General features: G+C 41.9%; 1 protein-coding gene across 1 annotated transcript; it reads left to right on the top strand.

Moving 5' to 3' along the window:
• Positions 1-46,372: 46,372 nt before the first annotated feature.
• Positions 46,373-69,312, top strand: LOC141174197 (uncharacterized). The gene is made up of 13 exons (XM_073658989.1): positions 46,373-46,548; positions 49,362-49,561; positions 52,609-52,746; positions 52,887-53,016; positions 54,952-56,014; positions 56,852-56,993; positions 57,592-57,750; positions 58,207-58,259; positions 60,604-60,779; positions 63,025-63,419; positions 64,160-64,256; positions 68,282-68,468; positions 68,991-69,312. Exons 1-13 carry the CDS (start codon positions 46,429-46,431, stop codon positions 69,140-69,142), a joined length of 3,012 nt encoding a protein of 1,003 aa, XP_073515090.1. The 5' UTR covers positions 46,373-46,428; the 3' UTR covers positions 69,143-69,312.
• Positions 69,313-72,089: the final 2,777 nt, after the last annotated feature.

The following is a 72,089-nucleotide window of genomic DNA, read 5'->3' as shown; positions in this document are numbered from 1 at the left end:
ATAATAGATCCCTCTGTGTGTAATGACTCTATATAGTAGATCCCTCTGTGTAATGACTATAATAGATCACTCTATGTGTAATTACTCTATATAATAGATCCCTCTGCGTATATTGACTCTATATAATAGATCCCTGTGTGTAATGACTCTATATAATAGATCACTCTGTGTGTAATGACTTTATATAATAGATCGCTCTGTGTGTAATGACTCTATATAATAGATCCCTCTGTGTGCAATGACTCTATATAATAGATCACTCTGTGTATAATGACTCTATATAATAGATCCCTCTGTGTGTAATGACTCTATATAATAGATCCCACTGAGTGTAATGTCTTTATATAATAGATCCCTTTGTGTGTAATGACTTTATATAATAGATCCCTCTGTGTGCAATGACTCTATATAATAGATCCCTCTGTGTGTAATGACTCTATATAATAGATCCCTCTGTGTGTAATGACTCTATATAATAGATACCTCTGTGTGTAATGACTCTATATAATAGATCCCTCTGTGTGTAATGACTCTATATAATAGATACCTCTGTGTGTAATGACTCTATATAATAGATCCCTCTGTGTGTAATGACTCTATATAATAGATCACTCTGTGTGTAATGACTCTATATAATAGATCCCTCTGTGTGTAATGACTCTATATAGTAGATCCCTCTGTGTGTAATGACTATAATAGATCACTCTGTGTGTAATGACTCTATATAATAGATCCCTCTGTGTGTAATGACTCTATATAATAGATCCCTCTGTGTGTAATGACTCTAAATAATAGATCCCTCTGTGTGTAATGACTCTATATAATAGATCACTCTGTGTGTAATGACTCTATATGATAGATCCCTCTGTGTGTAATGACTCTATATAGTAGATCCCTCTGTGTAATGACTATAATAGATCACTCTATGTGTAATTACTCTATATAATAGATCCCTCTGCGTGTATTGACTCTATATAATAGATCCCTGTGTGTAATGACTCTATATAATAGATCACTCTGTGTGTAATGACTTTATATAATAGATCGCTCTGTGTGTAATGACTCTATGTAATAGATCCCTCTGTGTGCAATGACTCTATAATAGATCGTTCTGTGTATAATGACTCTATATAATAGATCCCTCTGTGTGTAATGACTCTATATAATAGATCCCACTGAGTGTAATGTCTTTATATAATAGATCCCTCTGTGTGTAATGACTTTATATAATAGATCCCTCTGTGTGCAATGACTCTATATAATAGATCCCTCTGTGTGTATTGACTCTATATAATAGATCCCTCTGTGTGTAATGACTCTATATAATAGATACCTCTGTGTGTAATGACTCTATATAATAGATCCCTCTGTGTGTAATGACTCTATATAATAGATCACTCTGTGTGTAATGACTCTATATAATAGATCCCTCTGTGTGTAATGACTCTATATAGTAGATCCCTCTGTGTGTAATGAGTATAATAGATCCCTCTGTGTGTAATGACTCTATATAATAGATCCCTCTGTGTGTAATGACTCTATATAGTAGATCCCTCTGTGTGTAATGACTCTATATAATAGATCCGTCTGTGTGTAATGACTCTATATAATAGATCACTCTGTGTGTAATGACTCTATATAATAGATCCCTCTGTGTGTAATGACTCTATATAATATATCCCTCTGTGTGTAATGACTCTATATAATAGATCACTCTGTGTGTAATGACTCTATATAATAGATCCCTCTGTGTGTAATGACTCTATATAGTAGATCCCTCTGTGTGTAATGACTATAATAGATCACTCTGTGTGTAATGACTCTATATAATAGATCCCTCTCTGTGCAATGACTCTATATAATAGATCCCTCTGTGTGTAATGACTCTATATAATAGATCCCTCTGTGTGTAATGACTCTATATAATAGATCCCTCTGTGTGTAATGACTCTATATAATAGATCCCTCTGTGTGTAATGACTCTATATAATAGATCCCTCTGTGTGTAATGACTCTATATAGTAGATCCCTCTGTGTGTAATGACTATGATAGATCACTCTGTGTGTAATGACTCTATATAATAGATCCCTCTGTGTGTAATGACTCTATATAATAGATCCCTCTGTGTGTAATGACTCTATATAATAAATCCCTCTGTGTGTAATGACTCTATATAATAGATCCCTCTGTGTGTAATGACTCTATATAATAGATCCCTCTGTGTGTAATGACTCTATATAATAGATCCCTCGGTGTGTAATGACTCTATATAATTGATACCTCTGTGTGTAATGACTCTATATAATAGATCCCTCTGTGTGTAATGACTCTATATAATAGATCACTCTGTGTGTAATGAATCTATATAATAGATCCCTCTGTGTGTAATGACTCTATATAATAGATCCCTCTGTGTGTAATGACTCTATATAGTAGATCCCTCTGTGTGTAATGACTCTATATAATAGATCCCTCTGTGTGTATTGACTGTATATAATAGATCACTCTGTGTGTAATGACTCTATATAGTAGATCCCTCTGTGTAATGACTATAATAGATCACTCTGTGTGTAATTGCTCTATATAATAGATCCCTCTGTGTGTAATGACTCTATATAATAGATCACTCTGTGTGTAAGGACTCTATATAATAGATCCCTCTGTGTGTAATGACTCTATATAGTAGATCCCTCTGTGTAATGACTATAATAGATCACTCTGTGTGTAATTGCTCTATATAATAGATCCCTCTGCGTGTATTGACTCTATATAATAGATCCCTGTGTGTAATGACTCTATATAATAGATCACTCTGTGTGTAATGACTTTATATAATAGATCGCTCTGTGTGTAATGACTCTATATAATAGATCCCTCTGTGTGTAATGACTCTATATAATAGATCGCTCTGTGTATAATGACTCTATATAATAGATCCCTCTGTGTGTAATGACTCTATATAATAGATCCCTCTGAGTGTAATGACTCTATATAATAGATCCCTCTGAGTGTAATGACTTTATATAATAGATCCCTCTGTGTGTAATAACTCTATATAATAGATCCCTCTGTGTGCAATGACTCTATATAATAGATCCCTCTGTGTGTAATGACTCTATATAATAGATCCCTCTGTGTGTAATGACTCTATATAATAGATCCCTCTGTGTGTAATGACTCTATATAATAGATACCTCTGTGTGTAATGACTCTATATAATAGATCCCTCTGTGTGTAATGACTATATAATAGATCACTCTGTGTGTAATGACTCTATATAATAGATCCCTCTGTGTGTAATGACTCTATATAGTAGATCCCTCTGTGTGTAATGACTATAATAGATCACTCTGTGTGTAATGACTCTATATAATAGATCCCTCTGTGTGTAATGACTCTATATAATAGATCCCTCTGTGTGTAATGACTCTATATAATAGATCCCTCTGTGTGTAATGACTCTATATAATAGATCACTCTGTGTGTAATGACTCTATATAATAGATCCCTCTGTGTGTAATGACTCTATATAGTAGATCCCTCTGTGTAATGACTATAATAGATCACTCTATGTGTAATTACTCTATATAATAGATCCCTCTGCGTGTATTGACTCTATATAATAGATCCCTGTGTGTAATGACTCTATATAATAGATCACTCTGTGTGTAATGACTTTATATAATAGATCGCTCTGTGTGTAATGACTCTATATAATAGATCCCTCTGTGTGCAATGACTCTATATAATAGATCACTCTGTGTATAATGACTCTATATAATAGATCCCTCTGTGTGTAATGACTCTATATAATAGATCCCACTGAGTGTAATGTCTTTATATAATAGATCCCTCTGTGTGTAATGACTTTATATAATACATCCCTCTGTGTGCAATGACTCTATATAATAGATCCCACTGAGTGTAATGTCTTTATATAATAGATCCCTCTGTGTGTAATGACTTTATATAATAGATCCCTCTGTGTGCAATGACTCTATATAATAGATCCCTCTGTGTGTAATGACTCTATATAATAGATCCCTCTGTGTGTAATGACTCTATATAATAGATACCTCTGTGTGTAATGACTCTATATAATAGATCCCTCTGTGTGTAATGACTCTATATAATAGATCACTCTGTGTGTAATGACTCTATATAATAGATCCCTCTGTGTGTAATGACTCTATATAGTAGATCCCTCTGTGTGTAATGAGTATAATAGATCCCTCTGTGTGTAATGACTCTATATAATAGATCCCTCTGTGTGTAATGACTCTATATAGTAGATCCCTCTGTGTGTAATGACTCTATATAATAGATCCGTCTGTGTGTAATGACTCTATATAATAGATCACTCTGTGTGTAATGACTCTATATAATAGATCCCTCTGTGTGTAATGACTCTATATAATATATCCCTCTGTGTGTAATGACTCTATATAATAGATCACTCTGTGTGTAATGACTCTATATAATAGATCCCTCTGTGTGTAATGACTCTATATAGTAGATCCCTCTGTGTGTAATGACTATAATAGATCACTCTGTGTGTAATGACTCTATATAATAGATCCCTCTCTGTGCAATGACTCTATATAATAGATCCCTCTGTGTGTAATGACTCTATATAATAGATCCCTCTGTGTGTAATGACTCTATATAATAGATCCCTCTGTGTGTAATGACTCTATATAATAGATCCCTCTGTGTGTAATGACTCTATATAATAGATCCCTCTGTGTGTAATGACTCTATATAGTAGATCCCTCTGTGTGTAATGACTATGATAGATCACTCTGTGTGTAATGACTCTATATAATAGATCCCTCTGTGTGTAATGACTCTATATAATAGATCCCTCTGTGTGTAATGACTCTATATAATAAATCCCTCTGTGTGTAATGACTCTATATAATAGATCCCTCTGTGTGTAATGACTCTATATAATAGATCCCTCTGTGTGTAATGACTCTATATAATAGATCCCTCGGTGTGTAATGACTCTATATAATTGATACCTCTGTGTGTAATGACTCTATATAATAGATCCCTCTGTGTGTAATGACTCTATATAATAGATCACTCTGTGTGTAATGAATCTATATAATAGATCCCTCTGTGTGTAATGACTCTATATAATAGATCCCTCTGTGTGTAATGACTCTATATAGTAGATCCCTCTGTGTGTAATGACTCTATATAATAGATCCCTCTGTGTGTATTGACTGTATATAATAGATCACTCTGTGTGTAATGACTCTATATAGTAGATCCCTCTGTGTAATGACTATAATAGATCACTCTGTGTGTAATTGCTCTATATAATAGATCCCTCTGTGTGTAATGACTCTATATAATAGATCACTCTGTGTGTAAGGACTCTATATAATAGATCCCTCTGTGTGTAATGACTCTATATAGTAGATCCCTCTGTGTAATGACGATAATAGATCACTCTGTGTGTAATTGCTCTATATAATAGATCCCTCTGCGTGTATTGACTCTATATAATAGATCCCTGTGTGTAATGACTCTATATAATAGATCACTCTGTGTGTAATGACTTTATATAATAGATCGCTCTGTGTGTAATGACTCTATATAATAGATCCCTCTGTGTGTAATGACTCTATATAATAGATCGCTCTGTGTATAATGACTCTATATAATAGATCCCTCTGAGTGTAATAACTTTATATAATAGATCCCTCTGTGTGTAATAACTCTATATAATAGATCCCTCTGTGTGCAATGACTCTATATAATAGATCCCTCTGAGTGTAATGACTCTATATAATAGATCCCTCTGAGTGTAATAACTTTATATAATAGATCCCTCTGTGTGTAATAACTCTATATAATAGATCCCTCTGTGTGCAATGACTCTATATAATAGATCCCTCTGTGTGTAATGACTCTATATAATAGATCCCTCTGTGTGTAATGACTCTATATAATAGATCCCTCTGTGTGTAATGACTCTATATAATAGATACCTCTGTGTGTAATGACTCTATATAATAGATCCCTCTGTGTGTAATGACTATATAATAGATCACTCTGTGTGTAATGACTCTATATAATAGATCCCTCTGTGTGTAATGACTCTATATAGTAGATCCCTCTGTGTGTAATGACTATAATAGATCACTCTGTGTGTAATGACTCTATATAATAGATCCCTCTGTGTGTAATGACTCTATATAATAGATCCCTCTGTGTGTAATGACTCTATATAATAGATCCCTCTGTGTGTAATGACTCTATATAATAGATCACTCTGTGTGTAATGACTCTATATAATAGATCCCTCTGTGTGTAATGACTCTATATAGTAGATCCCTCTGTGTAATGACTATAATAGATCACTCTATGTGTAATTACTCTATATAATAGATCCCTCTGCGTGTATTGACTCTATATAATAGATCCCTGTGTGTAATGACTCTATATAATAGATCACTCTGTGTGTAATGACTTTATATAATAGATCGCTCTGTGTGTAATGACTCTATATAATAGATCCCTCTGTGTGCAATGACTCTATATAATAGATCACTCTGTGTATAATGACTCTATATAATAGATCCCTCTGTGTGTAATGACTCTATATAATAGATCCCACTGAGTGTAATGTCTTTATATAATAGATCCCTCTGTGTGTAATGACTTTATATAATAGATCCCTCTGTGTGCAATGACTCTATATAATAGATCCCTCTGTGTGTAATGACTCTATATAATAGATCCCTCTGTGTGTAATGACTCTATATAATAGATACCTCTGTGTGTAATGACTCTATATAATAGATCCCTCTGTGTGTAATGACTCTATATAATAGATCACTCTGTGTGTAATGACTCTATATAATAGATCCCTCTGTGTGTAATGACTCTATATAGTAGATGCCTCTGTGTGTAATGAGTATAATAGATCCCTCTGTGTGTAATGACTCTATATAATAGATCCCTCTGTGTGTAATGACTCTATATAGTAGATCCCTCTGTGTGTAATGACTCTATATAATAGATCGCTCTGTGTGTAATGACTCTATATAATAGATCACTCTGTGTGTAATGACTCTATATAATAGATCCCTCTGTGTGTAATGACTCTATATAATAGATCCCTCTGTGTGTAATGACTCTATATAGTAGATCCCTCTGTGTGTAATGACTCTATATAACAGATCCCTCTGTGTGTAATGACTCTATATAATAGATCGCTTTGTGTGTAATGACTCTATATAATAGATCACTCTGTGTGTAATGACTCTATATAATAGATCCCTCTGTGTGTAATGACTCTATATAGTAGATCCCTCTGTGTGTAATGAGTATAATAGATCCCTCTGTGTGTAATGACTCTATATAATAGATCCCTCTGTGTGTAATGACTCTATATAGTAGATCCATCTGTGTGTAATGACTCTATATAATAGATCCGTCTGTGTGTAATGACTCTATATAATAGATCACTCTGTGTGTAATGACTCTATATAATAGATCCCTCTGTGTGTAATGACTCTATATAATATATCCCTCTGTGTGTAATGACTCTATATAATAGATCACTCTGTGTGTAATGACTCTATATAATAGATCCCTCTGTGTGTAATGACTCTATATAGTAGATCCCTCTGTGTGTAATGACTATAATAGATCACTCTGTGTGTAATGACTCTATATAATAGATCCCTCTCTGTGCAATGACTCTATATAATAGATCCCTCTGTGTGTAATGACTCTATATAATAGATCCCTCTGTGTGTAATGACTCTATATAATAGATCCCTCTGTGTGTAATGACTCTATATAATAGATCCCTCTGTGTGTAACGACTCTATATAATAGATCCCTCTGTGTGTAATGACTCTATTTAGTAGATCCCTCTGTGTGTAATGACTATGATAGATCACTCTGTGTGTAATGACTCTATATAATAGATCCCTCTGTGTGTAATGACTCTATATAATAGATCCCTCTGTGTGTAATGACTCTATATAATAAATCCCTCTGTGTGTAATGACTCTATATAATAGATCCCTCTGTGTGTAATGACTCTATATAATAGATCCCTCTGTGTGTAATGACTCTATATAATAGATCCCTCGGTGTGTAATGACTCTATATAATTGATACCTCTGTGTGTAATGACTCTATATAATAGATCCCTCTGTGTGTAATGACTCTATATAATAGATCACTCTGTGTGTAATGAATCTATATAATAGATCCCTCTGTGTGTAATGACTCTATATAATAGATCCCTCTGTGTGTAATGACTCTATATAGTAGATCCCTCTGTGTGTAATGACTCTATATAATAGATCCCTCTGTGTGTATTGACTGTATATAATAGATCACTCTGTGTGTAATGACTCTATATAGTAGATCCCTCTGTGTAATGACTATAATAGATCACTCTGTGTGTAATTGCTCTATATAATAGATCCCTCTGTGTGTAATGACTCTATATAATAGATCACTCTGTGTGTAAGGACTCTATATAATAGATCCCTCTGTGTGTAATGACTATGATAGATCACTCTGTGTGTAATGACTCTATATAATAGATCCCTCTGTGTGTAATGACTCTATATAATAGATCCCTCTGTGTGTAATGACTCTATATAATAAATCCCTCTGTGTGTAATGACTCTATATAATAGATCCCTCTGTGTGTAATGACTCTATATAATAGATCCCTCTGTGTGTAATGACTCTATATAATAGATCCCTCGGTGTGTAATGACTCTATATAATTGATACCTCTGTGTGTAATGACTCTATATAATAGATCCCTCTGTGTGTAATGACTCTATATAATAGATCACTCTGTGTGTAATGAATCTATATAATAGATCCCTCTGTGTGTAATGACTCTATATAATAGATCCCTCTGTGTGTAATGACTCTATATAGTAGATCCCTCTGTGTGTAATGACTCTATATAATAGATCCCTCTGTGTGTATTGACTGTATATAATAGATCACTCTGTGTGTAATGACTCTATATAGTAGATCCCTCTGTGTAATGACTATAATAGATCACTCTGTGTGTAATTGCTCTATATAATAGATCCCTCTGTGTGTAATGACTCTATATAATAGATCACTCTGTGTGTAAGGACTCTATATAATAGATCCCTCTGTGTGTAATGACTCTATATAGTAGATCCCTCTGTGTAATGACTATAATAGATCACTCTGTGTGTAATTGCTCTATATAATAGATCCCTCTGCGTGTATTGACTCTATATAATAGATCCCTGTGTGTAATGACTCTATATAATAGATCACTCTGTGTGTAATGACTTTATATAATAGATCGCTCTGTGTGTAATGACTCTATATAATAGATCCCTCTGTGTGTAATGACTCTATATAATAGATCGCTCTGTGTATAATGACTCTATATAATAGATCCCTCTGTGTGTAATGACTCTATATAATAGATCCCTCTGAGTGTAATGACTCTATATAATAGATCCCTCTGAGTGTAATGACTTTATATAATAGATCCCTCTGTGTGTAATAACTCTATATAATAGATCCCTCTGTGTGCAATGACTCTATATAATAGATCCCTCTGTGTGTAATGACTCTATATAATAGATCCCTCTGTGTGTAATGACTCTATATAATAGATCCCTCTGTGTGTAATGACTCTATATAATAGATACCTCTGTGTGTAATGACTCTATATAATAGATCCCTCTGTGTGTAATGACTATATAATAGATCACTCTGTGTGTAATGACTCTATATAATAGATCCCTCTGTGTGTAATGACTCTATATAGTAGATCCCTCTGTGTGTAATGACTATAATAGATCACTCTGTGTGTAATGACTCTATATAATAGATCCCTCTGTGTGTAATGACTCTATATAATAGATCCCTCTGTGTGTAATGACTCTATATAATAGATCCCTCTGTGTGTAATGACTCTATATAATAGATCACTCTGTGTGTAATGACTCTATATAATAGATCCCTCTGTGTGTAATGACTCTATATAGTAGATCCCTCTGTGTAATGACTATAATACATCACTCTATGTGTAATTACTCTATATAATAGATCCCTCTGCGTGTATTGACTCTATATAATAGATCCCTGTGTGTAATGACTCTATATAATAGATCACTCTGTGTGTAATGACTTTATATAATAGATAGCTCTGTGTGTAATGACTCTATATAATAGATCCCTCTGTGTGCAATGACTCTATATAATAGATCACTCTGTGTATAATGACTCTATATAATAGATCCCTCTGTGTGTAATGACTCTATATAATAGATCCCACTGAGTGTAATGTCTTTATATAATAGATCCCTCTGTGTGTAATGACTTTATATAATAGATCCCTCTGTGTGCAATGACTCTATATAATAGATCCCTCTGTGTGTAATGACTCTATATAATAGATCCCTCTGTGTGTAATGACTCTATATAATAGATACCTCTGTGTGTAATGACTCTATATAATAGATCCCTCTGTGTGTAATGACTCTATATAATAGATCACTCTGTGTGTAATGACTCTATATAATAGATCCCTCTGTGTGTAATGACTCTATATAGTAGATGCCTCTGTGTGTAATGAGTATAATAGATCCCTCTGTGTGTAATGACTCTATATAATAGATCCCTCTGTGTGTAATGACTCTATATAGTAGATCCCTCTGTGTGTAATGACTCTATATAATAGATCGCTCTGTGTGTAATGACTCTATATAATAGATCACTCTGTGTGTAATGACTCTATATAATAGATCCCTCTGTGTGTAATGACTCTATATAATAGATCCCTCTGTGTGTAATGACTCTATATAGTAGATCCCTCTGTGTGTAATGACTCTATATAATAGATCATTCTGTGTGTAATGACTCTATATAATAGATCCCTCTGTGTGTAATACTTTATATAGTAGATCCCTGTGTGTAATGAGTATAATAGTTCACTCTGTGTGTAATGACTCTATATAATAGATCCCTCTGTGTGTAATGACTCTATATAATAGATCACTCTCTGTGTAATGACTCTATATAATAGATCCCTCTGTGTGTAATGACTCTATATAATACATCCCTCTGTGTGTAATGACTCTATATAATAGATCCCTCTGTGTGTAATGACTCTATATAATAGATCCCTCTGTGTGTAATGACTCTATATAATAGATCCCTCTGTGTGTAATGACTCTATATAGTAGATCCCTCTGTGTGTAATGACTATGATAGATCACTCTGTGTGTAATGACTCTATATAATAGATCCCTCTGTGTGTAATGACTCTATATAATAGATCCCTCTGTGTGTAATGACTCTATATAATAGATCCCTCTGTGTGTAATGACTCTATATAATAGAACCCTCTGTGTGTAATGACTCTATATAATAGATCCCTCTGTGTGTAATGACTCTATATAATAGATCCCTCTGTGTGTAATGACTTTATATAATAGATCCCTCTGTGTGTAATGACTCTATATAATAGATACCTCTGTGTGTAATGACTCTATATAATAGATCCCTCTGTGTGTAATGACTCTATATAATAGATCACTCTGTGTGTAATGACTCTATATAATAGATCCCTCTGTGTGTAATGACTCTATATAGTAGATGCCTCTGTGTGTAATGAGTATAATAGATCCCTCTGTGTGTAATGACTCTATATAATAGATCCCTCTGTGTGTAATGACTCTATATAGTAGATCCCTCTGTGTGTAATGACTCTATATAATAGATCGCTCTGTGTGTAATGACTCTATATAATAGATCACTCTGTGTGTAATGACTCTATATAATAGATCCCTCTGTGTGTAATGACTCTATATAATAGATCCCTCTGTGTGTAATGACTCTATATAGTAGATCCCTCTGTGTGTAATGACTCTGTATAATAGATTACTCTGTGTGTAATGACTCTATATAATAGATCCCTCTGTGTGTAATGACTTTATATAGTAGATCCCTGTGTGTAATGAGTATAATAGTTCACTCTGTGTGTAATGACTCTATATAATAGATCCCTCTGTGTGTAATGACTCTATATAATAGATCACTCTGTGTGTAATGACTCTATATAATAGATCCCTCTGTGTGTAATGACTCTATATAATACATCCCTCTGTGTGTAATGACTCTATATAATAGATCCCTCTGTGTGTAATGACTCTATATAATAGATCCCTCTGTGTGTAATGACTCTATATAATAGATCCCTCTGTGTGTAATGACTCTATATAGTAGATCCCTCTGTGTGTAATGACTATGATAGATCACTCTGTGTGTAATGACTCTATATAATAGATCCCTCTGTGTGTAATGACTCTATATAATAGATCCCTCTGTGTGTAATGACTCTATATAATAGATCCCTCTGTGTGTAATGACTCTATATAATAGATCCCTCTGTGTGTAATGACTCTATATAATAGATCCCTCTGTGTGTAATGACTCTATATAATAGATCCCTCTGTGTGTAATGACTCTATATAATAGATCCCTCTGTGTGTAATGACTCTATATAATAGATCACTCTGTGTGTAATGACTCTATATAATCGATCCCTCTGTGTGTAATGACCCTACATAGTAGATCCCTCTGTGTGTAATGAGTATAATAGATCCCTCTGTGTGTAATGACTCTATATAATAGATCCCTCTGTGTGTAATGACTCTATATAATAGATCCCTCTGTGTGTAATGACTCTATATAATAGATCCCTCTGTGTGTAATGACTCTATATAATATATCCCTCTGTGTGTAATGACTCTATATAATAGATCACTCTGTGTGTAACGACTCTATATAATAGATTCCTCTGTGTGTAATGACTCTATATAGTAGATCCCTCTGTGTGTAATGACTATAATAGATCACTCTGTGTGTAATGACTCTATATAATACATCCCTCTGTGTGCAATGACTCTATATAATAGATCCCTCTGTGTGTAATGACTCTATATAATAGATCCCTCTGTGTGTAATGACTCTATATAGTAGATCCCTCTGTGTGTAATGACTCTATATAATAGATCCCTCTGTGTGTAATGACTCTATATAATAGATCCCTCTGTGTGTAATGACTCTATATAATAGATCCCTCTGTGTGTAATGACTCTATATAGTAGATCCCTCTGTGTGTAATGACTTTAATAGATCACTCTGTGTGTAATGACTCTATATAATAGATCCCTCTGTGTGTAATGACTCTATATAGTAGATCCCTCTGTGTGTAATGACTCTATATAATAGATCCCTCTGTGTGTAATGACTCTATATAATAGATCCCTCTGTGTGTAATGACTCTATATAATAGATCCCTCTGTGTGTAATTACTCTATATAATAGATCACTCTGTGTGTAATGACTCTATATAATAGATCCCTCTGTGTGTAATGACTCTATATAATAGATCCCTCTGTGTGTAATGACTCTATATAGTAGATCCCTCTGTGTGTAATGACTCTATATAATAGATCCCTCTGTGTGTATTGACTGTATATAATAGATCACTCTGTGTGTAATGACTCTATATAATAGATCCCTCTGTGTAATGACTCTATATAGTAGATCCCTCTGTGTCTAATGACTATAATAGATCAATCTGTGTGTAATGACTCTATATAATAGATCCCTCTGTGTGTAATGACTCTATATAATAGATCCCTCTGTGTGTAATGACTCTATATAATAGATCCCTCTGTGTGTAATGACTCTATATAATAGATCACTCTGTGTGTAAGGACTCTATATAATAGATCCCTCTGTGTGTAATGACTCTATATAGTAGATCCCTCTGTGTAATGACTATAATAGATCACTCTGTGTGTAATTGCTCTATATAATAGATCCCTCTGCGTGTATTGACTCTATATAATAGATCCCTGTGTGTAATGACTCTATATAATAGATCACTCTGTGTGTAATGACTTTATATAATAGATCGCTCTGTGTGTAATGACTCTATATAATAGATCCCTCTGTGTGTAATGACTCTATATAATAGATCGCTCTGTGTATAATGACTCTATATAATAGATCCCTCTGTGTGTAATGACTCTATATAATAGATCCCTCTGAGTGTAATGGCTCTATATAATAGATCCCTCTGAGTGTAATGACTTTATATAATAGATCCCTCTGTGTGTAATAACTCTATATAATAGATCCCTCTGTGTGCAATGACTCTATATAATAGATCCCTCTGTGTGTAATGACTCTATATAATAGATCCCTCTGTGTGTAATGACTCTATATAATAGATCCCTCTGTGTGTAATGACTCTATATAATAGATACCTCTGTGTGTAATGACTCTATATAATAGATCCCTCTGTGTGTAATGACTATATAATAGATCACTCTGTGTGTAATGACTCTATATAATAGATCCCTCTGTGTGTAATGACTCTATATAGTAGATCCCTCTGTGTGTAATGACTATAATAGATCACTCTGTGTGTAATGACTCTATATAATAGATCCCTCTGTGTGTAATGACTCTATATAATAGATCCCTCTGTGTGTAATGACTCTATATAATAGATCCCTCTGTGTGTAATGACTCTATATAATAGATCACTCTGTGTGTAATGACTCTATATAATAGATCCCTCTGTGTGTAATGACTCTATATAGTAGATCCCTCTGTGTAATGACTATAATAGATCACTCTATGTGTAATTACTCTATATAATAGATCCCTCTGCGTGTATTGACTCTATATAATAGATCCCTGTGTGTAATGACTCTATATAATAGATCACTCTGTGTGTAATGACTTTATATAATAGATCGCTCTGTGTGTAATGACTCTATATAATAGATCCCTCTGTGTGCAATGACTCTATATAATAGATCACTCTGTGTATAATGACTCTATATAATAGATCCCTCTGTGTGTAATGACTCTATATAGTAGATCCCTCTGTGTAATGACTATAATAGATCACTCTATGTGTAATTACTCTATATAATAGATCCCTCTGCGTGTATTGACTCTATGTAATAGATCCCTGTGTGTAATGACTCTATATAATAGATCACTCTGTGTGTAATTACTCTATATAATAGATCCCTCTGTGTGTAATGACTTTATATAATAGATCCCTCTGTGTGCAATGACTCTATATAATAGATCCCTCTGTGTGTAATGACTCTATATAATAGATCCCTCTGTGTGTAATGACTCTATATAATAGATACCTCTGTGTGTAATGACTCTATATAATAGATCCCTCTGTGTGTAATGACTCTATATAATAGATCCCTCTGTGTGTAATGACTCTATATAATAGATCCCTCTGTGTGTAATGACTCTATATAATAGATACCTCTGTGTGTAATGACTCTATATAATAGATCCCTCTGTGTGTAATGACTATATAATAGATCACTCTGTGTGTAATGACTCTATATAATAGATCCCTCTGTGTGTAATGACTCTATATAGTAGATCCCTCTGTGTGTAATGACTATAATAGATCACTCTGTGTGTAATGACTCTATATAATAGATCCCTCTGTGTGTAATGACTCTATATAATAGATCCCTCTGTGTGTAATGACTCTATATAATAGATCCCTCTGTGTGTAATGACTCTATATAATAGATCACTCTGTGTGTAATGACTCTATATAATAGATCCCTCTGTGTGTAATGACTCTATATAGTAGATCCCTCTGTGTAATGACTATAATAGATCACTCTATGTGTAATTACTCTATATAATAGATCCCTCTGCGTGTATTGACTCTATATAATAGATCCCTGTGTGTAATGACTCTATATAATAGATCACTCTGTGTGTAATGACTTTATATAATAGATCGCTCTGTGTGTAATGACTCTATATAATAGATCCCTCTGTGTGCAATGACTCTATATAATAGATCACTCTGTGTATAATGACTCTATATAATAGATCCCTCTGTGTGTAATGACTCTATATAATAGATCCCACTGAGTGTAATGTCTTTATATAATAGATCCCTCTGTGTGTAATGACTTTATATAATAGATCCCTCTGTGTGCAATGACTCTATATAATAGATCCCTCTGTGTGTAATGACTCTATATAATAGATCCCTCTGTGTGTAATGACTCTATATAATAGATACCTCTGTGTGTAATGACTCTATATAATAGATCCCTCTGTGTGTAATGACTCTATATAATAGATCACTCTGTGTGTAATGACTCTATATAATAGATCCCTCTGTGTGTAATGACTCTATATAGTAGATGCCTCTGTGTGTAATGAGTATAATAGATCCCTCTGTGTGTAATGACTCTATATAATAGATCCCTCTGTGTGTAATGACTCTATATAGTAGATCCCTCTGTGTGTAATGACTCTATATAATAGATCGCTCTGTGTGTAATGACTCTATATAATAGATCACTCTGTGTGTAATGACTCTATATAATAGATCCCTCTGTGTGTAATGACTCTATATAATAGATCCCTCTGTGTGTAATGACTCTATATAGTAGATCCCTCTGTGTGTAATGACTCTATATAACAGATCCCTCTGTGTGTAATGACTCTATATAATAGATCGCTTTGTGTGTAATGACTCTATATAATAGATCACTCTGTGTGTAATGACTCTATATAATAGATCCCTCTGTGTGTAATGACTCTATATAGTAGATCCCTCTGTGTGTAATGAGTATAATAGATCCCTCTGTGTGTAATGACTCTATATAATAGATCCCTCTGTGTGTAATGACTCTATATAGTAGATCCATCTGTGTGTAATGACTCTATATAATAGATCCGTCTGTGTGTAATGACTCTATATAATAGATCACTCTGTGTGTAATGACTCTATATAATAGATCCCTCTGTGTGTAATGACTCTATATAATATATCCCTCTGTGTGTAATGACTCTATATAATAGATCACTCTGTGTGTAATGACTCTATATAATAGATCCCTCTGTGTGTAATGACTCTATATAGTAGATCCCTCTGTGTGTAATGACTATAATAGATCACTCTGTGTGTAATGACTCTATATAATAGATCCCTCTCTGTGCAATGACTCTATATAATAGATCCCTCTGTGTGTAATGACTCTATATAATAGATCCCTCTGTGTGTAATGACTCTATATAATAGATCCCTCTGTGTGTAATGACTCTATATAATAGATCCCTCTGTGTGTAACGACTCTATATAATAGATCCCTCTGTGTGTAATGACTCTATATAGTAGATCCCTCTGTGTGTAATGACTATGATAGATCACTCTGTGTGTAATGACTCTATATAATAGATCCCTCTGTGTGTAATGACTCTATATAATAGATCCCTCTGTGTGTAATGACTCTATATAATAAATCCCTCTGTGTGTAATGACTCTATATAATAGATCCCTCTGTGTGTAATGACTCTATATAATAGATCCCTCTGTGTGTAATGACTCTATATAATAGATCCCTCGGTGTGTAATGACTCTATATAATTGATACCTCTGTGTGTAATGACTCTATATAATAGATCCCTCTGTGTGTAATGACTCTATATAATAGATCACTCTGTGTGTAATGAATCTATATAATAGATCCCTCTGTGTGTAATGACTCTATATAATAGATCCCTCTGTGTGTAATGACTCTATATAGTAGATCCCTCTGTGTGTAATGACTCTATATAATAGATCCCTCTGTGTGTATTGACTGTATATAATAGATCACTCTGTGTGTAATGACTCTATATAGTAGATCCCTCTGTGTAATGACTATAATAGATCACTCTGTGTGTAATTGCTCTATATAATAGATCCCTCTGTGTGTAATGACTCTATATAATAGATCACTCTGTGTGTAAGGACTCTATATAATAGATCCCTCTGTGTGTAATGACTATGATAGATCACTCTGTGTGTAATGACTCTATATAATAGATCCCTCTGTGTGTAATGACTCTATATAATAGATCCCTCTGTGTGTAATGACTCTATATAATAAATCCCTCTGTGTGTAATGACTCTATATAATAGATCCCTCTGTGTGTAATGACTCTATATAATAGATCCCTCTGTGTGTAATGACTCTATATAATAGATCCCTCGGTGTGTAATGACTCTATATAATTGATACCTCTGTGTGTAATGACTCTATATAATAGATCCCTCTGTGTGTAATGACTCTATATAATAGATCACTCTGTGTGTAATGAATCTATATAATAGATCCCTCTGTGTGTAATGACTCTATATAATAGATCCCTCTGTGTGTAATGACTCTATATAGTAGATCCCTCTGTGTGTAATGACTCTATATAATAGATCCCTCTGTGTGTATTGACTGTATATAATAGATCACTCTGTGTGTAATGACTCTATATAGTAGATCCCTCTGTGTAATGACTATAATAGATCACTCTGTGTGTAATTGCTCTATATAATAGATCCCTCTGTGTGTAATGACTCTATATAATAGATCACTCTGTGTGTAAGGACTCTATATAATAGATCCCTCTGTGTGTAATGACTCTATATAGTAGATCCCTCTGTGTAATGACTATAATAGATCACTCTGTGTGTAATTGCTCTATATAATAGATCCCTCTGCGTGTATTGACTCTATATAATAGATCCCTGTGTGTAATGACTCTATATAATAGATCACTCTGTGTGTAATGACTTTATATAATAGATCGCTCTGTGTGTAATGACTCTATATAATAGATCCCTCTGTGTGTAATGACTCTATATAATAGATCGCTCTGTGTATAATGACTCTATATAATAGATCCCTCTGTGTGTAATGACTCTATATAATAGATCCCTCTGAGTGTAATGACTCTATATAATAGATCCCTCTGAGTGTAATGACTTTATATAATAGATCCCTCTGTGTGTAATAACTCTATATAATAGATCCCTCTGTGTGCAATGACTCTATATAATAGATCCCTCTGTGTGTAATGACTCTATATAATAGATCCCTCTGTGTGTAATGACTCTATATAATAGATCCCTCTGTGTGTAATGACTCTATATAATAGATACCTCTGTGTGTAATGACTCTATATAATAGATCCCTCTGTGTGTAATGACTATATAATAGATCACTCTGTGTGTAATGACTCTATATAATAGATCCCTCTGTGTGTAATGACTCTATATAGTAGATCCCTCTGTGTGTAATGACTATAATAGATCACTCTGTGTGTAATGACTCTATATAATAGATCCCTCTGTGTGTAATGACTCTATATAATAGATCCCTCTGTGTGTAATGACTCTATATAATAGATCCCTCTGTGTGTAATGACTCTATATAATAGATCACTCTGTGTGTAATGACTCTATATAATAGATCCCTCTGTGTGTAATGACTCTATATAGTAGATCCCTCTGTGTAATGACTATAATACATCACTCTATGTGTAATTACTCTATATAATAGATCCCTCTGCGTGTATTGACTCTATATAATAGATCCCTGTGTGTAATGACTCTATATAATAGATCACTCTGTGTGTAATGACTTTATATAATAGATAGCTCTGTGTGTAATGACTCTATATAATAGATCCCTCTGTGTGCAATGACTCTATATAATAGATCACTCTGTGTATAATGACTCTATATAATAGATCCCTCTGTGTGTAATGACTCTATATAATAGATCCCACTGAGTGTAATGTCTTTATATAATAGATCCCTCTGTGTGTAATGACTTTATATAATAGATCCCTCTGTGTGCAATGACTCTATATAATAGATCCCTCTGTGTGTAATGACTCTATATAATAGATCCCTCTGTGTGTAATGACTCTATATAATAGATACCTCTGTGTGTAATGACTCTATATAATAGATCCCTCTGTGTGTAATGACTCTATATAATAGATCACTCTGTGTGTAATGACTCTATATAATAGATCCCTCTGTGTGTAATGACTCTATATAGTAGATGCCTCTGTGTGTAATGAGTATAATAGATCCCTCTGTGTGTAATGACTCTATATAATAGATCCCTCTGTGTGTAATGACTCTATATAGTAGATCCCTCTGTGTGTAATGACTCTATATAATAGATCGCTCTGTGTGTAATGACTCTATATAATAGATCACTCTGTGTGTAATGACTCTATATAATAGATCCCTCTGTGTGTAATGACTCTATATAATAGATCCCTCTGTGTGTAATGACTCTATATAGTAGATCCCTCTGTGTGTAATGACTCTATATAATAGATCATTCTGTGTGTAATGACTCTATATAATAGATCCCTCTGTGTGTAATACTTTATATAGTAGATCCCTGTGTGTAATGAGTATAATAGTTCACTCTGTGTGTAATGACTCTATATAATAGATCCCTCTGTGTGTAATGACTCTATATAATAGATCACTCTCTGTGTAATGACTCTATATAATAGATCCCTCTGTGTGTAATGACTCTATATAATACATCCCTCTGTGTGTAATGACTCTATATAATAGATCCCTCTGTGTGTAATGACTCTATATAATAGATCCCTCTGTGTAATGACTCTATATAATAGATCCCTCTGTGTGTAATGACTCTATATAGTAGATCCCTCTGTGTGTAATGACTATGATAGATCACTCTGTGTGTAATGACTCTATATAATAGATCCCTCTGTGTGTAATGACTCTATATAATAGATCCCTCTGTGTGTAATGACTCTATATAATAGATCCCTCTGTGTGTAATGACTCTATATAATAGAACCCTCTGTGTGTAATGACTCTATATAATAGATCCCTCTGTGTGTAATGACTCTATATAATAGATCCCTCTGTGTGTAATGACTTTATATAATAGATCCCTCTGTGTGTAATGACTCTATATAATAGATACCTCTGTGTGTAATGACTCTATATAATAGATCCCTCTGTGTGTAATGACTCTATATAATAGATCACTCTGTGTGTAATGACTCTATATAATAGATCCCTCTGTGTGTAATGACTCTATATAGTAGATGCCTCTGTGTGTAATGAGTATAATAGATCCCTCTGTGTGTAATGACTCTATATAATAGATCCCTCTGTGTGTAATGACTCTATATAGTAGATCCCTCTGTGTGTAATGACTCTATATAATAGATCGCTCTGTGTGTAATGACTCTATATAATAGATCACTCTGTGTGTAATGACTCTATATAATAGATCCCTCTGTGTGTAATGACTCTATATAATAGATCCCTCTGTGTGTAATGACTCTATATAGTAGATCCCTCTGTGTGTAATGACTCTATATAATAGATTACTCTGTGTGTAATGACTCTATATAATAGATCCCTCTGTGTGTAATGACTTTATATAGTAGATCCCTGTGTGTAATGAGTATAATAGTTCACTCTGTGTGTAATGACTCTATATAATAGATCCCTCTGTGTGTAATGACTCTATATAATAGATCACTCTGTGTGTAATGACTCTATATAATAGATCCCTCTGTGTGTAATGACTCTATATAATACATCCCTCTGTGTGTAATGACTCTATATAATAGATCCCTCTGTGTGTAATGACTCTATATAATAGATCCCTCTGTGTGTAATGACTCTATATAATAGATCCCTCTGTGTGTAATGACTCTATATAGTAGATCCCTCTGTGTGTAATGACTATGATAGATCACTCTGTGTGTAATGACTCTATATAATAGATCCCTCTGTGTGTAATGACTCTATATAATAGATCCCTCTGTGTGTAATGACTCTATATAATAGATCCCTCTGTGTGTAATGACTCTATATAATAGATCCCTCTGTGTGTAATGACTCTATATAATAGATCCCTCTGTGTGTAATGACTCTATATAATAGATCCCTCTGTGTGTAATGACTCTATATAATAGATCCCTCTGTGTGTAATGACTCTATATAATAGATCACTCTGTGTGTAATGACTCTATATAATCGATCCCTCTGTGTGTAATGACCCTACATAGTAGATCCCTCTGTGTGTAATGAGTATAATAGATCCCTCTGTGTGTAATGACTCTATATAATAGATCCCTCTGTGTGTAATGACTCTATATAATAGATCCCTCTGTGTGTAATGACTCTATATAATAGATCCCTCTGTGTGTAATGACTCTATATAATATATCCCTCTGTGTGTAATGACTCTATATAATAGATCACTCTGTGTGTAACGACTCTATATAATAGATTCCTCTGTGTGTAATGACTCTATATAGTAGATCCCTCTGTGTGTAATGACTATAATAGATCACTCTGTGTGTAATGACTCTATATAATACATCCCTCTGTGTGCAATGACTCCATATAATAGATCCCTCTGTGTGTAATGACTCTATATAATAGATCCCTCTGTGTGTAATGACTCTATATAGTAGATCCCTCTGTGTGTAATGACTCTATATAATAGATCCCTCTGTGTGTAATGACTCTATATAATAGATCCCTCTGTGTGTAATGACTCTATATAATAGATCCCTCTGTGTGTAATGACTCTATATAGTAGATCCCTCTGTGTGTAATGACTTTAATAGATCACTCTGTGTGTAATGACTCTATATAATAGATCCCTCTGTGTGTAATGACTCTATATAGTAGATCCCTCTGTGTGTAATGACTCTATATAATAGATCCCTCTGTGTGTAATGACTCTATATAATAGATCCCTCTGTGTGTAATGACTCTATATAATAGATCCCTCTGTGTGTAATTACTCTATATAATAGATCACTCTGTGTGTAATGACTCTATATAATAGATCCCTCTGTGTGTAATGACTCTATATAATAGATCCCTCTGTGTGTAATGACTCTATATAGTAGATCCCTCTGTGTGTAATGACTCTATATAATAGATCCCTCTGTGTGTATTGACTGTATATAATAGATCACTCTGTGTGTAATGACTCTATATAATAGATCCCTCTGTGTAATGACTCTATATAGTAGATCCCTCTGTGTCTAATGACTATAATAGATCAATCTGTGTGTAATGACTCTATATAATAGATCCCTCTGTGTGTAATGACTCTATATAATAGATCCCTCTGTGTGTAATGACTCTATATAATAGATCCCTCTGTGTGTAATGACTCTATATAATAGATCACTCTGTGTGTAAGGACTCTATATAATAGATCCCTCTGTGTGTAATGACTCTATATAGTAGATCCCTCTGTGTAATGACTATAATAGATCACTCTGTGTGTAATTGCTCTATATAATAGATCCCTCTGCGTGTATTGACTCTATATAATAGATCCCTGTGTGTAATGACTCTATATAATAGATCACTCTGTGTGTAATGACTTTATATAATAGATCGCTCTGTGTGTAATGACTCTATATAATAGATCCCTCTGTGTGTAATGACTCTATATAATAGATCGCTCTGTGTATAATGACTCTATATAATAGATCCCTCTGTGTGTAATGACTCTATATAATAGATCCCTCTGAGTGTAATGGCTCTATATAATAGATCCCTCTGAGTGTAATGACTTTATATAATAGATCCCTCTGTGTGTAATAACTCTATATAATAGATCCCTCTGTGTGCAATGACTCTGTATAATAGATCCCTCTGTGTGTAATGACTCTATATAATAGATCCCTCTGTGTGTAATGACTCTATATAATAGATCCCTCTGTGTGTAATGACTCTATATAATAGATACCTCTGTGTGTAATGACTCTATATAATAGATCCCTCTGTGTGTAATGACTATATAATAGATCACTCTGTGTGTAATGACTCTATATAATAGATCCCTCTGTGTGTAATGACTCTATATAGTAGATCCCTCTGTGTGTAATGACTATAATAGATCACTCTGTGTGTAATGACTCTATATAATAGATCCCTCTGTGTGTAATGACTCTATATAATAGATCCCTCTGTGTGTAATGACTCTATATAATAGATCCCTCTGTGTGTAATGACTCTATATAATAGATCACTCTGTGTGTAATGACTCTATATAATAGATCCCTCTGTGTGTAATGACTCTATATAGTAGATCCCTCTGTGTAATGACTATAATAGATCACTCTATGTGTAATTACTCTATATAATAGATCCCTCTGCGTGTATTGACTCTATATAATAGATCCCTGTGTGTAATGACTCTATATAATAGATCACTCTGTGTGTAATGACTTTATATAATAGATCGCTCTGTGTGTAATGACTCTATATAATAGATCCCTCTGTGTGCAATGACTCTATATAATAGATCACTCTGTGTATAATGACTCTATATAATAGATCCCTCTGTGTGTAATGACTCTATATAGTAGATCCCTCTGTGTAATGACTATAATAGATCACTCTATGTGTAATTACTCTATATAATAGATCCCTCTGCGTGTATTGACTCTATGTAATAGATCCCTGTGTGTAATGACTCTATATAATAGATCACTCTGTGTGTAATTACTCTATATAATAGATCCCTCTGTGTGTAATGACTTTATATAATAGATCCCTCTGTGTGCAATGACTCTATATAATAGATCCCTCTGTGTGTAATGACTCTATATAATAGATCCCTCTGTGTGTAATGACTCTATATAATAGATACCTCTGTGTGTAATGACTCTATATAATAGATCCCTCTGTGTGTAATGACTCTATATAATAGATACCTCTGTGTGTAATGACTCTATATAATAGATCCCTCTGTGTGTAATGACTCTATATAGTAGATGCCTCTGTGTGTAATGAGTATAATAGATCCCTCTGTGTGTAATGACTCTATATAATAGATCCCTCTGTGTGTAATGACTCTATATAGTAGATCCCTCTGTGTGTAATGACTCTATATAATAGATCGCTCTGTGTGTAATGACTCTATATAATAGATCACTCTGTGTGTAATGACTCTATATAATAGATCCCTCTGTGTGTAATGACTCTATATAATAGATCCCTCTGTGTGTAATGACTCTATATAGTAGATCCCTCTGTGTGTAATGACTCTATATAATAGATCACTCTGTGTGTAATGACTCTATATAATAGATCCCTCTGTGTGTAATGACTCTATATAATAGATCCCTCTGTGTGTAATGACTCTATATAATAGATCCCTCTGTGTGTAATGACTCTATATAATAGATCACTCTGTGTGTAATGACTCTATATAATAGATCCCTCTGTGTGTAATGACTCTATATAGTAGATCCCTCTGTGTAATGACTATAATAGATCACTCTATGTGTAATTACTCTATATAATAGATCCCTCTGCGTGTATTGACTCTATATAATAGATCCCTGTGTGTAATGACTCTATATAATAGATCACTCTGTGTGTAATGACTTTATATAATAGATCGCTCTGTGTGTAATGACTCTATATAATAGATCCCTCTGTGTGCAATGACTCTATATAATAGATCACTCTGTGTATAATGACTCTATATAATAGATCCCTCTGTGTGTAATGACTCTATATAGTAGATCCCTCTGTGTAATGACTATAATAGATCACTCTATGTGTAATTACTCTATATAATAGATCCCTCTGCGTGTATTGACTCTATATAATAGATCCCTGTGTGTAATGACTCTATATAATAGATCACTCTGTGTGTAATTACTCTATATAATAGATCCCTCTGTGTGTAATGACTTTATATAATAGATCCCTCTGTGTGCAATGACTCTATATAATAGATCCCTCTGTGTGTAATGACTCTATATAATAGATCCCTCTGTGTGTAATGACTCTATATAATAGATACCTCTGTGTGTAATGACTCTATATAATAGATCCCTCTGTGTGTAATGACTCTATATAATAGATACCTCTGTGTGTAATGACTCTATATAATAGATCCCTCTGTGTGTAATGACTCTATATAGTAGATGCCTCTGTGTGTAATGAGTATAATAGATCCCTCTGTGTGTAATGACTCTATATAATAGATCCCTCTGTGTGTAATGACTCTATATAGTAGATCCCTCTGTGTGTAATGACTCTATATAATAGATCGCTCTGTGTGTAATGACTCTATATAATAGATCACTCTGTGTGTAATGACTCTATATAATAGATCCCTCTGTGTGTAATGACTCTATATAATAGATCCCTCTGTGTGTAATGACTCTATATAGTAGATCCCTCTGTGTGTAATGACTCTATATAATAGATCACTCTGTGTGTAATGACTCTATATAATAGATCCCTCTGTGTGTAATGACTCTATATAGTAGATCCCTCTGTGTGTAATGACTATGATAGATCACTCTGTGTGTAATGACTCTATATAATAGATCCCTCTGTGTGTAATGACTCTATATAATAGATCCCTCTGTGTGTAATGACTCTATATAATAGATCCCTCTGTGTGTAATGACTCTATATAATAGATCCCTCTGTGTGTAATGACTCTATATAATAGATCCCTCTGTGTGTAATGACTCTATACAATAGATCCCTCTGTGTGTAATGACTCTATATAATAGATCCCTCTGTGTGTAATGACTCTATATAATAGATCACTCTGTGTGTAATGACTCTATATAATCGATCCCTCTGTGTGTAATGACCCTATTTAGTAGATCCCTCTGTGTGTAATGAGTATAATAGATCCCTCTGTGTGTAATGACTCTATATAATAGATCCCTCTGTGTGTAATGACTCTATATAATAGATCCCTCTGTGTGTAATGACTCTATATAATAGATCCCTCTGTGTGTAATGACTCTATATAATATATCCCTCTGTGTGTAATGACTCTATATAATAGATCACTCTGTGTGTAACGACTCTATATAATAGATTCCTCTGTGTGTAATGACTCTATATAGTAGATCCCTCTGTGTGTAATGACTATAATAGATCACTCTGTGTGTAATGACTCTATATAATACATCCCTCTGTGTGCAATGACTCTATATAATAGATCCCTCTGTGTGTAATGACTCTATATAATAGATCCCTCTGTGTGTAATGACTCTATATAGTAGATCCCTCTGTGTGTAATGACTCTATATAATAGATCCCTCTGTGTGTAATGACTCTATATAATAGATCCCTCTGTGTGTAATGACTCTATATAATAGATCCCTCTGTGTGTAATGACTCTATATAGTAGATCCCTCTGTATGTAATGACTTTAATAGATCACTCTGTGTGTAATGACTCTATATAATAGATCCCTCTGTGTGTAATGACTCTATATAGTAGATCCCTCTGTGTGTAATGACTCTATATAATAGATCCCTCTGTGTGTAATGACTCTATATAATAGATCCCTCTGTGTGTAATGACTCTATATAATAGATCCCTCTGTGTGTAATGACTCTATATAGTAGATCCCTCTGTGTGTAATGACTATAATAGATCACTCTGTGTGCAATGACTCTATATAATAGATCCCTCTGTGTTTAATGACTCTATATAATAGATCCCTCTGTGTGTAATGACTCTATATAATAGATCCCTCTGTGTGTAATGACTCTATATAATAGATCCCTCTGTGTGTAATGACTCTATATAATAAATCCCTCTGTGTGTAATGACTCTATATAATAGATACCTCTGTGTGTAATGACTCTATATAATAGATACCTCTGTGTGTAATGACTCTATATAATAGATCCCTCTGTGTGTAATGACTCTATATAATAGATCCCTCTGTGTGTAATGACTCTATATAATAGATCCCTCTGTGTGTAATGACTCTATATAGTAGATCCCTCTGTGTGTAATGACTATAATAGATCACTCTGTGTGTAATGACTCTATATAATAGATCCCTCTGTGTGCAATGACTCTATATAATAGATCCCTCTGTGTGTAATGACTCTATATAATAGATCCCTCTGTGTGTAATGACTCTATATAATAGATCCCTCTGTGTGTAATGACTCTATATAATAGATCCCTCTGTGTGTAATGACTCTATATAATAGATCCCTCTGTGTGTAATGACTCTATATAGTAGATCCCTCTGTGTGTAATGACTATGATAGATCACTCTGTGTGTATTGACTCTATATAATAGATCCCTCTGTGTGTAATGACTCTATATAATAGATCCCTCTGTGTGTAATGACTCTATATAATAGATCCCTCTGTGTGTAATGACTCTATATAATAGATCCCTCTGTGTGTAATGACTCTATATAATAGATCCCTCTGTGTGTAATGACTCTATATAGTAGATCCCTCTGTGTGTAATGACTCTATATAATAGATCCCTCTGTGTGTATTGACTGTATATAATAGATCACTCTGTGTGTAATGACTCTATATAATAGATCCCTCTGTGTAATGACTCTATATAGTAGATCCCTCTGTGTCTAATGACTATAATAGATCAATCTGTGTGTAATGACTCTATATAATAGATCCCTCTGTGTGTAATGACTCTATATAATAGATCCCTCTGTGTGTAATGACTCTATATAATAGATCCCTCTGTGTGTAATGACTCTATATAGTAGATCCCTCTGTGTGTAATGACTCTATATAATAGATCCCTCTGTGTGTATTGACTGTATATAATAGATCACTCTGTGTGTAATGACTCTATATAATAGATCCCTCTGTGTAATGACTCTATATAGTAGATCCCTCTGTGTCTAATGACTATAATAGATCAATCTGTGTGTAATGACTCTATATAATAGATCCCTCTGTGTGTAATGACTCTATATAATAGATCCCTCTGTGTGTAATGACTCTATATAATAGATCCCTCTGTGTGTAATGACTCTATATAATAGATCACTCTGTGTGTAAGGACTCTATATAATAGATCCCTCTGTGTGTAATGACTCTATATAGTAGATCCCTCTGTGTAATGACTATAATAGATCACTCTGTGTGTAATTGCTCTATATAATAGATCCCTCTGCGTGTATTGACTCTATATAATAGATCCCTGTGTGTAATGACTCTATATAATAGATCACTCTGTGTGTAATGACTTTATATAATAGATCGCTCTGTGTGTAATGACTCTATATAATAGATCCCTCTGTGTGTAATGACTCTATATAATAGATCGCTCTGTGTATAATGACTCTATATAATAGATCCCTCTGTGTGTAATGACTCTATATAATAGATCCCTCTGAGTGTAATGGCTCTATATAATAGATCCCTCTGAGTGTAATGACTTTATATAATAGATCCCTCTGTGTGTAATAACTCTATATAATAGATCCCTCTGTGTGCAATGACTCTGTATAATAGATCCCTCTGTGTGTAATGACTCTATATAATAGATCCCTCTGTGTGTAATGACTCTATATAATAGATCCCTCTGTGTGTAATGACTCTATATAATAGATACCTCTGTGTGTAATGACTCTATATAATAGATCCCTCTGTGTGTAATGACTATATAATAGATCACTCTGTGTGTAATGACTCTATATAATAGATCCCTCTGTGTGTAATGACTCTATATAGTAGATCCCTCTGTGTGTAATGACTATAATAGATCACTCTGTGTGTAATGACTCTATATAATAGATCCCTCTGTGTGTAATGACTCTATATAATAGATCCCTCTGTGTGTAATGACTCTATATAATAGATCCCTCTGTGTGTAATGACTCTATATAATAGATCACTCTGTGTGTAATGACTCTATATAATAGATCCCTCTGTGTGTAATGACTCTATATAGTAGATCCCTCTGTGTAATGACTATAATAGATCACTCTATGTGTAATTACTCTATATAATAGATCCCTCTGCGTGTATTGACTCTATATAATAGATCCCTGTGTGTAATGACTCTATATAATAGATCACTCTGTGTGTAATGACTTTATATAATAGATCGCTCTGTGTGTAATGACTCTATATAATAGATCCCTCTGTGTGCAATGACTCTATATAATAGATCACTCTGTGTATAATGACTCTATATAATAGATCCCTCTGTGTGTAATGACTCTATATAGTAGATCCCTCTGTGTAATGACTATAATAGATCACTCTATGTGTAATTACTCTATATAATAGATCCCTCTGCGTGTATTGACTCTATGTAATAGATCCCTGTGTGTAATGACTCTATATAATAGATCACTCTGTGTGTAATTACTCTATATAATAGATCCCTCTGTGTGTAATGACTTTATATAATAGATCCCTCTGTGTGCAATGACTCTATATAATAGATCCCTCTGTGTGTAATGACTCTATATAATAGATCCCTCTGTGTGTAATGACTCTATATAATAGATACCTCTGTGTGTAATGACTCTATATAATAGATCCCTCTGTGTGTAATGACTCTATATAATAGATACCTCTGTGTGTAATGACTCTATATAATAGATCCCTCTGTGTGTAATGACTCTATATAGTAGATGCCTCTGTGTGTAATGAGTATAATAGATCCCTCTGTGTGTAATGACTCTATATAATAGATCCCTCTGTGTGTAATGACTCTATATAGTAGATCCCTCTGTGTGTAATGACTCTATATAATAGATCGCTCTGTGTGTAATGACTCTATATAATAGATCACTCTGTGTGTAATGACTCTATATAATAGATCCCTCTGTGTGTAATGACTCTATATAATAGATCCCTCTGTGTGTAATGACTCTATATAGTAGATCCCTCTGTGTGTAATGACTCTATATAATAGATCACTCTGTGTGTAATGACTCTATATAATAGATCCCTCTGTGTGTAATGACTCTATATAATAGATCCCTCTGTGTGTAATGACTCTATATAATAGATCCCTCTGTGTGTAATGACTCTATATAATAGATCACTCTGTGTGTAATGACTCTATATAATAGATCCCTCTGTGTGTAATGACTCTATATAGTAGATCCCTCTGTGTAATGACTATAATAGATCACTCTATGTGTAATTACTCTATATAATAGATCCCTCTGCGTGTATTGACTCTATATAATAGATCCCTGTGTGTAATGACTCTATATAATAGATCACTCTGTGTGTAATGACTTTATATAATAGATCGCTCTGTGTGTAATGACTCTATATAATAGATCCCTCTGTGTGCAATGACTCTATATAATAGATCACTCTGTGTATAATGACTCTATATAATAGATCCCTCTGTGTGTAATGACTCTATATAGTAGATCCCTCTGTGTAATGACTATAATAGATCACTCTATGTGTAATTACTCTATATAATAGATCCCTCTGCGTGTATTGACTCTATATAATAGATCCCTGTGTGTAATGACTCTATATAATAGATCACTCTGTGTGTAATTACTCTATATAATAGATCCCTCTGTGTGTAATGACTTTATATAATAGATCCCTCTGTGTGCAATGACTCTATATAATAGATCCCTCTGTGTGTAATGACTCTATATAATAGATCCCTCTGTGTGTAATGACTCTATATAATAGATACCTCTGTGTGTAATGACTCTATATAATAGATCCCTCTGTGTGTAATGACTCTATATAATAGATACCTCTGTGTGTAATGACTCTATATAATAGATCCCTCTGTGTGTAATGACTCTATATAGTAGATGCCTCTGTGTGTAATGAGTATAATAGATCCCTCTGTGTGTAATGACTCTATATAATAGATCCCTCTGTGTGTAATGACTCTATATAGTAGATCCCTCTGTGTGTAATGACTCTATATAATAGATCGCTCTGTGTGTAATGACTCTATATAATAGATCACTCTGTGTGTAATGACTCTATATAATAGATCCCTCTGTGTGTAATGACTCTATATAATAGATCCCTCTGTGTGTAATGACTCTATATAGTAGATCCCTCTGTGTGTAATGACTCTATATAATAGATCACTCTGTGTGTAATGACTCTATATAATAGATCCCTCTGTGTGTAATGACTCTATATAGTAGATCCCTCTGTGTGTAATGACTATGATAGATCACTCTGTGTGTAATGACTCTATATAATAGATCCCTCTGTGTGTAATGACTCTATATAATAGATCCCTCTGTGTGTAATGACTCTATATAATAGATCCCTCTGTGTGTAATGACTCTATATAATAGATCCCTCTGTGTGTAATGACTCTATATAATAGATCCCTCTGTGTGTAATGACTCTATACAATAGATCCCTCTGTGTGTAATGACTCTATATAATAGATCCCTCTGTGTGTAATGACTCTATATAATAGATCACTCTGTGTGTAATGACTCTATATAATCGATCCCTCTGTGTGTAATGACCCTATTTAGTAGATCCCTCTGTGTGTAATGAGTATAATAGATCCCTCTGTGTGTAATGACTCTATATAATAGATCCCTCTGTGTGTAATGACTCTATATAATAGATCCCTCTGTGTGTAATGACTCTATATAATAGATCCCTCTGTGTGTAATGACTCTATATAATATATCCCTCTGTGTGTAATGACTCTATATAATAGATCACTCTGTGTGTAACGACTCTATATAATAGATTCCTCTGTGTGTAATGACTCTATATAGTAGATCCCTCTGTGTGTAATGACTATAATAGATCACTCTGTGTGTAATGACTCTATATAATACATCCCTCTGTGTGCAATGACTCTATATAATAGATCCCTCTGTGTGTAATGACTCTATATAATAGATCCCTCTGTGTGTAATGACTCTATATAGTAGATCCCTCTGTGTGTAATGACTCTATATAATAGATCCCTCTGTGTGTAATGACTCTATATAATAGATCCCTCTGTGTGTAATGACTCTATATAATAGATCCCTCTGTGTGTAATGACTCTATATAGTAGATCCCTCTGTATGTAATGACTTTAATAGATCACTCTGTGTGTAATGACTCTATATAATAGATCCCTCTGTGTGTAATGACTCTATATAGTAGATCCCTCTGTGTGTAATGACTCTATATAATAGATCCCTCTGTGTGTAATGACTCTATATAATAGATCCCTCTGTGTGTAATGACTCTATATAATAGATCCCTCTGTGTGTAATGACTCTATATAGTAGATCCCTCTGTGTGTAATGACTATAATAGATCACTCTGTGTGTAATGACTCTATATAATAGATCCCTCTGTGTTTAATGACTCTATATAATAGATCCCTCTGTGTGTAATGACTCTATATAATAGATCCCTCTGTGTGTAATGACTCTATATAATAGATCCCTCTGTGTGTAATGACTCTATATAATAAATCCCTCTGTGTGTAATGACTCTATATAATAGATACCTCTGTGTGTAATGACTCTATATAATAGATACCTCTGTGTGTAATGACTCTATATAATAGATCCCTCTGTGTGTAATGACTCTATATAATAGATCCCTCTGTGTGTAATGACTCTATATAATAGATCCCTCTGTGTGTAATGACTCTATATAGTAGATCCCTCTGTGTGTAATGACTATAATAGATCACTCTGTGTGTAATGACTCTATATAATAGATCCCTCTGTGTGCAATGACTCTATATAATAGATCCCTCTGTGTGTAATGACTCTATATAATAGATCCCTCTGTGTGTAATGACTCTATATAATAGATCCCTCTGTGTGTAATGACTCTATATAATAGATCCCTCTGTGTGTAATGACTCTATATAATAGATCCCTCTGTGTGTAATGACTCTATATAGTAGATCCCTCTGTGTGTAATGACTATGATAGATCACTCTGTGTGTATTGACTCTATATAATAGATCCCTCTGTGTGTAATGACTCTATATAATAGATCCCTCTGTGTGTAATGACTCTATATAATAGATCCCTCTGTGTGTAATGACTCTATATAATAGATCCCTCTGTGTGTAATGACTCTATATAATAGATCCCTCTGTGTGTAATGACTCTATATAATAGATCCCTCTGTGTGTAATGACTCTATATAATAGATCCCTCGGTGTGTAATGACTCTATATAATAGATACCTCTGTGTGTAATGACTCTATATAATAGATCCCTCTGTGTGTAATGACTCTATATAATAGATCACTCTGTGTGTAATGACTCTATATAATAGATCCCTCTGTGTGTAATGACTATATAATAGATCCCTCTGTGTGTAATGACTCTATATAGTAGATCCCTCTGTGTGTAATGACTCTATATAATAGATCCCTCTGTGTGTATTGACTGTATATAATAGATCACTCTGTGTGTAATGACTCTATATAATAGATCCCTCTGTGTAATGACTCTATATAGTAGATCCCTCTGTGTGTAATGACTATAATAGATCAATCTGTGTGTAATGACTCTATATAATAGATCCCTCTGTGTGTAATGACTCTATATAATAGATCCCTCTGTGTGTAATGACTCTATATAATAGATCCCTCTGTGTGTAATGATTCTATATAATAGATCACTCTGTGTGTAAGGACTCTATATAATAGATCCCTCTGTGTGTAATGACTCTATATAGTAGATCCCTCTGTGTAATGACTATAATAGATCACTCTGTGTGTAATTACTCTATATAATAGATCCCTCTGCGTGTATTGACTCTATATAATAGATCCCTGTGTGTAATGACTCTATATAATAGATCACTCTGTGTGTAATGACTTTATATAATAGATCGCTCTGTGTGTAATGACTCTATATAATAGATCCCTCTGTGTGTAATGACTCTATATAATAGATCGCTCTGTGTATAATGACTCTATATAATAGATCCCTCTGTGTGTAATGACTCTATATAATAGATCCCTCTGAGTGTAATGACTCTATATAATAGATCCCTCTGAGTGTAATGACTTTATATAATAGATCCCTCTGTGTGTAATAACTCTATATAATAGATCCCTCTGTGTGTAATGACTCTATATAATAGATCCCTCTGTGTGTAATGACTCTATATAATAGATCCCTCTGTGTGTAATGACTCTATATAATAGATCCCTCTGTGTGTAATGACTCTATATAATAGATCCCTCTGTGTGTAATGACTCTATATAATAGATCCCTCTGTGTGTAATGACTCTATATAATATAGGAGTTTCACTGTTTGCATTGAAGAACTGAAATAAATTAACTTTTTGATGATATTCTAATTTTGTGAGAAGCACCTGTATATGCAGTATATGGACACCTGAACTATTGTATAGGGCTTCATTGGTTTACTATAATGGGAACAAGGTCTATACATGAAAAATACAGAAAACGAAGATGAAAAGCAGAGTCTGACTGAGGACCTAGGAAGTGTAATTGGGAATTGACCGCGGTGTTGGCGCGGGCTCAGGCGCAGAGCCCGCACTGTCATTCTCCACCAGACACGGCGCCCACGTTATCCTTAGTTCTGTAGCACACATGGGGGGACCCAGATGGTGTTTTCCTTCACGTTCTCCCCAGGTCTCTGTATATAGATTTTCTATATCATTCATCTTAATGAAAGGTGCAGATAACGTCTCGCGCTCCTTCCCCTTTCCTGACACTTTTCACCATTGTTCCTTGTACGCAGCAAAAACAAGACATAAATATTACTGATGATATCTGCAGAAGTGACAGGAGGGAATCGATCGTTTGGTTTTTTCATATATTTTTGTGTAGATTGTGTTCTGTGTTCAGCATTTAGAGTCTAAGGGATAACGTTTCTCCTTATGGAGGGTGACACGCCGGCTCCGGCACGTCAAGGTAAGGAGGCTTATTCGCCATGCAATGCTCCTTTGGGAAATTTAATATGCAAATTGCCTCTTCAGACCTTCCAATAGGTGGCGCTATAGAGTACAAGACTTCTTTTTCTCTGAAGAGGCAATTTGCATACAGCATTTAAAGTTTTTTTTCAGGACTTTAAAGGGTATATCCGGGACTTTAAAAAAAATATGTGTGTGAAGACCCCGGGGTCTTCCGTGGGCGTAACGCTCCTCAGACAACTCAGAGTGAGGGTAAAACAGCTTGGCAATACTTTATTGAATGACAAAGTGGACAATAAACACATAGAACAGTCCCAGCAAATACCCAAGATGGTGGAACATTACACAATCTCACCCTTCCTCCTCCGCCCGCCTGGGATAGAACAGCTGCGACTTTGGGACTTCCAGGGCCGACTACCTCAACCAGTGGCCCCCCGCTTCTGGCGGGCCCCCACAGAGAGAAGGTAGCGGCAAGCTTAGGAAACTAGCAGTCCATCGAGGTACAAGGCCAGGAGGCCCGAGGGTCCCACCATGGCATCTCCAAGAGTTTCCATAGGACCAGATGACCGGCGGGTCCCAATCTGGCTTGTCCAAATGTCTCCATGGGTTCCAGGTGACCGGAGGGTCCCACCTGGCAACCCCAAACAACATATCCATGGGGTCAGGTGACTTCATCGTCAAAGGAGTCTGGAGGGAGGAGGACAGAGGAGTCTGGAGGGAGGAGGACAGAGGAGTCTGGAGGGAGGAATAAAGGAGTCTAGAGGGAGGAGGACACATGAGTCTGGAGGGAGGAGGACAGAGGAGTCTGGAGGAGGAATAAAGGGGTCTGGAGGGAGGAGGACAAAGGAGTCTGGAGGGAGGAGGATAGAAGAGTCTGGAGAGAGAAGGACAGAGGAGTCTGGAGGAGGACAGAGGCGTCTGGAGGGAGGAGGACAGAGGAGTCTGGAGGGAGGAGAACAGAGGAGTCTAGAGGGAGGAGGACAGAGGAGCCTGGAGGGAGGAGGACAGAGGAATCTGGAGGGGGAGGATAGAAGATTGTGGAAGAGGATTTTGGAGGAGGACAGAGTAGACCACCTTTTCTATTAGTCCCATGGAGGGACCTGAACTTGCAATCATCTGATTGCTTGTATTATATACTGCATAATACAGCAAAAATTACTATTTCCTGTGAAGTACCAAGGAGGCGACGATGGGGGCCTTTAGTGGGCCCTGTCAGCTATGGTAGCCTATCGGAGCACCGCAATCTGTTTGCAGGTGGGGGGTGTGGAATTAGGCCAATAGCAACCACTTTAATACCACTGACAGAGAATACCAGCACCATCTAAAGGGTTAAACAGCAGCAATCAGAGCTGGAATCGGGTTGCTTCTATAAGAGGAAGGCGCTAACAAAGAGTTTGCACCTCACTTCATTAAGGAGGGAGGTATGGGTCGAGTAAGTGGAAAATCAACTATAGACATCTGTCACGCTCGCGCCCGGACTGACTGGCGTGATCGTGATTAGTGATCCCACTGGACCATGAACCAAGGAGTGCCTGGAGGGGCATAACTAAGAATCAACCCATTCCGACCAAGGTCGCACGGCGGCTCAGTCGACTCTGTGAACTAGGGAGGAACCGAGCAGAGGGACGAGGTGCTACTCCAGGTCAGACCCCAGTCACAGCTGTTGACCCACACCGGGGAATGCAGGAACAGGCAGGTTAGCTGGTATGCAGACAGGTGGGTACTGGCAGGCACGGCTGGTATGACGGCAGGTGGGTACTTAGCAGGCACGGCTGGTATGAAGGCAGGTGGGTACTGGCAGGCACGGCTGGTATGACAGCAGGTGGGTACTTAGCAGGCACGACTGGTATGTAGGCAGGTGGGTACTGGCAGGCGCGGCTGGTATGCAGACAGGCGGGCACTGACAGGCACGGCTGGAATGTGGACAGGCAGATACTGGCAGGTATGAATGCAGGCTTGATAGGGACCAGTACAGACTGGGATACAGGAACAGAGCCGCAGGTGCGGTGGACTAGCAGAGCAAAACCGCAGGAGCGATGAACAAGCAGAGCGGAGCGAAACCGCAGGTGCGGTGAACAAGCAGAGCAGAGCAAAACCGCAGGAGCGGTGAATAAGCAGAGCGGAGCAAAACCGCAGGAGTGGTGAACAAGCAGAGCGGAGCAAAACCACAGGTGCGGTGAACAAGCAGAGCGGAGCAAAACCGCAGGTGCGGTGAACAAGCAGAGCGGAGCAAAACCGCAGGTCCGGTGAACAAGCAGAGCAGAGCAAAACCGCAGGAGCAGTGAACAAGCAGAGCGGAGCAAAACCGCAGGTGCGGTGAACAAGCAGAGCGGAGCAAAACCGCAGGTGCGGTGAACAAGCAGAGCGGAGCAAAACCGCAGGTGCGGTGAACAAGCAGAGCGGAGCAAAACCACAGGTGCGGTGAACAAGCAGAACAGAGCGGAGCCGCCAGAGTGGTGAACAAGCAGAGCAGAACAGAACCGCAGGTGCGGTAAACAAGCGGAGTAGAGCAGAACCGCCGGAGCGGTGAACAAGCAGAACAGAGCAGAAGGTGAAAGCAGACAGGACAGGGCTCTGTTCACATGGAACAGACTGGAAAATACAGGAAGATGGTTAGAACACAGGAGGAAGATACGAAGGCAGGGAAAGGGGACAAGCAGAACCAGATACACACAAGGTACTTACAATGAAGTAGCGAGTGGACACAAAACTCACAAACAGAAGTACAGAGACAACGAGTTGGACTTAGGTGCAGGTTCAGACACTACAGGAAAAGGGAAGGCACGGACATAGAGAGAAACAAGTAACGGGCTAGGACACTGTTCAGACAGGAACTGAACCGGGAACAAGATACAGGAACGAGCCTGGGAACTCAGCCCCCAGGGTGGCGGAAACAGACTAGAAGTCAGAGATACAGGTAGCGTCCCTGGGTACTCAGCCCCCAGGGTGGCAGAACAGACTAGATACAGGACTGGACCTGGCAACTCAGTTGCAAAAGACAAACTGAGTGAAAGTGTTGCTCAGGCACCTCCTACTGGCTGGAGGGGGTTTAAATATCCAGTGACTCACAGCAATAGGCTGGGGACGCATTAGGACTGTGTACACAGTAGCTATAAGAAACAAGCAGAAAGCTTCGCTGCCGCCCTAAGCAATCAGACAAGAGACATGGACAGAGCAGGTACTGGAGCAAAGAGTGCAGCATGGACTGACAGGTAAGATTGCGGTCTTGCATGGTGGGAGGTGGTGCACCATGCAAGTGTGGTGCCCCTGAGGGTTCGGTCACCACAGAGGTATTGCATCTCATCCAGAGGTGTGGTACCTCACTCTCAGGTAAGGAAGGAGTATGGCTCAGGATCCTAACACCAGCATTCACTACACCACATTTCCGGGGGACAGGGCGAGATTGCTCCTACGGGAGAGCACAGTCCCTGATCCCTGGCTGGAGTGGGGGGAACCACCTAGAGAGGGGGAACCATGTAGTGGATGGGGTGGAGGAAGTAGATCCTGGGAACATTTGAGTAGGAGGAGTATAAAATAGAGACGCCATCTTAGTTCAGTGAGTTCAGTCAGAGGAGGAGAAGTGAAGGAGCATAGGCTCTGTATGAGCTCTGCTCCAGAGGCAGGCCTAGCCTGTGAGGCCCAGGACTGAAGGAGGGAAGAGAGGAGTGGGAGCAGGAAGGCTCCAGGAACCGAAGGGACCCTAGGGGTACGGGCCGTGCAGAAGGCCATCCGTACGTCCGCTGCTACCAGGAGGTAGAGGGGTCAGGCCAGATAACGGGAACCGGTCCCTCAACTAGCGGAGAAATAGCAATGCTCAACTAGAAACCGGAGGCTGCAGCACTTTATGTACCGTAAGCCAAAAGTCCACACCAGTCTCACTAAGAAGGTAGCCACATAGGACCCAGGGGACGGAACACACGTCGCCCGCCAAGACCCGAGGGTACCGGATAGAAGTGTCACTGGGTGTGAGGTGCAGGGAGAAGGCCAGAGAAAGGACACACAGAAGGGGGTCCTGCTAAATACTCCGGAGTTACCTGGGGGTCGGCTGAACAACTCACTGAGTGAGCACAGGACGACGAGGGCCGTTACATGGGTCCCTGTAACAAGAACTGCAACAACTGTGAGTAAAGGTCTTGGGACTGCATTACACGGACTCTGTGTTCATTACTGACTCCCTGCACTACAACCACCATCATCCACCCACACTGCCCTGAAGCTACACTCCTCCTGTGGGGAGTAGTAATACCCTTGCTGCCATACCACCAGCTTCGGAGGACTGTTCCACAGCGGCGGCCGCCTTTAGCCGCACTGGGTCACGGACCGGGTCACCGCCACAGTGACTACAACCCCCAGCGTCTACCGGCCCGGCTCCGGATACCCCACGGCCCAGGGAGCGCGTCAACTTTGGCGTAGTCGGCAGGAAATGAGCCCACCCGTTATCACCGGGTATTGCGCGCTTAAAGACTGTGTTTTCTACTAAATGTGGCGCCCGCCCCAGAAGAACTGGCGTCATTATGTGCGTGCTAAAAGACGACAAGAAACCACCTCCCATCGTGGGCCAGGTCCCAAACAGCAGTGGTCATGTATGCGAGTGTGTCCATCAAGGTGGTGGGACTGACCCTGAAAGTAACCGACAGCAGATTGCCATGGGACCGCAACAAACTGCCCTGGGACCGCCCCAAAAAGGGGAGAGGAGAGAAGAAAACGGGGAGACAGGGCGTGGTCTGGATCAGTCTAGACAGACCGCACTTGGTAGGGAAGATGGAGGACGGCAGCACCAGAGCCCCAGTCAGCGGCCTGCTGCAGGCCGCAGCACCCTACACACTGGAGGAGCTAGTGGCTAAGCTGCCCCAGGAAGACTTGGAGTTCCTCCGCTCTGGGATGGAAGACCTGGGCCGGAGGATGGAGAGGGCCCAGCGAGACGCCATCACCAGGTGGAGACGGGAGATGGAACAGCGGATGGCGTACCGGCAGCCGACGACGCTACCAAGCACCGGCGGTGCCCCAGCCTTGGCGGATCCCGACCAGCGCCTGGAGGCGACACGTGATGCAGGAGCGGCCGCGGTAGCAGGTAGGAGGAGTCTCCCTGTCCCGGGCGCTGCCAGCGTCGACCTGCTCCTGGGCCCTCTGGTGGAGCCGCTGACCCCGGGCGCTACCAACACCAGCCCGCTCCTGACCCCACAGCAAGGCCCACAACCAAGCCCTCCGACCCCGGGAGCCACCAGCGGTGGCCCGCTCCTAGGCCCACAGCCAAGCCCTCCAGCCCCGGGCGCCACCAGAGGCGGCCCGCTCCTAGGCCCACAGCCAAGCCCTCCAGCCCCGGGCGCCACCAGCGGCGGCCCGCTCCTGACCCCACCGCAAGGCCCACAAGTCCCGGGCACGCCCGCCCTGCACGCCCCGCAGGCCCAGACACCGCTACCTCCAGGCACCGGCACAGCCAGCCAGCTTCTGGGTCCCCTGCAGCAACCAACTCCCCCGCCAGCCAAGTGGGTGTACAGACGGTGCCGGTGGGACTGGTCCGCAGAGGTGGAGGACCAGTGGCCCTCGCTCCTACCCGCTCCGCAGCCCGCCGCCGTCTCCCAGTTGCCGGAAGACGAGGTCCAGTTTGAGTGGGATCACTCTGGGGAGGACCTGATGGGGTTCTCCCAGGAGACCAAGGCAGCCGCAGCCCGCCGCAAAGAGTTCTGCCACTAACAGCTGGTCCAGTTCAAAAAGGAGCGCAGCTTACGGCGCGTGCGGTGGGAGAAATTAGAGGCCCAGAACTTGGAGGAAAAGACACGGGTCCGCCAGGCCAACAAAGCCACCCACGGTCCCAGGGTAGAAGGGACCATAGTAAAATTCAATTTAGAGGCCGGATGGGGGTTCATCCGGGACCCGCACACAGACATTGACTTGTTTGTTAACAGGAGGGACGTGGAGTCTCACTTAAAAGCGGGTCACCCTGATCAGGACCTCTACCCCGGAGGCACGGTGACTTACACCCGTCACCGAGGAGTAAGGGGCTGGTATGCCCTCAATGTCCACAAGGTGGAGGAAGAGAGCGACTTTTACCTCTGCGAAGCTGAAGACCGGGCTGGGTCAGCTTATTGTGAACAAGAGCCTCCCCAGAGGGAGCACTCCTATTAAAGACTGCAAGTAGTCACCCGTACCCGTGCAGAATGGACACTGCAAGTTAAAGCTTGTATGAACATTTAACCCGTCTACTTAGTTACCCGGAACGGGTCCAAAAACTGACCGGCTGAGGACTGGGAGCAGCCACTTCCTGTAAATAGTTGCACCTTTTGAGGTGCCCCATATTGGTTTTATATTTTTATAACCAAGACCACTGAACAAAAACCCGTTGGAGGTGGCTGAAGACGTGGTCCAGCACCTGGATCATCTATGCCCTGCGGCCACCTCAGGGCCTACGTTGAGGGTTTTGGACGGGTCCCTCATGTTCGTGTTTACCAGTTTGCACTTTAATAAAGAAATGGACACCTGGTTGCAGATTATGCTGTGACCTGATAGAATGTTTAAATGAGAAAATGTTTTATATGCAAAATAAGTGTTTGTATATGTGAAAAAGTCACATATAAGTTTTTCTAAGTGTACCTCCCATAAAGGGAAGCAATGTAGCTTATGCTCTTATATGCGAATGCATCCTAAAAGTTTTTGCATGTCTTTAAAATTGTTTTTGCTCTGTTCCAGCCTGCGGACGTGCTCTGTTTTACCAGGGTGGTGTGTGGCGCCCCTGAGGGTTCGGTCGCCACAGAGGTATTGCATCTCATCCAGGGCAGGGCGAGATTGCTCCTACGGGAGAGCACAGTCCCTGATCCCTGGCTGGAGTGGGGGGAACCACCTAGAGAGGGGGAACCATGTAGTGGATGGGGTGGAGGAAGTAGATCCTGGGAACACTTGAGTAGGAGGAGTATAAAATAGAGACACCATCTTAGTTCAGTGAGTTCAGTCAGAGGAGGAGAAGTGAAGGAGCATAGGCTCTGCATGAGCTCTGCTCTGGAGGGCGGCCTAGCCTGTGAGGCCCAGGACTGAAGGAGAGAAGAGAGGAGTGGGAGAAGGAAGGCTCCAGGAACCGAAGGGACCCTAGGGGTACGGGCCGTGAAGAAGGCCACCCGTACGCCCGCATCTACCGGGAGGTAGAGGGGTCAGGCCAGATAAGGGGAACCGGTCCCTCAACTAGCGGAGAAACAGCAAGGCTCAACTAGAAACCGGAGGCTGCAGCACTTTATGTACCGTAAGCCAAAAGTCCACACCAGTCTCACTAAGAAGGTAGCCACATAGGACCCAGGGGACGGAACACACGTCGCCCGCCAAGGCCCGAGGGTACCGGATAGAAGTGTCACTGGGTGTGAGGTGCAGGGAGAAGGCCAGAGAAAGGACACACAGAAGGGGGTCCTGCTACATACTCTGGAGTTACCTGGGGATCGGCTGAAACCCTCACTGAGTGAGCACAGGACGACGAGGGCCGTTACATGGGTCCCTGTAACAAGAACTGCAACAACTGTGAGTAAAGGTCTTGGGACTGCATTACACGGACTCTGTGTTCATTACTGACTCCCTGCACTACAACCACCATCATCCACCCACACTGCCCTGAAGCTACACTCCTCCTGTTGGGAGTAGTAATACCCTTGCTGCCATACCACCAGCTTCGGAGGACTGTTCCGCAGCGGCGGCCCCCTTTAGCTGCACTCCACAGGTGGCGTAGTCGGACATTATAAAAACCCATATAAATAACCCCTTGGATTGACCGCCCTGGGTCACGGACCGGGTCACCGCCACAGTGACTACAACCCCCAGCGTCTACCGGCCCGGCTCCGGGTACCCCACGGCCCAGGGGGCGCGTCACAAGCACGCCGCCAGGGATGTTACAACATCATTGTTATATTTAAGGATGCACAAAATTTGGAATAAAAGTTTGAATTTTGTCCAATTTTATTTTTGCTCCAAATTCTTCATGACTTTTGCGCCATTTTTACTGAAGCTGTTTCATAATTTGTGACTTTTTTTGCGGAATGTCGCAGCTTTGAAGCACATGGTCCCCTACCCTAGTGGAGCACAAGATGTGCCTGTTTGTCTTTTTGCGCAGCAGAAGTCTAACGTGGGACATTGTATTATTTATTGAAAGGATTGTGCGACAATGTACTCTTGATAAGTGCAAAAGACCAACAAAAACTAATTTTAAATTGTGTCAAATTCATTAAACATCGAGAGTCATTGTGATGAATTTGGCGCAATGTCCATAAGCAAAAGCAAAGAAAAGGCATAAAAATTACGTAAAAAATGCACGCGATTGATGAATCAAGGCTTTAAAGTACAACTTGGAGAGGAAGATATTGTGTATCGTGTCCTCTGTCCCCCGACCAACCTCCAAACAATGGACATTGAAACAAGACCAACCCATTACATTGATTACATGACTCGCAAGGTGACACGACCCCTCGTAGGCCATTGTATGGTAGAACAAAGGGTCACCCAATTAGGACCTCCATCAAGAGGAGCGGCAGAGCCGTGCAATACTGTCCCATGAGGGCTTCTTATTTACCAGTAGGACATATTTGGACTGAGGCTTTTTTCAATGCCATCTTTATTTTACAGTGGTTCCTCCTCTTCTGGGATGTCCATGTGTTCTTAAGAGGATTAAGAAAATATGGTCACCCGTGTCATCAGCTCTGACCGTCGTTATGTTAACAGTTGTAGTGTCCTCCTGAGATGATCTGTTATGGCATTAATGCAGTCAGTCATGGCGACGTTCACCGCTGGTCGAGGTCTTGTATCTGTAGGAAGAAATATGTCACCTGGTCACAGAGTCATAGAAAAGGTCACAAGTCTGCTAGATTGAACATGGAGTCGTGAGATACTGACCCCTTCTCGGACCATGCCTTCTTCCACATTGCCTGCACAGTGTGCGCGACCTCTTCTTCCGCTTGTGTCTTCTTCTCTTGCGGTGTTTTCGATAAGACATGGTTTCCCATGACATGATGTTTTCTGGTAAAAGTTCTCAGGAAGGCATCTTATGGGCCATAAAGTGGCTAGACCAAGCTTATGTCATAGAGCAAGATGATTGTGACTGCGTCAGTCATTGTCTGGCCACCATGTAACAGACCGCAGTAAGGTGGCAAATGCTGACCCTATGTAGTGAGATGGAACGGGTTATAGTGAGGCCATCTCTACTTTTCACCAAGTTTATTTCACCAATCTCGTATTTTAGACAAAGGTTAATGTTTTCTTGATGCAGACCATCCTCCCAGGGTGCAGGCCATCTTATCAGGGTGCACACCAACTTCTCAGGGTACAGACTATCTTCTCAAGGTGCAAACAATCTTCTAAGGGTACAGAACATCTCAGGCTGCAGACCATTCCTGTCTTCCCCTTTTAGGGAAAACCTTATATTACTGGTGTATATTGTGGTATAGGGCTTCTCTAGGGTGTCACAGGGTAAGACGCCGCCGAGCACTTTTTAGGGTGCAAACCTCCAGAGTTAGGTAGGGTTATTGTTTAGAGTATACTGTTGAGGGAAAGTATCACTCCCTGCCCTTATTCCATCTATTTTTGCTGCCCTATACAAAGTAGTGGATATTGATTGCGGGGTTGATTGGGGTCATTTACCACTTCTCTTTTTTCATTTGTTTTGGGGGGTTGGGTGGGGGGGTAGTTGGTTACTTTTTTACCTTTTAATCAATATTAAAAAGAGTATATTTTATTTGGGGCTTGTTTGTTATGCTAGACATTTTCTCAGGGTACATACTATCTTCTAAGGATGCAGACCATCTTCTCAGGATGCAGACCATCTTCTCAGGATGCAGACCATCTTCCCAGGGTGCAGACCATCTTCCCAGGGTGCAGACCATCTTCCCAGGGTTCAGACCATCTTCTCAGGATGCAGACCATCTTCCCAGGGTGTTGACCATATTTCCAGAGTGGGGACTATCTTCCCAGGGTGCAGACCATCTTCCCAGGGTGCAGACCATCCTCTCAGGGTGCAGACTATTTTGTTAAGGTGCAGACCATCTTTCCAGGGTGGGGACTATCTTCCCAGGGTGCAGACCATCCTCTCAGGGTGCAGACTATTTTGTTAAGGTGCAGACTATCTTTTCAGGATACAGACCATCTTCTCAAAGTGAGAATTGCCTTCTCAGGGTGCAGACCACATCCTAATGGTGCAGCCCATCTTCTCAGGGTGTGGACCATCTTGTAAGGTTGTGAACCATCTCTGTAGACAGAAGACCATCTCTGCAGAGGGCAATTCACAAACGCCTGGGACTGCCCTGCGAGGAAACCACCCAGACCCTAGGTGAAGAGTTATTGTACGGTTCTTGCTGCTGTAACTGATCTGTTAAAGTGGAACATCACATAGTACATGTGCGGAACCGCAAAGCTTGTCTGCCGAGAACGTACATCATGGTTAGTGAGCCGCATAAAACTTGTAATTGATGCCATTATTGGCCGCTGCTCCATCCCAAACAACTTCATACATGTCCATGCATTACATGGTTTCAGGAGGAATCTAGACACGGGTTCCTCCAGTGCCCCCAGCTGTCTTTTTGTAGTTTTGAGACGTGGCCTGTGAATGTGGTGATTTTTCGATGATTTGTAGGTAACTCGCTGAGAATACTTTATCTATCTGTAATGACAAATCGTTAATAACTTCCCCATTCTGGTCACGGATGAGAAGTATATATGGGACACATTAATGATCTTCCAGATAATGGACAGGTGAATATATGGCTGTTATCTCATGGTGGGGATTTCCTGCTGCAGATCGTTCACCTTTTCATTACGCTTCATGTATATAAAGTCTGCGTGTATCACACTCTACTGACGGTAAGAAGAGCAGCCATGGCCGGGCTTCAGGTCTTCATCCTGTGCGCGGCCATCTTCATGGCCGTGTCCGGGTCCCACATGCAGGGTGGAACCATATCATTCAAGGCAACTGAGAAAACACAGACTGGATGGCTGGTAGGACGAGATATTTATAGGAAATGTAATGTAAAAAATGTTTTTCATTTCCCTACACATTAGGGAAAAGTTTGCCAAGACCATGGTTTTAGGTTAGATTGGCTGTCCACCTAAAGTTTAGGGCTTCTACCAATTCTCACCCCAACAGAAGATGTCAGGTGATAGAAGGACCTGGCATGGAGAATCACAATGCCACAACAACGGTCTGGAGGGAGACAGAAGTCTGGAAGGGGACAGGGGAGTCTACAGAGGACAGAAGAGTCTTGGCAGGAATGAAGGAGTCTAAACAAAACGTGTCTGGGAAAGGACAGAAGGTTCTAGGTGAGACAGAGGAGTCTGGAGTTGACAGAAAGGCCTGGAAGAAGACAGAAAGATCTGGAGGGGACTGAGAGGGCAGAGAAGTCTGGAGGGGACAGATGAGTTTGGGGGAAACAAAGGTCTGGGAGAGAACAGATATGTCCAGGTAGTTACAGAGGACTAGGTAGATTTGGAGAGGAGATGGGTCTGGAGAAGGACAGAGGGTTCTAGAGGAGACAGAGGAGTCTGGAGTTGGCAGAAGGGTCTGAAAGAAGACAGAAAGATCTGGAGGGGACAAAGAGGGCAAAGTAGTCTAGGGGGGACAGAAGTGTCTGGAAGAAACAAAGGTCTAGGAGAGGACAGAGATTTCTGGGTATGTTTGTAAGGGACAGAAGGGCCTGGAGTGGACAGAGGAGTTGGAGGAGATAGAAGTCAGGAGAAGGATAAAGATGACAGAGGTCTGTGTAGGTTTGGCGGTAACAGAGGAGTTTGGAGGAGCATGACTGAGGAGTAGGGTCGGAGGAGTATGGAGAGGACAGACAGGTTTGAGTAGGTCTGGAAGTAGGAAGAGTCGGAGGAGTTTGGAGGAGGGTCAGATTGCTGTGGAAGAAGACAATAAAATATTAAAATGTGAGAGTCCTCAGTGGTTAATTCCTTTAAATCGTGAACTGAGAAGACGCTAACAAATAGCAGGTGCCTGATGAAGAGAGCGGAGGAGGCTCCGGAGCTGCTATTTGTTACGTCTCCTCAGTTCACCATTAAAAGGTATCAACCACTGACGACTCTGAAATATGTTTCTATGTACTGGTGAATACGGGTACAAAGATATATTTTTCCTGGAAGAAAACAACAAGGTCTGGAGGGGGGGGGCAGGTAGCTGATAACTGCTCCCTTTTCAGGTTTATTCACCTTTTGGACTGACGGACACTGGAGATGTTCAATAGTAATAATCAAGCGTCAAAAATACACATTTGCTAATAATTGTGCGCACGGTGTACAGGGAGACTCATTTGAAAGAGGCCCCGAATATTCTGTAATAACGCTCGCTGGGATGAAGCAATCTGCAGCGTGCTCCCCGGTAGCAGGATGCCCCGTGTCCTCGCACTGTCGGAGATTGGAAGGGAAATAATGTGAAATTGCTGCTCTTCTCCCCCCCATATGTTTTCTGACTTGTTCAGGAACATGGAGCTCCGCAGCTAAATGCGTCTGGCAGAAAACGGAGATCACTTCCAGCATCGCATGCAACGCAATCGATCACATATACGTCAAGGAATGAAGCAGATTTTTTTCGGTTCGGACTGCTTCATCCTAACGGGAGTTATAACTGAATATCTGGGGGCCTCATTCCTGTGAATCTCCTGTAGCATCCCAAAAATTAGTGGTCTCATAACTGAGACTCTGTCTATCAGGCGTTTTTGGCTTATCCTTTTAAAGGGGTTGTTTGCATTGCTTGGTCTATTCTTTTTAGAAGAGACTCTATGTTATGGAGACCCTCTTTGTTTTAAGGAGAACTTTGGAATAGACAGCAAAGGGTCTTCACATTGCCAGTGAGATTCAAATTAAGATACTTCAATCGATGAAGGAAGAGAGACAGAATACATGTGACATGCATTGTCAGCAGGTAGAGTCTTCTGGTGTGGCAACAAAGACTCGCCATATTTATTAGCTAGACAGAACAGAACTTCATTGTTACATACAACTGAACAGAAAACCGAAATAGACTTATTAGTAACAAATTTCCCTTGGCCCAGCGTAAACCTTCTTGTCAAGGACTTTACAGGAAACAAGTATCATAGTCAGACATTCCACAATGTAAAATTAGAAAACACTCAAGCAGACTTCAGACATAGCAAAAATATAAAATTTTTTTTTTTTCTAAATTAATAATGATATCTAGATATTAAAAAAAATGAACCACAATATATAAAAATAAAGTGATCACAGGGTATCCCACAGCGGGGACTTAGGATGTTCTCAATTCTCAATGCAAAGTTTGTTCTTGGGGCATCCTGTTTCCCCCGCACACCAGGCACAAATTGGTCCACTTGTGTTTTCTTAAAGGGTGGGCGGATATTGGAGGATAATCGACTGGATTCCTATATCCTGATAAGATTGGAATAGTTTCTAGGAAACTATTGAGAACATCGCAATGATTATCAGTTGAGTTGGTGCAAGTTTATTTGCACGTCCTATCCCATAGGTCACGACCGTGGTCTGTGGCCTCGGCACAGGAGCGAGAGAACGGCCTCTTACCTGCCGTCTCCCCGGCTCTTTTGATTAGGTTGATGTCATCGTTGAGGTGTGACGCAAATGTGACGTCGCAGCAGGCGGGATAATCGAAAGAAGAGCCGGGGATGGTGGCAGGTAAGAGGCCGTTCTCCCGCTCCTGTGCCGAGGCCACCGACCATTGTCGTGACCGATGGGATAGGACATGCAAATAAATTCACACCAACTCTAATCATCACAAATTATTAGGAATCTCCTGACCTTTTTTGTTCTTTCTGGCTATTTTTCAGGTTGATTTTATATATAAAACATCTTTTATTGATAATTACGGAGACTCTTTGTACTGGAACTGCTTTACTGGTGACTGCGGTTATGAAATAAATCGTTGGATTGAACCTGTGGAGAACAGGACCTGGAGCCCGGGACGTTGGTTCCAGTATGAAGGACATATAAGGAGACGTGTGGACAATGATAAACCCTTCCAACTCTGGTAAGGTTCTTGGGAGTGGTTGGCGTACATCTCTTTCCTGGCAGCCATTTGGTCCCAATGCCATGTACACTCACCGACTGTCAAGGTGAAGTTATGATGGCTGGATCGTGGCTCGTCTTTTCTGTTGGAAATTCGATAGGCAGGATTACATTACTGGCAACAACAGTCATAATAAATTGATGTTTTCTGCCTCTCTACAAAGTGATTGTATAATGACAGAATCACTGTGCTGCTGGAGACTAGATAGGCAGGATTACACCACTGACTGTAGCAGATACAACAAGCAGCCATTTCCTGCTACCCTGTAAGGACTGGATCCCAGCTCTGCTGTACTGCTGGAGACTAGATAGGCAGGACGACACCACTGACTGTAGCAGATACAACAAGCAGCCGTTTCCTGCTACCCTGTAAGGACTGGATCCCAGCTCTGCTGTGCTGCTGGGGGCTAGATAGGCAGGACGACACCACTGACTGTAGCAGATACAACAAGCAGCCATTTCCTGCTACCCTGTAAGGACTGGATCCCAGCTCTCCTGTGCTGCTGAGGGCTAGATAGGCAGGACGACACCACTGACTGTAGCAGATACAACAAGCAGCCATTTCCTGCTACCCTGTAAGGACTGGATCCCAGCTCTGCTATGCTGCTGGGGGCTAGATAGGCAGGACGACACCACTGACTGTAGCAGATACAACAAGCAGCCATTTCCTGCTACCCTGTAAGGACTGGATCCCAGCTCTGCTGTGCTGCCGGGGGCTAGATAGGCAGGAGACACCACTGACTGTAGCAGATACAACAAGCAGCCATTTCCTGCTACCCTGTAAGGACTGGATCCCAGCTCTGCTGTGCTGTTGGGGACTAGATAGGCAGGACGACACCACTGACTGTAGCAGATACAACAAGCAGCCATTTCCTGCTACCCTGTAAGGACTGGATCCCAGCTCTGCTGTGCTGCCGGGGGCTAGATAGGCAGGAGACACCACTGACTGTAGCAGATACAACAAGCAGCCATTTCCTGCTACCCTGTAAGGACTGGATCCCAGCTCTGCTGTGCTGCCGGGGGCTAGATAGGCAGGAGACACCACTGACTGTAGCAGATACAACAAGCAGCCATTTCCTGCTACCCTGTAAGGACTGGATCCCAGCTCTGCTGTGCTGCCGGGGGCTAGATAGGCAGGAGACACGACTGACTGTAGCAGATACAACAAGCAGCCATTTCCTGCTACCCTGTAAGGACTGGATCCCAGCTCTGCTGTGCTGCCGGGGGCTAGATAGGCAGGAGACACGACTGACTGTAGCAGATACAACAAGCAGCCATTTCCTGCTACCCTGTAAGGACTGGATCCCAGCTCTGCTGTGCTTTTGGGGACTAGATAGGCAGAACGATACCACTGACTGTAGCAGATACAACATGCAGCCATTTCCTGCTACCCTGTAAGGACTGGATCCCAGCTCTGCTGTGCTGCCGGGGGCTAGATAGGCAGGAGACACGACTGACTGTAGCAGATACAACAAGCAGCCATTTCCTGCTACCCTGTAAGGACTGGATCCCAGCTCTGCTGTGCTGTTGGGGACTAGATAGGCAGGACGATACCACTGACTGTAGCAGATACAACAAGCAGCCATTTCCTGCTACCCTGTAAGGACTGGATCCCAGCTCTGCTGTGCTGCTGGGGGCTAGATAGGCAGGACGACACCACTGACTGTAGCAGATACAACAAGCAGCCATTTCCTGCTACCCTGTAAGGACTGGATCCCAGCTCTGCTATGCTGCTGGGGGCTAGATAGGCAGGACGACACCACTGACTGTAGCAGATACAACAAGCAGCCATTTCCTGCTACCCTGTAAGGACTGGATCCCAGCTCTGCTGTGCTGCCGGGGGCTAGATAGGCAGAACGACACCACTGACTGTAGCAGATACAACAAGCAGCCGTTTCCTGCTACCCTGTAAGGACTGAATCCCAGCTCTGCTGTGCTGCCGGGGGCTAGATAGGCAGGAGACACCACTGACTGTAGCAGATACAACAAGCAGCCATTTCCTGCTACCCTGTAAGGACTGGATCCCAGCTCTGCTGTGCTGCTGAGGGCTAGATAGGCAGGAGACACCACTGACTGTAGCAGATACAACAAGCAGCCATTTCCTGCTACCCTGTAAGGACTGGATCCCAGCTCTGCTGTGCTGCCGGGGGCTAGATAGGCAGGAGACACGACTGACTGTAGTAGATACAACAAGCAGCCATTTCCTGCTACCCTGTAAGGACTGGATCCCAGCTCTGCTGTGCTGCCGGGGGCTAGATAGGCAGGAGACACCACTGACTGTAGCAGATACAACAAGCAGCCATTTCCTGCTACCCTGTAAGGACTGGATCCCAGCTCTGCTGTGCTGCCGGGGGCTAGATAGGCAGGAGACACGACTGACTGTAGCAGATACAACAAGCAGCCATTTCCTGCTACCCTGTAAGGACTGGATCCCAGCTCTGCTATGCTGCTGGGGGCTAGATAGGCAGGACGACACCACTGACTGTAGCAGATACAACAAGCAGCCGTTTCCTGCTACCCTGTAAGGACTGGATCCCAGCTCTGCTGTGCTGCTGGGGGCTAGATAGGCAGGACGACACCACTGACTGTAGCAGATACAACAAGCAGCCATTTCCTGCTACCCTGTAAGGACTGGATCCCAGCTCTGCTGTGCTGCTGGGGGCTAGATAGGCAGGACGACACCACTGACTGTAGCAGATACAACAAGCAGCCGTTTCCTGCTACCCTGTAAGGACTGGATCCCAGCTCTGCTGTGCTGCGGGGGGCTAGATAGGCAGGATCGCTCAGAGCGGTGGATAGTATGGCTATATACAGGTCTGAGGGGCAGGGGAACGTTTCCTTACCTGGTTCCCTATGACCATTTGTAGATCCAGCCAATGAGCGAGACTTTTCTTAAAGGCTGTACGATGCCCCACCACCATCCCCACTAATAGATGATGCTCCTACTGTATTATTTTATTTCTTACACTGGATATAATCAATGCAATCTTTTTATCTTTGTCTCCACAGGGAAAGCAGCTGCTGTTGGGTCTACAATATCTATAATGTAAACGGGTGGCAGCTGACCGCCTCTGTGGATTTAGGAATCAGATCCGACACTCTGACGCCTAACTCCTCACCCGTGACCACCATCATACCGATCCTAAGGTGCGGCCTTGTTCTACTGCCACCATAACCACAATGATAAATTCACTCTAATATTCATTTTATACTTTTTATTTCTGTTCTATGTTGAATATTTTTCCAACTTTGTTTTTATGTTTTTTTTTTTGGATTTTTTTTTTTAGGATTCCTCAGAATTGTGCAACCACCATTAATTTATTAAGACACGACCCTGATGGAGACTTTGTGTCGTGCCGATATGGAAATTACTATGATGAGTGCAGTTCATGTTCCTGGAGTTTTTCCGTAGATGAAGTAAGACAATACAATGGGTGACCGTACATACGGCTGGAGCGCGACCACGCTACAAATAACTGCCCCGGCCGGAGCTCGAATGAAATCCCAACTTTATAGGACCCTCATAAAACTTATTATAAAGTCATCTAGAGTTTAAAGACGTGATAGATTCGGGGTGCTTTAGGTTTTTAGGACAAGGGGTGTAACAAGTAACCATATGGCACCGCTGCAAGCCTTGTGACAGTGCCTCGCTCTATCGGGAGATAGTTGTCCTGCCCTTCCAGATTATTGACCTGTACTCTGAATAGATCATCACTATCAGATCAGTGATACTATGGAGGGGTGTGAATGGGTTGAAATGGCAGCGGGTGGTCTGCTGAGGGCCCCATGTCACTGCCATCTTAGTCATCCAATGGAGCCCAGTCGTTGTCCTGTTGAAAAGTGAACCTACGCCCCAGTCTCAAGTCTAGTTTGGTCACATCTGACCAGAGCACCTACTTCCACATGATCGCTGTGTCCCCTACATGGCATGTGGAAGAAGCGGCTCTGATCAGATGAGACCAAAGGAGAACTTTTTAGGCTAAATGCAAAATGGTATGTGTTGCGGAAAACTAACACTGCACATCACCCTGAAAACACCATCCCCACCGTCACACATGGTGGTGGCAGCGTCATGCTGTGGGGAGGCTTATCTGCAGCAGGGGCAGGGAAGTTGGTCAGAGTTGATGGGAAGTATTAAGGCGTGTGCCCTAATACTTTTATCTGTATACAGTTCTGTAAAATAAGTAACCAAAACACTATGTACAGATATTATCTTAATCATTTCCCACATCAGGACATGAATAATGTCCTGGGCAGGGGTCTCCATATGTGGAGGGGGCTCAGGAGCTGAGCTCTGGCTGCAGCTGTCAACCATTTAGATGCTGCAGTCAATTTCTGACAGTGGCTTTCAAGTTAAGCGATTGGTGTTGAATGTGCGCACCGGCTCCAGTCGGCCCTTGCGACCTAATCATGGGGTACTGATGACTACTTACTGTCACAGCCAGGGGCCGGCTGAAGTTCACCTTCACTGCCATCTTGGTCCTCCTGTGAAGCCCAGTGAATAATGATTTTTATATATATTGCATTACTGTGGATTTACTGTGTATAGTACAATCAAACGATCGCCGGTTCAAGACCCCTAGGGAGACTAAAAAGTAATGGAAAAAAATAATAAAAAAATGTCTTAAATATATTGAAAATATAAATAAAAATTAAAATCAAGCCCCTTTTTTACATAAAAAAGAAAATAAAGGTAAAGAATAAACATATTTGGTATCATCACATTTGGAACGAGGTAAACAATGTAAAGAAAAAAAAATCTAAACATCAAAATTGCGTCATTTTTGGTCACCGCCCTAAAAAAAAACATAAAACGCGTCCACAAATCAATGAAAACAACGGCTCACTATGCAAAAAAACCTAATCCCTCACACATGGACAGAAATAGAATAATATTACGGGTCTTGGAGAATGGTGACACAAAGCAAAAATTTTTTTAAAAAATATTCAGAATTGTTTTTAATCAGTTAATTAGAAAAAAAAAAAAAACAATGCAAGTTTGGTATCGCAGTAATCGCAGCCGCCTGGACAATCATGTTACCGGGCCATTTTTACCGCACAATGAATGCCATAAAAAAAAAACAATACTTGCATTGCATTTTTGTCACCATTTTATCGCACTTGGAATTTTTTCACCATTTCCCAGTATATGGTAAAGTTAATGGAGTCATTCAAAACTACAACTTGTCCCAGAAAAACAAGCCGTCATACGGCCGTGTCAGGAAGCATAAAAAAAAGTTATGGCTCTTGGAAAAAGAGGAGAAAATAAACGCGTAAAAATGAAAAATTCCCTGGTGATCAAAAGGATAATGTCTGATCTCCGGTATAACCTGTACATGATCTTTCCTCCAGAGCCGCTGCACCGTGTCTGTTCCATCATCGATGAGCTCTGGATCCTACGTGATGGAATTAATTCTCGAAGACTTTCCAAAAAACGGCATCTACCTCACCTACAAGGATGGAACGACGGTCTACAAATACCCCAACTTCCATCGCAAAAAACGAGAACTGTCCAAGGATTCCCAGAAATATTACTGGTACTGGCCTAGCACCTACACAGCCGAAAGTGATTACACATCTTATGGAGATTCTTTATGGACAACAGGATCTGTCACAGACGTAACGTCTTCTGACGTAATCTGGGACACATCTGTGGACGTCAGCGTCACCCCAGAATATTATACTACTGATCATCCCAGTGTAGACGTCTCAACGTATGAAGAGTCCACTCTGCACACAGTGACTGTGGCCGAGACTTCGCCTGAGACTGTGACGGAGGCTACGCCTGAGACTATGTCTGTGGCCGAGACTTCGCCTGAGACTGTGACGGAGGCTACGCCTGAGACTATGACTGTGGCCGAGACTTCGCCTGAGACTGTGACGGAGGCTACGCCTGAGACTATGACTGTGGCCGAGACTTCGCCTGAGACTGTGACGGAGGCTACGCCTGAGACTATGACTGTGGCCGAGACTTCGCCTGAGACTGTGACGGAGGCTACGCCTGAGACTATGTCTGTGGCCGAGACTTCGCCTGAGACTGTGACGGAGGCTACGCCTGAGACTATGACTGTGGCCGAGACTTCGCCTGAGACTGTGACGGAGGCTACGCCTGAGACTATGTCTGTGGCCGAGACTTCGCCTGAGACTGTGACGGAGGCTACGCCTGAGACTATGACTGTGGCCGAGACTTCGCCTGAGACTGTGACGGAGGCTACGCCTGAGACTATGACTGTGGCCGAGACTTCGCCTGAGACTGTGACGGAGGTTACGCCTGAGACTATGACCGAGAGTGTGACCTTGAGTGTGACCGACATTCTGACATCACCATACGTTACAACAGACACGTATTACCCATCTTACCAAACGCCTACTATGAATTCCCTGAGCAAGATTTCTCTGCAGTTCTTAGTCGAAGGTAAGAATAATGTCCCATGACTTAGGTGGGACGGGCTCTTTATACATTCCCCAAAATTCTGTAGACTTAGACTATAGCTCCGAGTGCCATAGAGGGACTGCTCCAGGGATGCACCATAGTGTCCATGGGTCCATGATATGGGCTTGTAGGCATCTCTCCCATAGGGAACATTGATGTCACACTTAAAGGGTATGTTCTCCTTTATCCATTTGATAGGGGATGACATCCAGGTCACTGAGGCTCCGACCACTGGGATCCCCACCCATCCCAGTCTGTAGAGCCCCATTTGAGTGGGACGGAGGCCAAACATGCCCTCTGCTCCGTTCCTTCTCAGTGGCATCGCCAGAGATAGTGGAGCGCTGCGCTCGGCTGGTCTTCAGCGCTCTAAGAATGAATGGAGAGGAGGGGATGGGAGCATAATCGGCCAGTGCTCCATTCAGACAGCCCTGTTATCAGGATTAGTGGGGGTTCCACTGATGGGACCCCCAGCGATCAGGAACTTTTCCTCTATCCAGTGGATTGGGGATAGCTTCAAACTTGGCAGAACCCCTTTAAGTCATGGTAATGCCACGATTTTACCCCAACCAAGAAGCAGCCATTTTGATAAGACCACCCCAATTTGAAAAAATGGGCGGTCTTCATGAGTCAGCATGGGATGCGATGGAACTGAAGACCAGGACGAGATAAAGCACACGGATGCACATTTTCCCAGTTTAGGAAAAAAAAAATGTAAATGAATATTTGGAAATGTTTGGATAGAACTGAAGGAACATTTCCATAATTTTGTAAACTTGTAGTCAGACTTTTGACTTCACCGCCTGTGTCCTTCCCTCCCAGTCACCAGCTCGGCTCCCTCCTGTACATTCGGGGATTACAGGCCAAAGTTTGTGCCCCCGACTCCAAACCATGGGGAGAAGCTGCTGACGAATGCAGGGAGCGCAATCCAGCTCCACCTGTCGGCACAAGCCGCGTACGAAAGGTAAGACGTGTGCCGGCGGACCAGAGCCAACAACTGCACCGACAACCATCACCGAGCACCACAACACCATTAACCCCTTCCTCAGAGGGCAATTTTCTATTTTTGTGCTTTCGTTTTTTTCCTTCCCTTTTTTAAGCGGTGAAAAATTATTGGAAATTCATGAAAAAAAAAAGTTTTTTTTTTGTGTCGACATTTTCCAATCTCCGTAACCTTTTAATTTTTCAGTTGTTGGAGCTGTTTGGCAGCCTGTTCTTTCTTGTTTTTTTTTTTTTTTTTTGTGGGGTGAGCTGACATGTCTACTGACCCCATTGTGGGGTACATATGGCATTTTGATCGCACTTTTTCACCGAGTTGTGGTGACCAAAAAACACAATTTCAGTTTTTCTCTCATTTCTACCTTTACTAATCGGGTTAATTCATTTATTATTTTGATAGACCGGAGTTTACTTTTTCCAGAAAGAGCGCCACACCTGTCTATGGGTTGTGTGTGGTATTGCAGCACATTTCCATAGAAGTGATGGGCTCTGAGCCTGCAGGATCCGCGCTCACGACCAGCAGCATCGCTTTGTGCTATTTTATGTTCCTTTTTTGTTTGCAGTATCTCAGATTTCCTGGTCAGCGGTCCACCGGGCATAAGAAAATCATTTACCGGCTCGTCCAGGTCTACTACGAGGAGCATGGTGGCAGAATGGACTCCGTCAGAAAACAACGTGGGAGACCATATACCGCTCTGCTTTGTAGCAGAGACTTACGGCGGGTCAGTGACTTCTGTGACATTTCTGGATCTGCAGGATTTCTTGGAGCGCTCGGTGCAGCAGGTTGCCTGGGCGGCCTCCAGTAGACCATGAGTGATCACCAGGAGTCGTCACCTATCTAATAGTGCAAAGGTTTTACTTGCAAATATGTCCATTTCCATTTATACAGCCTGGACCATACACACCGGTGTTAAAGGGGTTGTCCAGGGGTAGAATGGTAACTTTCTTTCAAAACAGCACCACCCCCATCTACTGTTTGTGTCTGGTATTGCAGCTCAGCTTCATCAAAGTGAATGTCGCAGAGCTGCAATACCACAGACCACCTGAAGTCAGGGCTGGCGCTGCTTTTGGCAGTACACAGCCATGTTTTTCTAATCGTAGACAACCCCTTTATTGCAGCATTTGTAGATATACATTGTCCTGCGTAATGTGTGATATTGCTGACATTGTTCCTCCAGGTATCAGTCCGAGATGCGCTGCGTCATTGCCGTGGTGGGACCCAGCCACTTAGGTACGCTCTGCTGCTACAGACAACTGTATGACGACATAGTCGGGGGGAGTACACTCGGGGGGGACGCCGGCTGTGGGGTGCGATGGTCGGCACACGAGGACGCTCGCTCTGCACGGAGGATTTATGTTCAGACTCAGCTCAGCAAATTTATTGTCGTTTCTCATATTGATAATGCAGATTTCACATTCAGTGGCGTATCTAGCGTCTGATGGGCCCCAGTGCAAAATGTGTACCTGGGCCTCCAACTCCATGTTGGTCATACGTATGAGCCCCTATAGCAATCTAAATCCTATAAAGACACGTGTTCACCCCACATGTAACAGTGTCCTCATCCTGTCACCTTCCTGTGATAATGTCCTCTGTCCTGGCCCTTTCCCGTAATGTCATCCCCCATCCCATGCCCCTTCCTGTCATAATGCCCCTCATCCTGTGTCGCTTCCTGTTATAATGCCTCTCATTCCTTGCCCTTTCCTGTTATAATGTCCCCCATCCTGAGCTCCTTTCTTTGATAATGTGCCCCATCCTGAGCTCCTTTTTGTTATAATGTCCCCCATCCTGAGCTCCTTTTTGGTATAATGTCCCCCATCCTGGGCCTCTTCCTGGTATAATGTCCCCCATCCTGGGCCTCTTCCTGGTGTAATTTCCCCTATCCTGGTCCCCTTCCTGGTATAATGTCCCCCATTCTGGTCCCCTTCCTGGTATAATGTCCCCCATCCTGGTTCCCTTCCTGATATAATGTCCCTCATCCTGGGCCCCTTCCTGTTATAATGTCCCCCATCCTGGGCCCCTTCCTGTTATAATGTCCCCCATCCTGGCCCCCTTCCTGTTATAATGTCCCCCAACCTGGTTCCCTTCCTTTTATAATGTCCCCCATCCTGGTCCACTTCCTGGTATAATGTCCCCCATCCTGAGCTCCTTTTTGGTATAATGTCCCTCGTCCTGGGCCTCTTCCTGGTATAATGTCCCCCATCCTGGGCCTCTTCCTGGTATAATTTCCCCTATCCTGGTCCCCTTCCTGGTATAATGTCCCACATTCTGGTCCCCTTCCTGGTATAATGTCCCCCATCCTGGTCCCCTTCCTGATATAATGTCCCTCCTCCTGGGCCCCTTCCTGGTATAATGTCCCCCATCCTGGGCTCCTTCCTGTTATAATGTCCCCCATCCTGGTTCCCTTCCTTTTATAATGTCCCCCATCCTGGTCCCCTTCCTTTTATAATGTCCCCCCATCCTGGACCCCTTCCTGTTATAATGTCCCCCATCCTGGTCCCCTTCCTTTTATAATGTCCCCCATCCTGGTCCCCTTCCTTTTATAATGTCCCCCATCCTGGTCCCCTTCCTTTTATAATGTCCCCCATCCTGGTCCCCTTCCTTTTATAATGTCCCCCATCCTGGTCCCCTTCCTGGCATAAAGTCCCCATCTATATTTTATGTTGACATGGCTGTAGGAGGCTTGTTTTGTAGGTGTGAATGGCACCGATCACTTTGCCATATTATATACTGAGAAACGTGTGGTGAAATGGTGAATAGAAACCGCCCTCCGCCATTGTATTGTGGGTTTTGTTTTTACAGCGTAAACATGACCTGAAAATCAGATTTTGCGGGTCACCGCGATCACAGCGATAACGAACTTGTATTATTCATTAGTGGTTAAAAATTTCAGAAATTTGGAAAGAAAAGAATCCATCTTGGTTTCTGCCCCGTGTTCGGTCTCATTTTTTTGCAACGGTGTTTAGCGTTCGGGTGCACTTACTTTATATTTTGATAGATCAGACTTTACGTTGTTTAGTCTTTTTATTTCTTTATTTTTGATCTGGGGATTAAAGCTTTTCTATATATATTTTATTTTATTTTTTTAAAGATTTTTTGATTAATTTTACCTTATTTTTTGGACTCCATTTCGGGGTCTTGAACGCGTGTTCATGTGATCGCTTGGACTATATACTGCGATACTACTGTACTACGGTATATAGTGAAAATGGCGGCCTCCCGCCAGAGCTGGGCTTCTCAGGGGGACTAACATGGCAGTGACGAGGGACTTCAGTATGTTCACGGCGGCCAAGACATCCCATCGGCTCGCTGCGATTGCGTCACATGGTGGCCGAAGTGCGCTGGTGCACGGACCCTCAACCAGTCCATTGTAGTGCCATCAGCAGCGATCAGAGCGACAGCAGGTGCCGGATGTGTAACACAGCCATCATCTGCCTGCTGTAGGGCAGATGGACAGAAAACAGCGATTCTGTCATTTTTTAACGGGGCCATTGTCTGATCATACCCGCCACGTGCATGGTCCTCGCTATCAGGACGCGCAGCTGCATTATTTCATGTTTCTGATCCTCCCGTCTAGATAACATGGAGCTGACCTGCCATGAGAACACCATGACCCTAATTGTGGGGAAGTCGTCCGATCACGAACTGTATGAGAACCAGTTCCGCCTGAACGACCCGCAATGTCTGGTGAGCTCCAACAGCACGCACCTGATCGCCAGCGTCGCCTACAACTCCTGCGGGACGGAAACCGAGGTAATGGCGGATGATTGGCCATACAAACGTTCTTATTATAGCGGGACACCCTGCAAACATAGGAAGCCGTGGCATCACTTTACTGCACCAGGGCCTCCATGGATTCACTCCATGAGGATCAGTCCGTCCATTAAATCATTCCCTGAGGACCAGTACGTCCATGAAATCATTCCCTGAGGAACAGTCCGTCCATGAAATCATTCCCCAAGGGCCAGTCTGTCCATGAAATCATTCCCTGAGGAACAGTCCGTCCATTAAATCATTCCCCAAGGACCAGTCCGTCCATTAAATCATTCCCTGAGGACTAGTTCATCCATTAAATCATTCCCTGAGGATCAGTCTGTCCATTAATTCATTCCCTGACGACCAGTTCGTTCATTAAATCATTCCCTGAGGATCAGTCCGTCCATTAATTCATTCCCTGACGACCAGTTCGTCCATTAAATCATTCCCTAAGGACCAGTCCGTCCATTAATTCATTCCCTGAGGACCAGTTCGTCCATTAAATCATTCCCTGAGGACAAGTTCGTCCATTAAATCATTCCCTGAGGACCAGTCCGTCCATTAATTCATTCCCCGAGGACCAGTTCGTCCATTAAATCATTCCCCAAGAACCAGTCCATCCATTAAATCATTCCTTGAGGACCAGTTCGTCCATTAAATCATTCCCCAAGAACCAGTCCATCCATTAAATCATTCCTTGAGGACCAGTTTGTCCATTAAATCATTCCCTGAAGACCAGTCCATCCATTAAATCATTCCCTGAGGGCCAGTCCGTCCATTAAATCATTCCCCAAGGACCAGTCCGTCCATTAATTCATTCCCTGAGGACCAGTCCGTCCATTAAATCATTCCCTAAAGACCAGTCTGTCCATTAATTCATTCCCTGAGGACCAGTCCGTCCATTAATTCATTCCCTGAGGACCAGTCCGTCCATTAATTCATTCCCTGAGGACCAGTCCGTCCATTAATTCATTCCCCGAGGACCAGTCCGTCCATTAATTCATTCCCTGAGGACCAGTCCGTCCATTAATTCATTCCGAGGACGAGTCTGTCCATTAAATCATTCCCCAAGGACCAGTCCGTCCATTAATTCATTCCCTGAGGACCAGTCCGTCCATTAATTCATTCCCTGAGGACCAGTCCGTCCATTAATTCATTCCCTGAGGACCAGTCTGTCCATTAAATCATTCCCCAAAGACCAGTCCGTCCATTAATTCATTCCGAGGACGAGTCCGTCCATTAATTCATTCCCCAAGGACCAGTCCATCCATTAATTCATTCCCCGAGGACCAGTCCTTCCATTAATTCATTCCCTGAGGACCAGTCCGTCCATTAAATCATTCCCCAAAGACCAGTCCGTCCATTAATTCATTCCCTGAGGACCAGTCCGTCCATTAATTCATTCCCTGAGGACCAGTCCGTCCATTAATTCATTCCCAGAGGACCAGTTCCTGGAATTTATGGTCTTTATTCCTACATTTAAAGCAGTGACTTCAGTTATTATTAACCATTTGCTGGCATCTGAGCTGTAAAGGGGTTGTCGCTTTATTTATGGGTCAGGGAGGAGAGAAAAATAAAAATAAGTTGAATAGTCACCTCCCGGATCAGTCCTGCTCCTCCATAGTCAGTGCAGTGTCCCCACAAGCCTGTACTGATATCAGCATACAATGCAACCAATCAGCAGCTTCTGACTGTCTGCAGTGTTCATAGTTTGTTGGAGCCAGAAGAGATACTGTGTCTTCTTCTCAGGGGAGCGTGCACTGATTACGGAGGAGCAGGGTCGCTCCAGGAGGGGAGTAGCTTTTTCTTTCTCGCCTGCCTGGGCCTATTAATAAGGGGCTGCCATGTGCACAGCACATTTAATGTCCTACCTGCCAGACGTCCTGAATTTGCAATAACAGTCCCAAATGTTCAGATACAGTTCTAGCAAATTCAGGCCAAAAAGGGGATGGGGTTTCAGTAAAGCCCCGTCCAACTGTGAGAGGTACCAGGTGGGCCCAAAAAAAGGTGAGAGCTCCTGGAGGAGTTGTCAGATCTCCCAGGCCCTGCTGGAAGCCCCCAAGACACCCCCCAGACTCATGCCTTGGCATCTTAGATGGTGGGATCAAGGTGTGGCGGGTGGGCAATGAGTGTGGATACAAGTTAGGCTCTGTGGCACTGTGCTCTGGCCACCTGTCGACCACCTCAGCTTGGCAGGTGCGGTTACTTCCAGCGCGTGACGCGTTTTTACCTTCTCATCCAGGAAACAGAGGACGACATCGTCTTTAAAAACCAGGCCACGTCCTTCAGCGACCAGCTCAGCGTCATCACCAGGTTGCATGGCGTCTCCATCCCCTTCAACTGCTCCTTTCCCAAAAAGAGTCGGGTCTCCGCCTCATTCCGCGCCCATAAGTCGGATTACGTCTTCACGGAGGCCGGATTCGGGAAGTTCACCTACAAGTTCCAGTTCTTCACCGACGATCGCTTTGCGGAGGTGGAGACGCAGTATCCGCTGGAGGCGACGCTGCGGGAGCTGCTCTACATGGAGATTCAGGTCTCCGCTTCAGTCCCCAATGTCCAGTTATTTGTGGAGTCCTGTAAAGCCACGCCGCACGACAACCCCACCGATCCCACCTTCTACCACCTCATACAGAACGGGTAAATGCATTTATCTGCTGCCCTGACACTACATTTCTGTTGTTTCTCATGTTTTTTGGCTTTTCTTTCTACTAATAGGGCCATTTTCCCATCCTGTCCTGTCTAGGGGCCGCCGTCTCCCCATTCTGCTGATGGTGGGGTCCTGGGAATTGATCACCCAAGGATAGGCCATCAATGATAACACTTAGAATACCCCTTTAAGATGTAGCTATCCACGCTGTGGTAACCCCGGGGGGGGGGGGGGGGGGTTAATGCCACAGGACTAGGGGTACATTTGTTCTGTGAAGTTTTGCATCTGCCTCAGCAGGGACCCCAGACTGGGATAAAAGGGCTCCGTTGTGCCGATCGGTGCAAGTCCAAGCGGTAGGACTTCCAGTGATCTATAAGTTACCGCCTAGCCTGTTGATGGGTGATAACTTGTTTGCACTGGACAGTCCCTTTAAATGGGCATGGGTGATAACTTGTTTGCACTGGACAGTCCCTTTAAATGGGCATGGGTGATAACTTGTTTGCACTGGACAGTCCCTTTAAATGGGCATGGGTGATAACTTGTTTGCACTGGACAGTCCCTTTAAATGGGCTCTGCAGGACTTTACTACTGCAATATTGATGATCTATCCTTAGAAAGGGTCATCAGTATCAGATTGGGGAAGCTCCGACTCTTGAAGGGGCGCAGAAAACCCCTAAAAGTCACCAAAAGCCACCGTTCTGCACGCTGACCCTAATCCTTACTATTGCAGATGCATAAAGGATGACACTCTGGTGGTCTATTCTGAAAACAGGACGGACTACAGATTCGCGGTGGAGGCGTTTGCATTTATTGGAGACTATAGTGAAGTAAGTTCATGTAAATTAAAGGGGAAGTCCGGTGTGCAAAACCCTTTTCCATATACGCTATTAGGGAACTAATGGAGGTGGTCACATCGAGCTTCTCTTACCCTGGAGGACCCGTCCAGTCCAGCGGTTAAATGACTTCACAGGACCCTGGTCCATTGGTCACGTCATAGTCCATGTCCGCCAGATGGGAGCTCTACGCACCTCCTGCCGTCACCCCGGCGCCTCTTATATGTAGACTCGGCGTGACATCGGGGCTCCTACGGAAGAGGCGCTGCGGATGCCGGCAGGTAGGAGGCGTTTTGCAGAGCTCCTGTCTGTCGGCCCTCGGACTCCTGAAGTGGCCACTGTGGGCCAAGGTCCACTGAAGCCATTCGCTCATCTCTACAGACCACCCATTAATGTGAATGGACTCTGCGTAAACTTTTTCGCCATTGTAACTTTTCTTCGTAATAAACCTCATTTCTCCTTGGAGGCCTCGTTACTTTTGAAATTTGGAGACTGATTAAAAAAATTGCAAAGACTTTATTTTTGCAAGTTAAAAAATGTCATTAAACTGCTTGGAAAATGGAGTCAGACAGAGGCGGTGCGGCTCCGAGCGAAGCTCCCTGCACCGCCGTACAGACTCCATACAGCTAGTGGGAGCCGGGCAGGCAATAAGGCCACGGCCCCACTATCAGTATTTGGTCAGTATTCGATCAGTATTGTTCTCAGGAGTGGGTGACAAAAAGGGGACTAAAAAGCAAAGGAAAAACAGGATTGATGAAACTGTGTTATATCTGGAGAAAATAACTTAGAGACATATAAGACTTGTAGGATACACACCGGATTGCTCAAGGAATAAAAGACACAGAAAGGTGCTGGAAAAAAGCAACGTATTCAGCGCAGGGAAATGGTGGCGCCATCCTTTGCTTTTTAATCCCCTTGTGAGTTACACTGGTTGCTATTTCCACTCCCGTTCTGCACTCACTACTATCCTATATATGATTGGTCACTGATATTATATATGTATGTATATATACTATATATATATTCATTAATCTAAATGCATTTTTTTTTTTTAATTCTGCTTATACATTAATGTAATTGAATGTTTCTTCAGTACAATGTCTGACTATAAGATTGCTACATAACTATATAAGTGTACGTGCCCATGATCAGGAATAGCAGCGTTTTGGACACAGCGTATTTTCGTTGCGTCCAAAAACGCTGCGTTGTACAGTAGAAGCGCATCGGATGATTTACAGAGATCCCATGCCCACTGTGCTTTTAATTAGAACTGCGTAAACTCACCGGCGCTGTGGGTGTACGAGCCGCAGCACAGCTATAGAATATATAGGGTGCAGTAACTCCACATAGTTACCTAAAACATAAGTGCGGTAATTAGAACGCAACGAAAATAGGCTGCGTCCAAAATTCTGCTGTTCCTGATCGTGGGGACACAGCCTAACAGGTCTTATATCCACTTACTGTAATATTTTTCCTTGTACTGATTCGATGCTATTTTTCTTGTACACAGTATATCTGACCATGGTCTGTGTGAGACCGAAACGTCGTATGTTTGTTGTGGATTGCAATTAAATCACTTCTTCATTTATTACACGAGTGCCAAGTTCTCTATATAACATACATACCAATGTCCAAACCCCAGTCCTGCCTGGGAATGCCCCCGGCTGGTTCAGAATCTAGGACGACACATTTTTCGGAGGGATATCCCCAGCCTTGAATTTGCCAGGATTATATCCAGAAAATACAGTGGCTTGCGAAAATATTCATGCCCTTAACATTTTTCGTTTTTTTTTTTTTTTTTTTTTTTTTTTAGGGTTTGCATCCGTCCATGTAAAGAACGTGCCGACAACTGTGAACATTTGGTTTTCTTATTGTGAAGCAAGCAACAAATAAGACAAAATAACTGAAAACTTCAGTGTGCATAACTATTTACCCCCCTAAAGTCAGTACTTTGTGGAGCCTCCTTTTGCGGCAATTACAGCTGCAGTTGGTTTGGGTCAATCTCTATGAGTTTTCCACATCTGGCCACTGGGATTTTCCTATTCCTCAAGGCAAATCTGCTCCAGCTCCTTCAGGTTAGATGTTTCCTCTGGTGAACAGCGATCTTCACGTCTGACCATAGATTCTCTATTGGATTAAGGTCTGGGCTGTGACTCGGCCGCTCCAGAACATTTACACATTTCCCCTTACACCACTCGAGTGTGGCTTTAGCAGTAGGCTTTGGATCATTGTCTTGTTGGAAGTTGAACTTCCTTCCCAGTCTCAAATCACTGACAGACTGAAACTGGTTTTGCCCAGGAATATACCGGTATTTCGCACCATCCATCTTCTCCTCGACTCGGACCATTTTCACTGTTCCTGCTGACGAAAAACATCCCCACAGCATGATGTTGCCACCACCATGTTTCACTGTGGGGATGGTGTTCTTGTGGTGATAAGCTGTGTTGGTTAGGCGCCAGACATAGCGTTTACCTTAGTGGCCAAAAAGTTCAATTTTGGTCTCATCTGACCGCACCTTCCTCCATACATTTGGGGAGTCTCCCACATGTTTGTTGTAAACTCCAAAATGAGCCTTACAATTTTTGTGTGTAAGTAAATGCTTTGCTCTGTCCACTCTTCCATAAAGGCCACTGCTATGGAGTGTACGGCTTATTGTGGTCGTATGGACAGATACTCCCGTCTCTGCTTGGGAACTCTGCAGCTCCATCAGGCATACCTTTGGTCTCTGTTCTGTTTCTATGATTAATGCCCACCTTGACCAGGCTGAGAGTTTTGGTGGGCGCCCTCTCTTGGCAAGTTTGTTATGGTACCATGTTCTTTCCATTTGGTGATTATGGATTTGATGGTGCTCTGGGGGATCATCAGAGATTGGGATATTTTCTTATAACCCAACCCTGACTTGTACTTCTTAACACCTTTGTCCTGAGATCTCCTTGGTCTTCATGGTGTTGTTTGGATAACTCCTTGGTCTTCATAGTGGTGTTTGCAGATCTTCTTAGTCTTCATGGTGTTGTCTGAAGATCTCCTTGGTCTTCATTGTGTTGTCTGAAGATCTCCTTGGTCTTCATGGTGTTGTTTGGATATCTCCTTGGTCTTCATAGTGTTGTTTGGAGATCTCCTTGGTCTTCATGGTGTTGTCTGAAGATCTCCTTGGTCTTCATGGTGTTGTTTGGAGATTTCCTTGGTCTTCATGGTGTTGTTTGGAGATCTCTTTGGTCTTCATGGTGGTGTTTGGAGGTCTCCTTGTTCTTCATGGTGTTGTTTGGAGATCTCTTTGGTCTTCATGGTGGTGTTTGGAGGTCTCCTTGTTCTTCATGGTGTTGTTTGGAGATCTCCTTGGTCTTCATGGTGTTGTTTGGAGATCTCCTTGGTCTTCATGCTGTTGTTTGAAGATCTCCTCGGTCTTAATGGTGGTGTTTGGAGATCTCCTTGGTCTTCGTGGTGTTTGGAAATCTTCTTGGTCTTCATGGTGTTTGGTCAGTGATGCCTCTTGTTAATGGTGTTGCAGCCTCTGTGGCCTTTCAGACAAGGTAAAGTGTATATACTGAAACACGTGACATTAGATTGCACCCAGGTGGACGTCCTGTCACTAAGCATGGGGACTTATGAAGGGAATTGCTTGCACCAGAAATTTTTAGGGCCTTCATAGCAAAAGGGGTGAATACATATGCACATGCCAATTTTTAGTTATTTGATCCTATACATTTAATTTTTGCCTATATTTTTCTCACTTCACCAACTTAGATTATTTAGTGCTGATGCATCACACACATTGGATTAGAAAAATATTTACACACAGGCTGTAACAAAATAGATAAAAAGCCAAGGGGGGTGAATACTTTCACAAGTCACTGTAAGGACAGTTTGGACAAATCCAGGACTGTGGGCAGCGACTGGTGATTTACACACGTGACCGCCTCCCCGGCTGCATGGTCGGGTGCATGGGTGCAGACAGCCGGGATTCATCTGTGTCAATGTCAGCATTAATTTGTGTTCCTTTTCTGTTATTGAATCCTTAGGTTTATATAAGTTGCACGGTTATTTTATGTAAACTCGGAGAGTCAGGTACTCGCTGCAGCCAAGGCTGCATCACTAAATCCCTGGGAGGCGCCAACAGACACCGGAGGTCAGTGACCGCAGAGTCTCAGCAGCACTTCATCTCGCAGGGTCCGCTCCGGATGAAGAGACAATCGCCCAGTGATGGAGGTGAGAACCAGAAACATAAGGGAGGTGCAGAGGTAGAAGCAGAAGCCGGCCCCTGGTGAATGAGGGGCTAATGGGCACACATTCTGGGTGGGGACCCCTTTATAGAGTTAGTACAAGGGGCCAGGGGCTCCTCTGCTCTTCTAATCACATTTGAGCCTTATGTTGGCGGTTACTTAACCACTTATGAACCTGTGAAGCGTACGCCTGTGCATGGAGCGTGCTCAGGACCCGAGCCTGCTACATACACAGTAGGTGCCGACTGTGATCACATCATATACCAGCAATTTGGTAAGATTATTCAAGCTGAGTCCATTTGGACATTCGGCAGTGCAGGGAGCGGAGACGCAGGAGATAAGAGCAGTTGGGGTGTGACCTCCAAAACGCGGGGTGGGTGTAGTTAGATATTTACAGCCGTGCCTTTAACCCCAGATGACAGGGTAGGGTGGCAGCCATGCTTACAGGCGTACAGCCGCGTTCGTCGCCATTAGACCCCCCATTCTGATTTGTATTTTTTCCCCCCAGATCACGATGCATCGGCGTCTCTGAATGTGAACACCCTGGTGATCTCGATATCGGGCGCAGCCGTGGTCGCATTGCTCGGATTCATCGTTTACGTCTATGCAAAAAGAGTCCGATTCTCCGGTTACAACTTGCTAAAAACTCAAGACTTCTGAGCCGAATTTTGCAAGAAAATTTATTTTAAAACTTGGAGTGTAAAACAAATAAATGGCAAATAATTATGAATATTCACAGTTAAACACCGGCTGAATTTGGGGGAAATTGTCTATATCTGTGGCACAATGGTAAATGTAAAGATGCAAGCGTTGTAATAAAGCCTATTTCTGCCATAAAGTCTCCATCCTGGTGTCCTGTCCTAACGAGCGTATCCACGTGATATGTAAGTATTCTAGAGGTTGGTTCACTGTAGACATTACTGAGCCCCCGCCGTGATTCACTGTAGACATCACCAAACCCCCGCCATGCTTCACTGTAGATATCACTGAGCTCCCGCCGTGCTTCACTGTACTCTTCACCGAGCCCCCGCCATGGTTCACTGTAGACATCACCGAACCCCCGCCATGCTTCACAGCAGACATCACCAAGCCCCCCCCATGCTTCACAGCAGATATCACCGAACCCCAGCCATGCTTCACTGTAGATATCACCGAGCCCCTGTCATGCTTCACTGTAGACATCCCCGAGCCCCTGCCGTGCTTCACTGTACGCATCACCGAGCCCCCGCTGTGCTTCACAGTAGACATCCCCCAGCCCCCGCCGTGTTTCACTGTAGACATCCCCCAGCCCCCGCCGTGTTTCACTGTAGACATCCCCCAGCCCCCGCCGTGCTTCACTGTAGACATCCCCCAGCCCCCGCCGTGCTTCACTGTAGACATCCCCGAGCCCCCGCCGTGCTTCACTGTAGACATCCCCGAGCCCCTGCCGTGCTTCACTGTAGACATCACCAAGCCCCCGCCGTGCTTCACTGTAGACATCCCTCAGCCCCCGCCGTGCTTCACTGTAGACATCACCAAGCCCCCGCCGTGCTTCACCGTAGACATCACCGAGCCCCCGCCATGCTTCACTGTAGACATCCCCCAGCCCCCGCCGTGCTTCACTGTAGACATCCCCCAGCCCCCGCCGTGCTTCACTGTAGACATCCCCGAGCCCCTGCCATGCTTCACTGTAGACATCACCAAGCCCCCGCCGTGCTTCACTGTAGACATCCCTGAGCCCCCGCCATGCTTCACTGTAGACATCACCAAGCCCCCGCCGTGCTTCACTGTAGACATCACCGAGCCCCCTCAGTCCTTCACTGTAGACATCCCCGTGCCCCTGCTGTGCTTCACTGTAGACATCAGCGAGCCCCTACCGTGCTCCACTGCAGACATCAGCGAGCCCGTCGTGCTTTACTGTAAACATCAGCGAGCCCCCGCCGTGCTTCACTGTAGACATCAGCGAGCCCCTGCCGTGCTTCACTGTAAACATCAGCGAGCCCCTGCTGTGCTTCACTGTAGACATCAGCGAGCCCCCGCCGTGCTCCACTGTATACATAATGGAGCCCCCGCCGTGCTTCACTGCAGACATCAGCGAGCCCCTGACGTTCTTTACTGTAAACATCAGCGAACCCCCGCTGTGCTTCACTGTAGACATCAGCGAGCCCCTGCCGTGGTCCACTGTAGACATCACCGAGCCCCAGCCGTGCTTCACTGTACTCATCACCGAGGCCCCGCCGTGCTTCACTGTAGACATCACTGAGCCCCCGCTGTGCTTCACTGTAGATATCAGCAAGCCCCCGCTCTGCTTCACTGCACTCATCACCGAGGCCCCGCCGTGCTTCACTGTAGAAATCACTGAGCCCCCGCAGTGCTCCACTGTAGACATCCCCGAGCCCCCACCATGCTCCACTGTAGACATCACCGAGCCCCTGCCGTGCTTCACTGCACTCATCACCGAGGCCCCGCCGTGCTTTACTGCAGACATCAGCGAGCTCCCGCTGTGCTTCACTGTAGACATCAGCGAGCCCCCGTCGTGCTTCACTGTAGGCAGGTTGTTAATTTCAGCAGATGCTTCTTTCTTCCTCCTCCACTGATGTATAAGCCCAATAAGTTCCAGCGTTATCTTATCGCTCCACAGTACAGAATCCCAAAGCCCAGCTGCGGTTTTCTGCTTTCTGGGAGACTCAGGACTCAGAATAGAAGGGGGCACCAGATAACATTTAAGGCATCTTTCCATCGTTCTGGGATTATCAGAAGTGTAAAAATATTAAAAATCCCTATGAAGTTACCTCATTTTGGAAGCTACAACCCTCTACGTTCACCCAGGGAGCTTTCTGTATCAAAAGTTGTTTGGATCATTTCGGAAAATTTGGGCCAAATCGGAACAAACAAATGACTTTGCTAAAAATTGCCATCAGGAATTAGCCAACCAGCTGATTTTTCAGGGACGGTTCTGCGACCCCTGGCTAAAAAAGGCGTGAAGATTTATGCCACCTCCGATCAAACATGGTTGTTTGGAAGGTGATCTTAGGTGAGGATTAAATGTCCTGTTTCTCTGGCTGCAAAACATGGGTAAATAATAGGCTGAAAAAGTAAGTGGTACTAATGTAAAACCGCCGGAGGGAGAGCGGTCTGCGAAGCCGCAGACTGTATAGAGAGAGTGTGAGGGAGGCAGAGTCTCTCCAAAGCAAAGATGGTCGGAGGTCACCGATCTGTCAGCAACTGTGGAAGAATAGCAGAAAAATGTTTCTCAAGGTAAAATTGCAAAAACTTTCTTCCTAATTTACAGCACAAGAAATCATTAGAGATTCTGGAGAAATCCACGAGGGGCAGAAGTGTCGTCCTCTGACAGGACTCAGCTGCGCCGGGGTCTATAAGCCGCTGTGTGAACGTCGGTCACAGGAGAAGAGTGGAAATCCTGTCAGGAATGGCTCCTTTTTTTGAGGAGTTTTTGGCACAGTTTTTTCCTTATTTCACAGTAGAAATAATTGAGACTTTTCAGAGTTTTCTCAGCACTTTTTCTGGTGTTTTCAGGAGCGGAGCCTCTGCAAGCAGCCCTGATAACTGCACAGTGTGAACACAGCCCACCATCCACAGGAAATGCTGTGAATTCTCGCTCTTCGGC

Source organism: Phyllobates terribilis, unplaced genomic scaffold (assembly GCF_046119375.1).
Source record: "Phyllobates terribilis strain yellow unplaced genomic scaffold, ASM4611937v1 Scaffold_13__5_contigs__length_258822181, whole genome shotgun sequence".
Classification (NCBI taxonomy): Eukaryota; Metazoa; Chordata; class Amphibia; order Anura; family Dendrobatidae; genus Phyllobates; species Phyllobates terribilis.
Note: the sequence above shows the minus strand (reverse complement) of the source record. Positions and strands in the feature narration are given on the sequence as shown.

Bases quoted from the DNA above. Each gene is read 5' to 3' on its own strand.
- LOC141174197 (XM_073658989.1), top strand. From the start codon at position 46,429: ATGGCCGGGCTTCAGGTCTTCATCCTGTGCGCGGCCATCTTCATGGCC. The intron at 49,562-52,608 runs GTAAGGTTCTTG...TTGTCTCCACAG, and splicing joins GATAAACCCTTCCAACTCTG to GGAAAGCAGCTGCTGTTGGG. The intron at 68,469-68,990 runs GTGAGAACCAGA...TTTTCCCCCCAG, and splicing joins ACAATCGCCCAGTGATGGAG to ATCACGATGCATCGGCGTCT.